The 64,699-nt window shown below is 40.0% G+C and overlaps 5 protein-coding genes across 13 annotated transcripts; 1 reads left to right on the top strand and 4 right to left on the bottom strand.

Annotated features, from left to right (window-relative positions):
• Positions 1-5,109: 5,109 nt before the first annotated feature.
• LOC102302965 (potassium voltage-gated channel subfamily A member 7) lies at positions 5,110-9,980 on the top strand. Of its 2 annotated transcripts, none has more exons than XM_014337874.2 (3): positions 5,110-5,462; positions 5,681-6,422; positions 8,384-9,980. In XM_014337874.2, exons 2-3 carry the CDS (start codon positions 5,745-5,747, stop codon positions 9,275-9,277), a joined length of 1,572 nt encoding a protein of 523 aa, XP_014193360.1. In that variant the 5' UTR covers positions 5,110-5,462; positions 5,681-5,744; the 3' UTR covers positions 9,278-9,980. The 2 variants fall into 2 exon arrangements, with proteins under 2 accessions (XP_014193360.1, XP_005935558.1); XM_005935496.3 differs by having other exon boundaries at positions 5,112-5,462; positions 5,668-6,422; positions 8,384-9,979.
• A 987-nt stretch (positions 9,981-10,967) lies between these two features.
• Positions 10,968-15,572, bottom strand: fgf21 (fibroblast growth factor 21). Its single transcript, XM_014337876.2, has 4 exons — positions 12,787-15,572; positions 12,576-12,653; positions 12,342-12,445; positions 10,968-12,257 (listed from the first exon to the last, which is right to left on the bottom strand). Exons 1-4 carry the CDS (start codon positions 12,917-12,919, stop codon positions 11,967-11,969), a joined length of 606 nt encoding a protein of 201 aa, XP_014193362.2. The 5' UTR covers positions 12,920-15,572; the 3' UTR covers positions 10,968-11,966.
• Positions 15,573-15,683: 111 nt separating this feature from the next.
• LOC102302371 (liprin-alpha-3) lies at positions 15,684-32,919 on the bottom strand. 3 transcript variants are annotated; one of them, XM_014337871.2, is made up of 31 exons: positions 32,379-32,919; positions 29,953-30,054; positions 29,361-29,525; positions 28,548-28,622; positions 28,391-28,450; positions 28,047-28,175; positions 27,199-27,291; positions 26,801-26,853; positions 26,178-26,271; positions 25,948-26,082; positions 25,746-25,829; positions 25,497-25,628; positions 25,352-25,414; positions 24,767-24,846; positions 24,242-24,425; positions 23,437-23,630; positions 23,098-23,341; positions 22,867-23,006; positions 22,632-22,780; positions 22,391-22,487; positions 22,070-22,151; positions 21,409-21,609; positions 21,264-21,326; positions 20,880-20,906; positions 19,924-20,099; positions 19,731-19,828; positions 19,457-19,632; positions 19,278-19,346; positions 18,758-18,920; positions 16,972-17,064; positions 15,684-16,855 (listed from the first exon to the last, which is right to left on the bottom strand). In XM_014337871.2, exons 1-30 carry the CDS (start codon positions 32,712-32,714, stop codon positions 17,012-17,014), a joined length of 3,717 nt encoding a protein of 1,238 aa, XP_014193357.1. In that variant the 5' UTR covers positions 32,715-32,919; the 3' UTR covers positions 15,684-16,855; positions 16,972-17,011. The 3 variants fall into 3 exon arrangements, with proteins under 3 accessions (XP_014193357.1, XP_014193358.1, XP_014193359.1); XM_014337872.2 differs by lacking the exon at positions 28,391-28,450; XM_014337873.2 differs by lacking the exons at positions 15,684-16,855; positions 16,972-17,064; positions 18,758-18,920; ... (2 more) ...; positions 19,731-19,828; positions 19,924-20,099 and having other exon boundaries at positions 20,882-21,131.
• A 7,713-nt stretch (positions 32,920-40,632) lies between these two features.
• On the bottom strand, positions 40,633-56,149 carry si:ch211-234p6.5 (pleckstrin homology domain-containing family A member 4). Of its 5 annotated transcripts, none has more exons than XM_005935497.3 (24): positions 55,648-56,149; positions 53,619-53,682; positions 53,399-53,497; positions 53,203-53,275; positions 53,009-53,109; positions 52,740-52,858; positions 52,439-52,651; positions 52,032-52,326; positions 51,704-51,760; positions 51,386-51,532; positions 50,478-50,537; positions 50,287-50,367; positions 48,389-48,541; positions 48,169-48,267; positions 47,857-47,965; positions 47,364-47,425; positions 46,950-47,051; positions 46,768-46,858; positions 46,509-46,564; positions 45,896-46,036; positions 45,406-45,813; positions 44,678-44,799; positions 44,469-44,578; positions 40,633-43,538 (listed from the first exon to the last, which is right to left on the bottom strand). In XM_005935497.3, the coding sequence occupies exons 1-24, from the start codon at positions 55,686-55,688 to the stop codon at positions 42,358-42,360; spliced, it is 3,984 nt and encodes a 1,327-aa protein (XP_005935559.1). In that variant the 5' UTR covers positions 55,689-56,149; the 3' UTR covers positions 40,633-42,357. The 5 variants fall into 5 exon arrangements, with proteins under 5 accessions (XP_005935559.1, XP_005935560.1, XP_014193373.1 ...); XM_005935498.3 differs by lacking the exon at positions 55,648-56,149 and adding an exon at positions 53,885-54,313; XM_014337888.2 differs by having other exon boundaries at positions 43,402-43,538; positions 44,469-44,573.
• Positions 56,150-59,900: 3,751 nt separating this feature from the next.
• On the bottom strand, positions 59,901-63,375 carry LOC102303784 (stonustoxin subunit beta). 2 transcript variants are annotated; one of them, XM_005935500.2, is made up of 5 exons: positions 63,249-63,375; positions 61,801-61,833; positions 61,597-61,659; positions 61,360-61,502; positions 59,901-61,105 (listed from the first exon to the last, which is right to left on the bottom strand). In XM_005935500.2, exons 1-5 carry the CDS (start codon positions 63,295-63,297, stop codon positions 60,677-60,679), a joined length of 717 nt encoding a protein of 238 aa, XP_005935562.1. In that variant the 5' UTR covers positions 63,298-63,375; the 3' UTR covers positions 59,901-60,676. The 2 variants fall into 2 exon arrangements, with proteins under 2 accessions (XP_005935562.1, XP_005935561.1); XM_005935499.2 differs by having other exon boundaries at positions 59,902-61,105; positions 61,597-61,662.
• Between the last annotated feature and the right edge of the window lie 1,324 nt (positions 63,376-64,699).

Here is a 64,699-nt window from a genome sequence, read left to right as displayed (position 1 = left end):
ATCTAGTAGCCTGTAGACAGAAAGCAGATTTAAGACACTCCTGCAGTGCCTTAATTTTTCCAACCCAGAAGCTACGTCTGTCTTATATGCTGTCTAGGTTTAGTACTCGTTTCTATCACTTTTAACTCAAAGCAGCCTCATTTTGAGTAAAATTTGTTACCGGGAGAAAGTATCTTTAGAAACCAAAGCTTGTTGAACCTCTTAAAAGAAAACTTGCGTAGTGGAACAAGATTACTGCATAACATTTGCACTACTGCTGCTTGGAAAATTAAGGCAGTGAAGCTGGTGCAGGGCCACATGCTAAGAAATAAAAATGTGGTCTAATGAATTGGCTGTTCTTTCTACTCATGGTTACCAACTGTCGGTTTCAAACTGTGTTGTGAAATTGTAGTGGTTATGTGTAGCCATCCCATGGGAGTCACAAGATTTAATGACTGTGCTGCATAGCTGCACGAACAGCAGAGTTATACGGCACTATATAGAACCAGGAGCAATCAGGTTATGATGAATATTGCAACACCAAGAATACCACAAAATGATTGATTTCCAAAATTTTAACCCAAAACAAAAAATCTAGCTGAATTCCCTCTTGCATTTTATTGATACTTTATATTCACAAAGCGTTGAAATATTTGTATCTGTATATGCCTGAGTGTATTGGTTTGTAAAACAAATGGTCATCAGGTTCTTAGTAAGCAGACTGTGATCAAATGACAGTGTATTATATCAGCCCGGATGGCAGTTTGGTTTTTTTGCCAACAGCTATTAGAAATGTCTGCAGAGGCCTTTTTCAGTTTTTCTCCTTTGTGCCTAAACATCACCTCCCTCTGGTGGTAAAACATAGTAGTAATCCACTTTGGTAGAGATAGGTTAACATCACAAGTATTGTGTGTGCAGTTAGAAATAATCTGTGGTCCTTTACAATATGTGACACATTACTGAAAACAATAACAGCTTGGTATTCTTCTTCTAGGGCACATTTATCTATTTTAATATAGTTTTATATTATCTCTTTTTTGTTTATGGGTAACAAATGACTCCTCAGAAGACAGCCCTGTCATTAAATGTAACAATGGCTTGAATCTGATTGTTTCTAGTAGATTGTTTCTAGTACAGTCATGACGGTCCAAAAAAATAAAAATCCACAAATTTAGTAATATTCTTCTCGTATTGTCCATTTGTAGCGCATACCCCTGTAAGTGTTCACAGACACTTGAATGATTTTCCACCCAACTGCATGAACTAGCAGATCCAAGGTGTAGGCGGTAGCTCTTTTTCCCCCCATGAAGCCTGTTGTGTGGCACAGCTATCGTCAGCAACAGATTGAGAGTCTGGTGGGGGCTGATCCTGATTTAGAGGTGATGGAGGCAGACAAGGGTCCAATTTCCTTTGAACTCAAAGTATCATTATCTGTGAAATGAGGGTGAATATGTGATATAGCAAAATAAAACCTACACTGGTAAATAATTTATTGTTGTGCCGCTCCACAAATAGAAAAATGTGAGCCAGTTCACCTAATAGGTTCAGTGACACAAACATTAGGTTTGTGTCACTGAAGACATTTTTGTACATAAAAATAACAAAAGCACGAGATGTATTAAATAAAATAATAATGGATGATGATTTCATTTGTGTTTGCCAACTTGTGGAATAGTTTAGTGGTGGACTTTGTGAAAATCAACCCTAATAATATTTTATTTTTATTTTTTATTTTTTATTTATTTTTTTATTTTTTGCCTGTCCCGTTTGGCTCTTTTGCCATCAGAATTGTTGTCTAAAGGCAAAGAAAGATGCCCAACGGATTTACTTTACCAAATTGACCATCCCAGCCTTGCCGTAATGGTCCATTTGATTCACCTTTTATTGTTTATTTTATTTTCACTTACTGAATACGGGACAGACTTGACTGGGGGAAAGAAGGGGAGAAAGAAAGAGGGAAAGAGAAACAGCTGAGAAGAGGGACGGGGGAGAAGGGCAAAAAACAAAAACCAACAGAACGGGCAGAGAAAAAAAAATGCATATATCAATCACCTGGATCACCTGCTGAGAAAGAAAAAAGAAAACAAGCAGAAGAGAACAAGAGTAATAGAATAAACAACATCACAATGATATATGGGAATATGACAGTAAATACTAAATATTAAACATTATTGTGCAGCACATAAGATCAACAGAACACAGTGTGCTTTGAGGTAGGAGCCAAAAAGGGTGTAGTTTGTGGGTGTGATCACCCGTGTGTACACCTGTGAGCATGGACGCGCTTGTTTTTTTTTTTTAAAAGGTTCCTTCATGTAATGATCTGCTAGAGGGTGTGGGGGGGCCACAGCCCCGTCCTCCAGGGCATGAAGCAGGTATGGAGGAGATCAAAACTCCAGACATCCAGAGGCCCCCAGAACACAAGAGACCAAGGAAGACCAACAGAGGGGCAGCCGCGCCACTGTCCCAGAAAGAGCTGAGGAGAGTCCCAGATGAGGGCTCACTCAGCAGCCGCGGAGCAGAAGCCAGGGGGTTGCACTCCAGACCGCAGTCGGACGGCCAACTCCTCCTAGCCCCCCCCGCTCCAGCAGGTCGCAGAGAATGGGGGTGAGAGAAGACTCCAAACCTCCCTCCACCCGCTCATTGTAGTGTTGATGCATGTGTGTTCTAAGGTGCATTTAAAACCCAGGAGGGCATGGAGCTACCTGCCAGAGAGCAGCAGGTAAGCGCATGTCCCTCCTGCTAGCCCTCAATGTCTACGTGTATTTAAAATTGAGAGGTGGGCAACGACGCCAGGGGTGAGGTGTACACCCTGATGGTAATTTGGATCTCCGTGTATCGTGCCCACCCCCAAGATCCTATATGTATGTGTAATGAGAGTGTGAGTAATGTGAATGTCTAAGTTGTGGGATAAAATTGAGGCAGAGGCAGCCAGAAGGGGACAGAGGGGGGGGTAGCCTCCTCTGCACCCTGGTGACATACCCCTACTCCAAGGCCCTGCATGTGTGGGTGGTTGTGGTGGAGCGGGAAGAGGGAGGCAGCTGGAGATGGGGAGGGAAGGAAGGGAGGGGCAAGTGACCCCTCCCTGGGGCCAGCTCCCCCGCTGACCCCAGTAGGCACCCCCATACTCCGCGACCCGCCAGGGAAAGGGGGCCCAGGCCCATCCAGACCGGGGCCCAGTGCAGCAGCGCCTCCCGGCCCCACAGAGCCCGGGACAGTCCACCCAACCCCACCACAGAGAAAACTGCACCCACCCCACCATCCACTCATCTTCCAGACTACATAAGACAATAAACACCCAGGCTGAGATCTTCCTCCACCTCTCCTGTATCTCCCCTCCTGCAGAGAGGAGCTCCTGAGGAGAGGAAAGCTCCTGCAAGATGTGCCAATCTCCCCCACCAGTTGAAGAGCCCCCCAGGTGGCTCGATGCACCGGCGGCACCCTGCTCCAGGGCTGGGCCCCCATGCACCCACCCGCCCACAACCCGGCAACACACCAACCAGGACCCAAGCCCCCGAGGCCCGGCCCGGGCCCCAGCCCAGAGACGGAGCGCCCCCAGAACCTCACGCCCATCCCGGACCCACCCAGGGGCAGCCAGGCTACCAGGTCAGTAACCCACGTCCGTCAGCACAGACCCTCCCCTAGCTCCCGCTGCACGCAGCCGCGAGGAAACAGTCACCTGAGAGCCACAGAGCCCCTAACCGGACATGACCGCTACCCCGGGTTGAGCCCCCCAAGGAAGATGCCTCCGGGGAACCCCCCGACGCCCTAAGCCTGTCCCTACCCCCACACCAATCACAACAGTGAAGGCGGGACCAAACTATGACCCCCCACCCCCACTAGGTGATGGAGCTGATCAAAGGAGCCCAGAGCAATTGATCTGATGTGGTGGCAGAGGCTGTATCAAGACTAATGTAATCTAATAGATAATTTCTATATTGGTTAGAATTAAGATTATTTTTATTTTTCCAGTTCATGAGGACTGTTTTCTTGGCTATGCATAGGGCAGTGAAAACCATATGGGCATATTCTTTTCTGAAGTGACATTATCTAAGCTGCCCAACAAACACACTAAGGGGGAAGTTGGAATGTTACATTTCAGACACTTTGATAAGTCTTCACATATCTCGCGCCAAAACTTCTGAACTGGTGGACAGAACCAAAGAGCGTGGATATAATTGTCCGGTGAATTGGTTTGGCAGTGTGAGCAGTTGTTGGTAGACGTAAAGCCCATCTTGAACATCCGATGACCTGTATAGTGCACTCTATGTAATATTTTGTATTGAATTAATTGAAGACTGGGATTTCTAATTAGATGAAAGGTTTTTAAGCAAATCTGAGACCAGAAGTTTTGGTCTAAGTTAACTGATAAATCCGCTTCCCATTTTGCAATAGGAAGTGATATTGATTCATCTGTTTTAGAAAGCATTCTGTATATTTTGGATAGTAATTTGGGGGTTTTAAGAGTAAGAAATTGAACCACACTTGGTGGTCTTTGTAGTTCAACTTGACCTGGTTTAAATTTCTTTTTTACTATGGATTTAACCCTAATAATATTTACATAAATGAAGATATGTCAAAAGTAAATTTTTAATATGAGCTTTGTAAGAAATTCAAGTGATTGTGCTTTTACATTTTTGTATACTACAAAATTTATTAAATTTGGTGTAAAAATAAATGACTGTGATGTAAAAAGGAAAACATATTTAGAGCAACTTAGTAACTACAACACATTTGTTGTTGATTACGGTAGTTATACTGTAAAATAACAATTTCATGCTGCCAAACAGATCCAAGTAGTTTATTGTAATTTAACATGGAATTTTGTTGCAGCATATTTCAGTTCACCCCAATCTCAGGCTGCAGCATTGGTTTGAGTGTAATTGGAGGAGCCTACTGAAGACGCTAGAAAATGGAATTAATTAGAAAGCTTTAAAAATATGTTTTCTATATGTTCGTTCTATGACGCTCAAACTCCACAGTTCTGGTTTTTAATCTACGCACATTCAAATCCAGTCATTTCGACTTAATGAAAAACAGTGAGGGTTTTCTGTCATTCACACGCCCATGCTTGTTAGAGAGGGCAATACCATGCAGAGGTGACATTTGATAGGGAGGTTGAAGGTTGACATGCCCCCTAGCTAAAATGGAGGGAAGGGACACGAAGGGGGTGGAGGGGTCCAGCACAGATCAAATTTCAACAGGACAGCATTCCCCCCAAAATTTGAAGGCAGACAACGTGAGGCAGTGAGGGACAGGGTGAGATCCTCGATGTTCCCGGAGCAAATAACTGGAAGTACAGTTTGTGTAAAGTTGATCAGAGTTAAACCTCTGTGTGATAAGTTAAATAGCCAAACAAGGGCTTTGTGCTTGTGACAGGCAGACACGATGATAGAGAGGAAGAGAGACAACCTGATGAGCCGAAGGAAACAAACAATGTGATTTTTCACCCCGTCATTAGCCTCTGCCACCAGCTGTTTTTCTTAGTGAGTAAATTATATTCATTAACTGGGTACTAACATTGTTTGTTGTCTTGCCTTCAGTTCATCTAAAAACAAAACCATGAATTAACTTTTAATGTAATGAAATCTGTCATGAAATGTCAATTTCCCCTCTTTAGTCCTTTGCTGCTAATGCTTATCAACTGAAAACCTATTTCGCTGATGTAATAATCACTCTGGTTTTAAACAGGTTTTCTTTTAAGTCCAGGTGTTCAAAATCTCAAGAGGGTGGTTTGCAGCATTCCCTCGGTTAGGATAATAACAGGGATGGAAAGCAGGGATCCACAGTCCAGTGAAGGAGAAGGCAGAGGGAAAGAGAGCGATGGGGAGAAGGACAAGCATCTCAAGGACCAGCTCGACAGTGAGGAGAAAGGAGAGAAGGAGATCAGGGGAAACGAGAAAGAGAAGAAGAAAGAAAAGCGTCGCTCAGGATCTCTATGGAGGAATGGATGGGCACTGAGTGAAAGACTGGCCATCAATGTATCAGGGATGCGTTATGAAACTCAGCTTCGCACCTTAGCCCAATTCCCTGACTCCATGCTCGGCGACCCCAGACGAAGGTCACGCTACTTTGACCCACTTCGAAATGAGCTCTTCCTGGACCGCAATCGAGCCTGCTTTGATGCCATTCTGTATTTTTACCAGTCAGGGGGTAGGCTTCGGAGGCCTGCAAACATACCCCTGGATATTTTCATGGATGAGCTGATATTCTATGAGCTCGGAGAGGACATCATGAACCGCTTCAAGGAGGACGAAGGTTTTCCAAAAGAAGAGGAGAGGCCTTTGCCATCCAACAGACTCCAGAGAAAACTGTGGATGCTGTTTGAGCACCCAGAGTCCTCATCGGGTGCACGCATCATCGCCATCATTAGTGTGATGGTAATCGTGGTGTCCATCCTCATCTTCTGCCTGGAGACACTGCCTGACCTCAGACATGACAGAGAGGTTGGAAATTTAATTCAAGTTCATGTTTGGGAAGGAAAGGTGTGAAAGATGGATGGTTTTTGCAGGGTTACCTGAAAGACAAAATGGTGGTATCAAGGCACTAAAAGAGAAACCCAAAATCTTGTTGTAAAGTCTTGAATGAAATATATGTGATTGTTTGGGTCAAAGGAAACATAATACTTTGGTAAGCTGTTGTTTAGGTAAACACACACTAGAAGAGTACTACAGTGTGCTAAGAGGAAAAATACTGACATAGGATACTATTGGCCAATATGTCTGGAAGCAGACCAGAGCAAGCGAGAGCTTATGGCGTGATTATTTTAGTCGGCTGTTAAATTTGATACGCTCGGATTCAGGAAGTGTTAAAGGGTACAGGGATTAATGGGTGGGTATTGGAATACAAATAATAGGAAGCATATTCAGACCCGAGAAGACAGTTAAGTGTGTTAATTAAAGGTCACAAGTGACCATACATATAGGCAAAGGTGAGCCAAGGCCTTCCAGGTGGCGTAGAACCAGAGACTAAAAGGTCTCACAGGATGAGCTGCATTGTTTTGGGTCATGTTAACACATTCCTCCAGGACTGCTGTGCTGTGGCAGACTTCCTTTGCACAAGGCAGCTGCCAGGAAACTACTGTAACCTCCTCCTGTTCGAGTCAGCGGTACACTCACTGAACTGCACTGGCAATGTTACACGGCCTCGGCAGCCAGGGCGATGGGAATAGCGATGAAGGTGGAGATGGATGAGGAGTGGTGCAAGTAGACACTCATGTTTCTCTTCAGAGATCTCACTGGGTTAAATATAGTCTTAGGAGAGCCCTTGGAGCGAATCAACACATAGATGTCCACCTTTAGTAATAAACACTGTCACTGACCTGCTACTGAAAGTCATAAGGAATACACTAAGTTTATGTCTACTCTGAGCTTTATATATATTCCACACAACCCATTACAGCGTACTAAACACATCTATTTTAATCCATGCAATCCGATTTCATACTGTTAACTGAATGTTTAGTATAAGATGTTTTAAATAGCCACCAGCCAATGCTTGAATATGCAGTGTTATAATAATAAGTGGCACACATGATGGAATGACAGGTGGACCAGAAGAGATAGCTGAATGGAAAAGTGCAGATGCCTAACACTTGCAATGCTGCCAAATGTGAGAACCAATAGCATGGTGGGCGACATACTGTAGTTTAATGTATCAAACACTACCTAACTCAGCAGTATTTTTTTAAAGTAAAATACTAGCACAATATACAGTAACAGCTTTGCATTTGAAAGAACATATGTTTACTTAATATGTTTTAGGAAGACTTAGATTATAAAATGCATACCACATTCATATATATATATATAAAATATAGCTATCGCAACCCACTTAGCTTAGCTTAACTAAGCTTAGCAAAATGACTGATCACACCAGGTAACCTGGTGCTATCAAAAGTAACAAATCTTGCCAGCAAACTTAAAGTTTTTTTTAAATTAATTTTAATCCATATAATATTAAAATTAGTTCACTGTTCTATGGATGGCTACCTACCAGATTTCTTGCCATGGTTTTGCATAGTAGTTTGTAGTTAGCACTGTTTCCTTAGAGCAAGACAGTTCTGGTTAGCTGGGACATCTCTGTGTAGAGTTTGAATGTATTCCCCACGCCTCCATGGGTTTTCTACACATTTTCAGCTGAGAGACATACAAATGTATTTTATTGGTAGTTAGAAAATAGATGTAGGTTTGATTTACAACAAATCCTGAGGGACTTTGTGTGTGTAACTTATGCACTTTTAGTTTGATCAAACAATCAAGACACATCCTGTTAATTTTAAGGTGCTGGCAAATGTTTTTGTTACTTAGGTGTTTTTTGATTTTTTTTAAAATTATCTTTTGTTTTTACTTCTAACTTCACAAGTATGTTTTACATTTTTCCTGTCTACCCTGTGTCATTCACGCAGGAGCATCACTCCCAAGCAAAGAACATGTCTGAGAACATGCCTGCTGCATCAAGTTTTTTCCACGATCCCTTCTTTATGGTGGAGACTGTGTGCATATGCTGGTTCTCCTTTGAGCTCATCATGCGATTCGCTTGCTCCCCCAGCAAAATGCACTTCTTCAAAGATGTCATGAACATCATTGATTTCAGTGCTATTCTGCCTTATTTTGTCACTCTGGGAACAGAACTGGTCAAAGACAATGATGCCTCTCCAGCCACGTCCTTGGCCATCATCAGGGTCATCAGGCTGGTGAGGGTCTTCAGGATCTTCAAGCTGTCTCGTCACTCTAAGGGCCTCCAGATTCTTGGTCAGACACTGCGGGCAAGCATGCGAGAGCTGGGTCTTCTTATCTTCTTCCTGTTTATTGGCGTCATCCTCTTCTCCAGTGCTGTCTACTTTGCTGAAGCAGACCACAACAAAACAGACTTTGTCAGTATACCACATGGCTTCTGGTGGGCAGTTGTCACCATGACTACAGTAGGCTATGGTGACATGTACCCTGCAACAGTCTGGGGCAAGATGGTGGGCTCTATGTGTGCCATTGCTGGTGTTCTTACCATCTCGTTGCCTGTTCCTGTCATTGTGTCCAACTTCAGCTACTTTTACCATCGAGAGACTGAATGCGAGGACCGAAGTGAGTACACTCATGTCGAAACTGGCCTATGGGAGGATGAGGAGGCCGAACGAGAGGATTTTGAGGAAGATGGCCAGGATCCAGAGGGAGATTATTATGCCAGTGAAGGTATTTGCAGCCCTCTAAATGGGACTTTGCTTGGTGGACTGTGTACAGGACAGAGTATAGAGTACAGGGGAGGAAACATGTATCTGAGGGAACCACTGGTTACTCAAGTTTAGGGAGGAAGTTTTGTATCCTTTGACAAAATCATAAAAGCAAGAAAAGTTCATGATTCACAATTAAATAAAAATGCATTTAAAGGTTCTGAAGTCCTGGCAAGACAAACTAGTGAACCAACAAATGCTAGTTTGTGTCATTTCAATTTAATGCTCATATACCTCCTGACAACCTAATATTGCCTTTGTTATTTGCTGGAACACTAACCAGTCAAATGTCACTGAAAAGCAACTTTTGCATAACACTGGTTTAAAAGACAAAAGTTTTACATTCTCAGGGTTGTGATATTAATGAAATACAAGCTTCTATTTATTAATACTGTCAGCTTGTGTTTGAGATGACTTCCTGAATGTCTTGTGTCTTGAAACTATAATGTCTTAGTACTTGTGCCTGAAAGTTTGAAATGAAAGCAGACAGATCACAGGCGATATGAATGTCACATCTTTTCAGAACTCAACCAAATACCAGCTGAGCTGTCAATGAGGACAGAATAAGATCTCTCATACAACACCTTTCACATTCTCAATATTGTTCTATAAGTATAATGTATGCATATTTGATATTTTATTTTTTTTTAGTTCTGGCTTATCTATTACCTAAAATGCCTGTGTTAAATAATTGATTTGACTGCCATGGCAAATGTTCTGTATTTATCTGCTTGATTAATGCATTCAGTGTTTTTGATAAAGATTATATTTTAATAATTTTCTTAAGTTTCCCATTTTGTTTTTTTGGGGGTTTTTTTGTGGTTTCCTTGTGTTGTTTTTTTAGTCAGTATTTAACAGTTAAGAAAAGGTCTATTACAGCAGTGTTATTTATGAAAATGAAATATAACAATCCTTGATAGCTTAGTCTACTGCGGCTCTGTTTTCACTATTGTGTGTCCATGCCTGACCTTTCCAAGAGCCACTAAGCTGTTATAAGCAATACCTTCAACAACATTGCTGTCAGATTCACAGGAACACATAAGACTTTCCAACACATCACAGTGATGATCCATGGAAGGTATGTGTGCTTATGTTACCTCACTTGTGTAAACTGCTGTAATAATGTGTTTTACTTTGTGTTATTGATGTTAGCTTAACAGTCAGTAAAGGGCAAGTACACTGTAAAAAAAAATCCTAAAAAAACCCTTCTGATTACAAGGCAAACTGCCAACTCTTGAGCCACGTTCGCCCTAAACAACGCTAATAATAATAATTATTTGATGTAAAAAAAAAGTTTATGAGAATTATTTTATATATTTTTCCATAGCATTACATTTGAATTTAACAGTTTAATCTTTCAAATAACGGATAAATATTTGTGAAATTATGATACATTTGTGAATGCATTTTAACAATGTAAATATGCAAAAACAAGAAAATTATGTTCTTTTACATTTACAGTCATTTTACGTTAATTTACATTTGAAATGTAAAATCACAGTCTATTTATGTAATAATGATATTCTAGAAAAACATTACAAAACTGTAAAATACACAGTAAAATACTTTTATATTACTTTTTTTTACAGTGTAGATTAAAATTAAACCTTTTTTCATTGTCTTTAACAATGGATCCCTGCCTGCTGGAATAGATTAGTCAGCGATGCAATGCTTGGATGACAGTAGATGTCTTTTTGAGTTTCAAACAACTCCTCAAGTAAACTCTCTGTTTACTTTATAATAATGGAAAATAGCATGAAAAACAAATCTTGTGATCACTTATTTTAATCTTTATAGGGAATGTAATCACTGTTACGGTCACCTGCAATCAGGCCTGAAGTGATGAACAAAGAAAGTGTGCATTTACAATGTCTGTTTATAGATCACAATGAAAAAAAAAAGAACTGATATAAAATGAGAACAATTAAACCTTACAAAAAAAGATCAAATAAATCAAAATATAAATTGTTAAACTCACATAAAACTTTTTTTTAGGGGGATATAAACTGAGAAAATCTGTTGGCCAAAGACGAGGCAAAATTTCATTAGGCACAAAAAAACAATAACTGTGAAAAAAAAAAAAAACAGACGATAGAGACGTTTTGGCTTTATTTTTGGGGAGCTGTCGCATCGTCCATGTTTTCTACAGTCATTGAAAAAAACATACACCCACACACTTGGTCTACCTCTCATTGGATTTTGTACCACCAGAGGGTGCTCATGCTTTCACTTCAATACGCTTGTTTTCCCACTTCTACTTTCCCGGTCTGTGTACTTGGTAAATACATGCTTGCTTTTTTAAGTACATTCTGGTTTGTTGAACCATTTAATAAGGTTGCTCAATCTTTTCATGACAAATCTGACAACAAATATTTATATCATGTTTGTTTTAATTCAGAATTTCTCCCCAATAAGATAAACACACTTGAGTTGTACAAACAGAAACCTCTTGGGCTTCCCCAGCACATCTGTGTTAGGGAACCTTCAGAAACATCACATGTCAAAATCAACAGAATGTTACAAACATGATTTCAAAGTACAGTTACAGTTTTTGAAATGTAAAAAAAAAATAAATAAATAACAATTTGAAATGCACAATACATAGTAATAAATAAATAACTTACATTAGTATTGCCTCCACAAAAACATGTTGAGAACAAATAACAGAAAGCTACTCATTTCAAAACTAAATCAAGTTTACAGGCTGAATCTAAAAACATATATAAAGGTGCCGATCTGTGAGAAGTCTGTGCAGTTCATTCTTTTATTTGTCCATAGAAAACTGAGGACTGCCCATAGAATTTAGACCCATTCCAAGAAGGTCATCAGAGTCCACGTTAAAAAGTCTCTGATTGTTTGGCATCTGCTCAGATGCGCTATCCGTTTTCAAGTTATTCCTCAGTGGTAGGAACCGTGTAAAGGGAAGTGCGTGTCGATCTGGGGAATGTCTTGATGCCAGTGACATGGGAAATCCATATTGTGAGGAAATGAAACGGGTGTATCCGTCAGCCAGCAGCATTTCTCTGAAGGTGCAGCTGGTTTCTGAATAGTGACTCTGAAAATAGTGTTAAAATATTGTTAAGATTTGATAGAAAGTGATGCAAAAAAGGAGGAATCAGTTTTCGGTGTTATAGCTTACCTGCCCTTTCAGATTGCCTTCGCTATCCATACAGAGAAAAAGAGATGATGATGGTCCTTTAATGATAACATGGCCTGGTTTAACTGATTTCAGCTGCAGCAAACCTGAAAATACAGAAATAGTGATAATAAAAATTAGATTTCTACATAGGCCTCAAATTATCCACTGTCTTTTGTGGATGGAAGTCAGTGCCAAATATGCAATCTGTTGGGAGCTTATCCTCCTAATACTCACTGTAAGGTGTCTGAGCATCACTTCCTGTGACTCTCCCATCCATGTTCATCTGCAAATACATCCCACGTCTGTGGTTATCTGCAAAAAGAAGCAATGAAGGAAAGTAATCAGAAACATTTGAGTTTTATAAGAGTGACATCGCCTCGTCTGTATTTTTGCGCATGCATTCAATTATTCTGTGAATTGCTGCAATGAAAAAATGTTTAAATACCTGTGTAAAGATGCACTTCTCTGACTTGATTATTAAAGGATAAAAGCGGGTTGGAGTCAGGGAGATAAAACGACACAGAGACAGGAAGTGGAATGATTAAGAGAAGAGAAGACAGGTGAAAAAACAAAGGCATTTGGGCAAAAAAAGATTGACGAAGCTTTAAGATAAAGAGATGAATAAATAAGAGATAAATAAAAATAAATAGATTTGCAAAGATGAAAAAAATAAATAAATATTAAATAAGAAATATACCACTGTGCACTAGTGACTCCAGGAGCAAGTTTTGGCCCTTATAAAGGAGCTTGGAGAAGGAGGTCCTACTTCATGACCGCATGAGTCAGACATTTCTACATAATTAGTGTGATTGAATGCTGAGGGGAAAACCTTTGCTCTCATACTGTGTATGGACTTCTCAGATCACTTACAGTAAGAGTTGTTGTAAAGTTGTGTTTTTTTGGACTCCCACAAGTTCAAGTGGACTAAGTATTTTCTGAGGCATCATGCACGTGTGCAACATGTATACATAATTATGTTAACCAGTGATTTCATCACTTAACTCAACTTAATCACAATATTTACCAACACTGAATTTTAGTCTTTTTTTGCACAGAACACATTTTGATATGAATTAGTATTTAAACAACTGCTTCTGTTCATATTAATTAAAGCCCTACACCTTACAGAACCTCCTTATGTGAGGAATTTTTAGTATTGCTTGGAATTTGCAATTCATGACTTCTTGATTAGATAGAGCATCACATATACTCAGTATATTTCAAAATACCTTGATTACACAACAATACATTGGAGCAATTCTTTCCTTTTCATAGTTTTCCTTGAAATATTGTAGTAAAAATTGACCGGAGCACAACACTAATTTTGCTTCGTCACATGTGGACGAGTGTGCTGTTTGCTTTTCCATTCATCCCTCCAATTATACTTTTAAAAACTGCAAGAAAATATAACAGGAAGTGTCTGCGTCATCTCCCGAATGAATAATAGCAATGAATTGGGAGTGGGAAGTGACCAAGTGTGTTTTGAGTTTTATGGTGTTTATCTTATTTTGATATGCGTGTGTTTGAGAGAGAATGGGGGGGACGAGTGGGTGAAGCAGATTTATAAGCAGCCGGAGTGTTTACAGGAATGCAGCTGTGCAGTCACAAGAGAGGCCTCACGTCAGATCGGAAACTCTCCAGTTAGGAAAAGGTGCATCACGGTGAAACATCTTCAAACTGCACCATCACTTATTTCACTGCACTGTCATACTGAATCGGTCAGTTAAGAATGCGAAGCATCTGCAAACACTACCCTTAAGGCCAAAGAAATAATTGATGATGCTTTCTTCAAAGCTCTGATTTACTACTGATCCATCTCCAACTTCTATAAAATAAGTAATAGATTTAGGTAAATAAATGTCTCTGTTTTATATGGAAAACTCTTCATGCTGTTTCCCAATCAAATGGTACAAATACACACAGAACATAGTCAGAAACACTTCAAAATATTCCTTAATGTTTATGCTGGATTTTCCTGTTTACTTTTTAAGCTTCCAGCAAATTGGGGTGTAAGTCCCATCAGTGTGTGTGCGAGAAGTACTTGTAAGAAAAACCCATCATGCTCTTAATTTAAGCACGTTTTTCCCCACCCTCACATATTAAGGATCTTTATGAATGCGTCAATATATTTACAGGTGATGAGGGTGAGTATTTCAATGAATAGAAATCAAACTAAAACTTCCCCAGTTAATTACATAAATTAAAATCATTCTTTTTTGTCTCACACTTTTTATGGTATCCTGAAATATGCAAATAGACTCATTTAGACTGCGTATGTTCGATGGTTTTTTTTCCCATAACCTAAAATAATGAAGTGAAACGATTGGAAAAATATGTTCTGCCTCTGTGTTCTCACCTTAAAAAAAACCCAATCTGTATTTGTCCAACTGTTTGCAATAAACGGCCCTGCACTATTTATAACTTCCACTATAATCCGCCATCTGTTTTGGCTCATTTCCAGTCATGTGGTGCTAAATTTACCCTGTAACATAGGCTGCAATTATAGTGTCACTACAGTAATCTCTTTGCTCTAATATAATATTAAAAACCAGGCTGTTTACATATCACCAACATGTCTTATTATAGATCACTCTGTTATGGACCAAATTGCAGGCAAGCACGACAGGAACATAAATGTTAAAAAAAAAAAAGTGCTACCATGGAACTTCCCAATTTGATTACTTACATAAAGCATCTATTTTTTTGCTTTACAAACTCAATTTTATCCATCTACAGTGCATACAGTACACTAATTTGCTTAAACAGAACAGACATTGTCATTTATTACTAAATATTATTTAATATAAAGTCAGATTCAAAATTTCTATTTCCTTTCATGTACATATTAGAAGCAAAAGTCTTTACAAAGGAAATTTTGGATGTTGTTCTGCCATATATCAGAAAATGTTATGGATAGCCGTAAAAAGTCAATTTCTCTCATTTATTTCGGTATGAAAATGTTCCTTAATGAAACAGTGAAAATGGGAAAAAATGAAACAATTTTGTGAGATGCATATTAACTTTAACATTTTTACTGGAAAACATAATTTACCATTAAAACGTTTAAGTGACTGATATCACTATGAAATCTCCCCACTGATGAACTCACATTAAGAAAGTTTTGTAACTTTTCTAGAATTTTCCAGTCATCGTTTTATCTAATTTAAAGTGCCAGAAATTGGAAAATGTGTGGTAAATATAAATGTAAATATATATATTTTAGTCTGATAAACATATTTCTTACTAAGAGCTTCATAACTATTGACTCACCCGCATGTGATCTTCTGTGGGCAGGCTGTGTGAAGGCGAAACTCTGAAATAACTCCTTCAATAACATTCATACAGGTATGTTTTTTTTTTTTTAATTACAGCTTTTACAATCATTATCATTATTGTTATCATATTATAATCAATTATCATCACTACTCTCCAATAATATGAATTGAAATCATAACACAATTTGTTGTCCAAAATGTACACATACAAGTAGCATATCTTAAATGTCCATAATTTAAAACATATTTCCTTTGTCAACCTAAAATGAAATTACAGTCAGTCTTAAAACTAAGTATGAAATGAACGTACAGTTTAATACGCACACATACATACTGTACATACATACATACATACAAACAATAGCAGTTATCATAAAAAATGATAAAAATAAAATACACACATTTTACAAAGTCCTGCTTTCACATCATTTGATGATCGATATCATGACGTTCACTCTAAAATGGTTGAATTTGGCATGCATATTAACACAAATGCTCCGTAACTCAAGTCATTTTCCCCCAGTTTAAACAGGATTTTGTCATAAAGCACTTTGCTAATTGTCTCATTGTCTGTCCTATTCACATTTGTGCATCTCACCTCCGTTATGGCTTAAGAACATACATATCGTCCTCCTTGTGTACTCCTACATTCTGGCCTTAAACCTCCCCCCTCGCCACACCATACTGTATTGTGATGTTACTTGGCGTTGTTGAGTATGTTCTATAATCAATCTAAATCGCAGTCAGACCAACTTAAAGGATGTGTGTTGGACTATTGTTCTCTTGATAGGAACAGGAATGCATTTTCCAGTTTAAAAACTATAAATTCATTGTGTCAATATTGCCGTCTTACACTCAAAAAACCAAAAAAGGAAAAACAGAAGATGAATTCACGATAGGCATTGGTCACTTTCTACAGGCCACTTTCTACAGAATCAAACAGCATCATGCCACAACTATGGATCGAAAGAGAGAGAGAGAGGGAGAGAGAGAGAGAGCGAGAGAGAGAGAGAGAGAGAGAAAGAGAGAGAGAGAGAGACTGATGGTAAAACAGACATTCACTCCATTTTTAACATCTTTAAATCATTCACTCTGTATCTTTGATTTTTCGAGACATGTGGCTCGAAGGTTGTTGGTCATCTTCTAGTGTCCTTTTTGTTTCGTTTTTTTGTTTTTTGTTCCTCAGGTTTTTTTTCCTCTAAAATGTGTTTTTCCTTGGGTTGATTTGGGGGCGGGGTTCTATGAAAATATAAGAAAAGACATTTAAAGAGTCACAATGGCACCGTACAGACGTGACTGATGTGGTATCCGCTCAAGCTATTTTTAGCTATGATCAATCAGAGTGCTTTTCTCACCTGGTGTGCTTATTTATTTCTTTATTTTTCTTTTTTTTTTTTAGCAGGAATATGTTCTCACAGACCCCGACTCTGCTCTTGGACCAGAGTTTGCTGACAGGGGAAAAAAAGGTGATTAGTCCTTGTTAAATATACAAGACAAACAGATACAAGTCAGTAAAGCAAAACATTACTGATGTTATTAAAAAAAACGGCACTGCTAAGCTTTAAATTCTGTATTCCAAATATAAACTATTTAGAAACACAGCATCCTAGGGAAACACCGATTTTGCTCTGTTAAGCTAATAAAGCTTACTGTTCCTCAGGAAAAACCAACTTCTGGCTATAGTTTCATATTTACTGTAAAGCAAATCATGTTAAACTTCTCATCTACTGCTCTGCATGAAATTAACAGAGATATCCAGTATTTCTTTAAAAAACAGTTTCTTGTTCTTTTTCTTCATAACCAATGAAACTGCTAAATTGTTATTATCACTGTAGGAAGTAGGAGCATTTGCAAGACTTTGTTTATATTTCTGCATAATGCGTTTTTAATATAAAAGTCTTGCATCACCATTCATCGCTTTATATTTTGCAAAGAAAATGGGAAACAGGTGCAGCTGCTGTTTCTCTTCCTTAAGAGCCGTGAAGAAGCCATTCTTAAGAAAGTGAAACAGGGAGTAAGGATGAGATATGTGACACTTTTGGAGTGCTGAATCCAAACTTGAAAATTTTGGTCCAAACCATATCAATGTCTACAGACATCTTCAGTTTCATTAGTTATGAAGAAAAAGAACAGGAAACCGTTTTCTAAAGAAATACTGGATATTTCTGTTAATTTCATCTAAAACATGGTGGAGGCATTTCAGCCAATGGTGTTGGAGCTCTTTTCAAAATAAGAAAAGGATCATCAGATCCACCATGCGATACCATTTGATTGGCTTTATTTTTCAGTATGACAATGACCCCGAACACACAGTCAAGTAAAAGCATATCTGGCTGGAAAAACACACAAAGGAACATATCGGGCATGGATTGGCCCAGAGACCTTGCCTTTTATGTTTTATTTCCATATATGTTTGCACATGTTTCAGTTATGTTTGGTATGTATAGACTTCATCCATTAGGTGCATCTTTTTTTATTCTTGAATGACTCATAGACCAATGTTAACTGACTTAAACAAACAAACATCACCTCTCTGAAAAGGGTCAGGTACAAGAGTTCACCTGAAAATGAGTGACAAAGCAGCCAATGTCCAAAGAAAAGCTTCAAAAGTCCATTTTAGAAAAAAAAAACCCCAAGTCTGGCTCTTTGAAATGAAATTATAAAGAAATGAGGGTTGACTCAAGGCTTTTGCACAGCACTGTATTTAAATATAAATATAATCTATCCAGATGGTACATGTGGAGCACCAAAATATCTCTTTGTATAAATCACAAAAAACCTTGTTGTTAGCAAATTTATGCAGGAACTATTTTCTTTTTACTGTCTCTATTTGCCAAACAAAGGAAGCATGCACATAGATAACATGCTCACAGCAAGGTTTGTAGAGTCAGGTTTTTTTTTGGGTTTTTTTGGTGCTTGGAGCAACCAGTTCCATCATAGTTCTGCAGTTAATATCTCCACATCCCAGCAACTCACACCCAAATACTTCAGAATGATAAATAGCAGCAAAAGCCAGAGAAATAAAAGATAGAAACTTGATTTTGGGGTGAACTGTTCCTTTGGAGGTTTTTTAAACAGGAAAAAACTGCTGTGTAATCCCTGATCCTGACAGTATTGTTGTTATCATGCTCAAGTCCTCACCTTCACTCTGGACTTTTCTCAGTGTGACAGACGGGGTCGAGATGGCAGAGGCACGGAAGTTGGCAGGTAATGTTTCTGAGGAATCGGAGGTAACGCCACGGAGGTCTTTCTCCCTAAACATCTTCCTCCATGACGGTGACCGTGTGAATGTTTTTGTGCCGTCCTGTGGAGACAAGGAAATAATGCTAGTGATTCAAAACAACAGCATTCACTGGCCCTTATTCATTATGCATTAGTGGGGTTTAACAAAACAGTATTTGACAAAGCAGTATTTGTTGTGACAATATTCCACAGTTGCACAGTTTTTAGCCCTACAAGCTGTAACTAAGCAATTAGCACCCGTGTAAACACAGCTGAACCACTGTGGCTTGCCAGCAGTTCACTAGCAGTAAAGCCTTCCTTTACAAGGAAAAGCCATGTTTTAGTCTTTCTTTTTAACCCTGAAAGAAATTTATCTTTCATAGCACATTAAACAAAGGGCAAAAAAAATATTTCCTGAAAATATTTCCTGTTGTTGTACCTCATCGGGCCTCCTCTCTGTTCCCATGGAGATGAGATTATTGTACTCTTTCTCTAGGAGCTGTCTTGCCTGAAAGAGACAGACGAAAAGATGTTTCGGGTAATTTTACACCTGTAGATTAAGATAACAGAAGAGCATCTGACATCGCCGGCTGTTGTAGAGCACGTGAGGTAGTCTACCTGTGTGTTCTGATTTGGTATCTGAAGAAGGAGGGCCAGGTCAGTGTAGTCAAAGGTGTCATCCAGTGCCAGCAGGGCCCCATGGACCCCACTTTCTAACAGGTTGTCAGCAAATTCTTTTAGACCGATAGACTGCACCCAGCACATCACTCGCTCATTGGACCACACCATCACATCTGGAGAAACACAAATTCAAAGACAAAGACAAAAACACACCAGTGTGAGTAAACTAATGCTTTGAAATCAAGTTTGGGGCATTATCCAAAGGCCTCACCTTGGTTCTGATGTTGGCTCTCATCCCTCCTCCTCTCCAGCTCCTTTCTATCATAGTTCAAGCGCTTCAAGCACATGATGCCATAGTGAAGGCTCACCCTATAAGTAGTAAGGACAGAGACCTAAGACATGCAGTGGGTGGAAATATGCAGAACATAAAATTAATCCAATAACGTGGGTGTCCTTTCTTTCACCTGTGGAAACTGTCCACCATCTTCAGCTGGCCCCTCAATTCTTTCTTGGTGAGGTGATCGAGCATGCGAGCATCAACCAGCGATTCCATGAAGTAAGAACGGTACTGGGGTAGACCCAGGCTGGGCAGCCATTCATTTCCCACCCACTCATGGTTCATGTCTCCATAGGCCAGGATCTGGAGAACAAGGTTTATAGACATGAGAGTAAACAAGATGCATAATAAAAAAAAAATCCTAAAGGTAACATTCTGAATATAAAACAAATTTGTGTGTTTCACTTGAGCTAAATAATGAAACAGGAAAAATTACAATGTGTTTGTATTAACAATATTTAGTGACTTCTTAATTCTTTGGAACAGGGCAGATAAATAAAGTGCAGAGAAAATAGTAGTAAAAGGGAAACCTGAAAGTGTAATAAAAACAAAATCCCCCGCCATGCAGGGTTTTCTCCATTTGTTTCTCCTTCCCGTGGGCTCTATATACACCACACTCGTGTATACACACTGCTGGCCACTCAGCGGTCATGCTAAACATCTCTCTGACACAAATTCTGTATTACTGGGAACAGGAAACAGTATACTTGTAGCCTAAAATGGCAAAAACAATTTGGTCTCACTTTCTAAAAATGCGCCGCTAAAGTGTAACTCATGTCTCAAATAATTAGTTATGTGTTAACTCTAGACCTATGAAAGTAAAGTATTTCTGCTGCTTTTTGTTTTCCTTCACTTTCTGATTATTTAAAGAGAGAGCTGAAAAAAAGGCAAAATAAGTGCCAGTCTACAACCTTCAAACCTGGATTTATATAAGCATGTCTTGTTAGACACACAGATGCATATTTAAAGACTTCGTTTTAGCTCTTCTTCCCTTTAAGGCTGTGTCTCCTGGTTTCCTGGTAAGCCTTTATTTAAAAATAAATTGCAAATCATGTGATGGCCTGTGGATTCTCAGCAGCTCACCTGATCCCAGCTGAACTCCTTCTGCTCCTTATGGTTCAGGCCGAGCGTACAGAGGAAAGGAGCAGATATTTGCAAAGAGAGGGAAAGGTCACCAGTGAGAGTTTGTGTTTGTAATGAATCAGTGTCGGGACAGAGGAGGAGAGGGAAGGCAAAAGGAGGAAAAGCTTTGTTAGTGAGTGAGAATTAGATGGAAAACACTACATCAAAACTGATTTTTAGGGAACAGCAAGGGAAAGGTGTAGCCAAACATGCCTAATTAAGAGACAAAAAAAAAGAAGAAACCTTATTAACGGGACAGTTTGCTCACGACACAACAAATGTGTCAAATAAATCAATGCAATATAAAAACAGCTTCTCTGTATTTCACATGAAATATAATCTTACTGGTTTGGTGGCAGCAGTGAGAGACTCCATCTCAGCGTGCGTCATCCAAATGTTACTTGTTGACTGTAACGGCAGCGCACAAATTATTAGTTTGTGTCTACCCCCCGTGCCGTGTTTTTTAACTGGGATTTGTACGCAGGCTTACAGAGCGAGTGCTTGCGGGTGCAGACGGACTGGTGAGGGAGACCATTTCCTGAATGGCTAGGCGAAGTTTGAGTCTGTGTAGAGGGTTGCTGATGCCAATCTCCCTCTGGATCTCTGTGTCTGACAGGTTTGCCATGATGGCGCCGCTCTTCACGTTGGCGCGACATGCTGCCACATACCACGCTGGCATCCCGACCCACAGCTGGGACAACAGAAAGCAGAAGCGGTGCACAACGAACAGTAACAGTAACACTCTTCAAATAAAGTATGACTTCGTGACAAAAACCTTGTGAGTGAAATACCAAAAAAAAAGACATCCTATTTCTGAAACAAGCATTTTTAGCTTCTCTCCCCAGCTACCTTCCGTTTAAGCTGGCTTCCTTCTGATTGGTTGCCCTTCACAGACAGGAGGTTTTAATAGCAGTAGAGTAGGGCTGCTTTACCAAGAGTGGAAAAAAAGACTTCTCCAAAGAGACTTCTACCTGTGCATTCACTGACCTCATTATTTAAAGCTTTGGCTTTAAATAATATTATCATCTACCATCATGTATACAATATATATTCCGGTAATGTAATATGTCGGTAATGACAACATACTAAACTTTACATAAACTGGTCCAAATCAGTCTGATGGTTTTATGTCCTGAGGCTCAGAAACGTACCTCAAGCCACGTAACAACAGTCGGGCCATCCCATGAGGCGAAAGGCAGACCCTGACGACATGCCTCCTCTAATAAGTCGTGCCTGGCAAGGAGAGTGGAAAACAGAAGATTAATTTCTTCATATCTCACCTTACCACTGTCTTCTTTTATAAATAGAAAATCAACATGAGAAGTTAAAAACTTTTCAGCCTTGCGGCACCGCATAGGCGTACATTTTTCTGTTTAAATTAATACTAAACTACGAAATGTATTGCTATATCACATTAGGATCAAAGATATCGCTACAACATGAGAAGCGTGTGGAAAGATGACTGATCTCACTTCTTTTTGCTGCGGCGATCTTTTTCCACTGTTCCAGTTCCAAGTTTAGCCAGACCTAATGGATCAGCTGAACCCAGGTCATCAGAGGGTGTGGAGGCTGTAAAGATCATAGGTTAAAAATAATAATTACTTCCTGTATTGGTTTCACTGTTGATGATTCTCTCACTGCAAACAGATAAATGTATGACTTGGACATGAGAGACGGCATTTTGAATGACTAGTGTCCAGGCTGTTCACACACCCAGTGAGGCAGATTCACGTCCAGGTGCACCAATCCGTCCCTTTTCCTTTTTGCCAAAGAGACGACCAATAGAGGATTTGATGCTTTTCTTTTTGCTGGCTTTGTGAAGGGAATCCTGGCTAGCTGTGGTGGCACCGTCAGCAGAAAGACTGGACAAACAGAGGGACGGAAAACTGAGTGCACTTCAGGGCTAAATTCAGCCAAATATACTGCATGTTAATATTATTCTGAGTACCTGCGAAATTCACGGTGATCATCAAGGCCTGCCCCTGGGTGAGTGTGTGTCATTCGGTCCAACCGTAGGGCTCGAGGAACAGGCGGAGGGGTGGAGTCAATCAGGGCGAGTGCTCTGCATTCTTCACCGTCTTTGTTGTTCTGTAAGGTGGACAAAGTTCAAAAGGTTTATATGGGGAAATTCAGTGTAACTTCACTCATTTGTTGGTATAAAACAGCAGTGAGACAGCACCTGCTTATCGCTCTCCCTGGCAGGTGAATGGGGCAGGCGGGGGGTGGAATGTCCAGAACTGGGTGGCGAGGGTGACGCCAATGTGGACGAGGTGATGGAGGGAGTCATGTAGCCCCTCCCGACACTGTCACGTCCACCCAGTGAAGAGGGTGGAAGAGTTGAGGCATCGAGGGCTACGCTGCTGACCCGACTCTCAATCTCTTCTGCCCTCAGCTCCGTGCTTTCTTTTTCTTCCTGAATCAGCCTTAAAGGAGAAGAGAGAAGAATTTTAACAGTAGGCTAAACAATCCTAGGATCTCACAACACTCTCATCTACACACTGTTGCACACAAAACCTACTTAATCTCTTTGTTAATGGCCTCCAGTTGCTCCTGTAGCATGATGGCCAAAGTCTGTACATCCGTCTGCCCACTGGGAGAGAGCAGCTCCGACCCAAACATAGTCTCCCGATCCTCTTCATCATCAGAGCAGCCTCCCTCCACGCCGCCCTCAAACCCAGGACCCAGCATAGTGCTGCTGTCCCACTCTCCATACTGGAAAATGAGAAAAACAATAGAACGGATAGAGACAATGGTGTCATTCAGAAAATAGCACCATATCACAGTATATGCAGTTGTGGTCAAATGTTTACAAAGGCTTATATATCTTGGTAATCTGGTGCTTTGAATGATTTATTTGAATTGTTCACGTTCCGGTGTGGAATGATTGTGCGGCATGCATCTTTAAAGTCTTTAAAAGCCAAGATTTGGGTGCACAACTTTGAACTGATTTAGGATTTTTTTCTACACAAAACTATACACATTCCCTACTGATATTTGCTTAAATGTCTCTTAGCAAATTGCACCTTGACCAGACACTTTTGGTTCCCATCGATAAGCTTTTGGCATATTTCTGACTGAATATGTGACTGCTCTTCTTGGCAGAGTTGGTAAAATTCATTTAAATTCCCCCTTCTTCATTATTCCATCCACTCCCAAATAAATTCAAACTTTTGCACCCAGCTCTTGTTTCTTTGTACAATCATACCACCCTGGAAAAAAGAACATTTTAAAGAAATCGTTCAGAGCACAAAGTTAAGCCTATGATGGCTGTATATAACTTTGCATATATGCACATCATCATTATCTCAGCCTGAGATCGACACCTTGTTACTATCATCTCTAGGAGTCCCCCAACGGCCACGGTGACGCCTGACCACGACCCCACTAGAGGAGCTGCCATAGCCAGCTGGGAGTGAGCCTCCACCCTGAGGGTACCGCAGCTCCGAGGCACTCCCTGGAAGAGATCTTCGAAAAAGGGTGGAGGGAAGTGAGCTCACGCTGCCCGCCCTATGATGAGATCCAGAATTCAAATGTTAAGCAGCAGCACTTGAAAACATTTCGTGGGTGAGTGTGCAAACACACAACACTGTCACACACAAAGATTCCCCCATAAATAAACAAGGAATTTAAAACTAAAAGCTATAAAATTATGAATAAAGCATTTGTTTGTGTATTTATCAGACAGCCCAACAGCCTCCAGGTACAATGTGAACAACTTTACAAAGCAGACGAGTGTAAACAAATGGTGTACTCAGCATAAGCGCTGTGTTCTTTGGGAGACTTTGAGTATTCATAAATGTAGGGCACGGTGCATAAATACTTTGCCGTGAGGGTTCATGTCAGCTAACCTGGAATAGGACGAGCCTGGCCTTCCTCTCAGCTGATCCAGCTCCAGTTGGACTCGCTCCAGCTCAGCAATCAGCTGCTCCTAAAACAAAGAGGAGAAAACACTTTTAGCATGACGCCAAAGGTTTAAACATCTGTAATAGGTGTAGGGGAAAAAACCAATACAGCATCATATCGTGAAATTTTGCGTGGGAATATTGTATCAATACACCAAATATTAATATTTTATTAAACAAGTCCGAACACTCTGGAAACAATTAAAAAGGGCTTCGATTAAATAGTCTCAAATGAAAAATCACCCAACACTTAGCTTTGATGATTTATCTGCACTATCAGTAACAGACTACATGTAATTACCAAGTTGACCTCATTCATTCTTCTATGGCAGATTTTAGTGACGGTGTTGGTGTTGGCTCACAGCCTCTTTTGGCAGCATAATAACTTAATTGAGATAAGTTATTTAACTATAAAAAAAGGTTACTCATCGAAGTATTATTTATTGCAAACTGTAAAAAAGCGCAATAATATCGTATCGTGAGTGAAGTATTGTGATAATCTGTAACTACAAAAAATACAAAAGTGAATACCTTATTAGCAAGAAGATCATCTTGGATTTTCTTCATATTGACCAGTTCCTCAGAAAGAGCATTCTAGAAGCAAAGAAAACAAAAAGTATACATATGCATTTTCATGTGGTACAGTGGTTTATACACAATACTCTTCTTTTTCTACCTTCTCTTCTAGTGCTGCCATTCTTTCTTTGAGATGCAGCTGAAGTCTCTCATTGGACTCTGACAGAAGCTTGTCCACAGTGTCTGAGAGGCGTTTGTTGTGTTCGTCATTCATCTTCTCCCTCTGCCTGGCCTGGAATGAAGACACGAAGGAGAGGAGGAATAAAAGCAGAGATAAAATTTAAACTTTATTCAGAATTGAGAATTCACATCAGACTGTGTCTCAGCAGGAAAATATGATTAATGTCACCCTCTGCAGCTCTTGGTTCTTCTCCTCAAGTTGAGCTTCCATTTGCCGTAGTCGCTCCTCAAAGTTTCCATGACGTTCTTCAGCCTTTTGTGTAAGAACAGAAAGATATTTGCAGATGCTGATTAAAATATTTGAAATGAGATTCGAATAAAAGCTGGAATATTCTATTCAAAAGAGTTAGTGGTTGATATTGATTGCCCACCTTGTTGAGAGCAGCCACTCTTTGTGCAAGCTGGGCCTCAATCTCAGGTAATGTCTCTGCCCTCTGCAGGGTCTGCTGGAGCTTCTGTTTCGCCTCATCCAGACGCTCCTGTAGCTGCCTGTTCTTTTCTTCACTCTAGACAGTCAAGAAAACATTCATCAGACACAGAAACGTTCGTGACTTTTGTTACCAACACAGCTGGATACTGGCTTGTTTGAGCCAAACTTTACCTGTCTGTGCAGGGACTCCTTGCTCGCCAGCTCATTTTCCAGCTTGTCTTTGATATCATGTAGAGAAGTCGCCTCCCTCTGGGCGCTGAGGTACCTGCAACACAAAGCCGCCATCAAAGAGGAATGCTGCAGCGGTCCTAAATCGAAATACCGTGACATATATCAATGTTTGTGACTGTTTTAAGTTTGCTGGTGCTGAAACAGCACTAATCTGAAACAGGAACTTAGATAGTTTAATGGAGTATTAATTCTAAACAAATGTTAATATAACCCGGTACATCAAATCTAGGGGGTAATACATCCAACCTAATTACTGTTTCTGTCCAAATATTCACTGAATCATTAGTGAGAATATAATGCAAATGTCATTATGTAAAACTAGCTTAGATGCTATAAAGAGGCGTCACGATGCTTTTGCAACGCATTGCCTGCCAACAGGTGAAACATATGGTCCTTCTGCTATGTGCATCATAGTTTATGCATAAAATTCTGGTCTTCTGATCTTGAGCTTCTTTCAAGCTACAAATAGATGACAAATAGACAAGATAGCTACAAATAGAAGACTAAAAAAAGAAAAGAAAAGAAAAGAAAAGAAAAGAAAAGAAAAGAAAAAAAAAGAATACCTTCGTTCTAGTGTTGTAATCCTCTCCTCCATGTCCTCTCTTTGGCAAAGGGCCTGGTAATATTTCATGAAACAAAATGATATAAATATAAAACTTGCAATATACAAAACACATGAGTGCTTATCACGTAGAAAACTACTGGCCAGGTAAGAGATTTCTACTACGCTTCTTTGAATACGTGCACAGAGCACTCTATTGTTAGACTGCAGGAGTATATTAATATTTATTATGGCATTCATTTCAGCCCAGCATTTCTTTGATATCGGTTAATTTTACTCTCATCCCCCTTTGGAATAATAAATATTAATACATATGCCCATTGCGTTGTACTCTTGGAACCCTGGGTGCTGTGAGATCTCAGGGTCTTGGCCATGAAGAGACAGACTGGCCCAACAAACCTCTTTCACTTCCCTTTGGAGCTTCTGATTGGCCTCCTCTGACTTCGTCACCTCCCTCCTGGCGGCGGCAAGCTGTTCCTCTATTTCCCCGACCTAACGTGACAACACAAAGGGACCAGAGATGACACAGATTGAACCTACGTGAGCCAGTATTAACCGCCACGGCACTAAGTGTAAACAGACAAGACAGTGACTGATTACAAATGCCAGTTGGGTCCACACGAGACTCTGGGGGTGTAACGTGGTGACGCACAGAACACGCAAACGGTTTTAAGATGTTTTGAAGGTTAGAGCAAAGCATTACTCATTTTACTCTAAACATTTCTGATCTCTTATGTAAGATTTTGTGCTACGTACAGCTATTAAAATCAAATGGCGTCATATAGCCTACTATATGGGATGAATACGGTGTCTTAAAGCAACTGCAGTAGTGTAACCGGCCACAAGAGGGAAGAGGGTGACCAGGAGAAGTACTGTGATTAGTTATCCTCCTCCTTGGGATATGCTGTGTTGCTGGAATTGCTAGTGAGGAGCTGGCACTGATTTATTACGATAGCCAGGGTGGGTTATATAATAAACCAAACTTACAAACAAAGGGGAGACAGAAATGTAGCTGGGAATTCAAACAGTTTCACCTGCTTTCCTTCAGGCCGTTTGGGATGGGTCAGGCATGTTGTGGACGTGTGGACAATAGTAAATGATTTAATCAGGACTTTGCTAGAAGCTTTTATATTTTATTTTGGATTTTGACAGAGAATTTGTGGGCGTACCGTTTAAGACATGAAACCCAATGCAAACTCTAAAAGCCATTCTCACAAAGTTCGACACAGAGGATCACAAACACCAACCTGCCGGCACATGAGGGCCAGCCTCTCCCTCAGCTGGGAGAGTTCAGCTCTCTGCCGCTCTATCTCCCCTTCTCTCTGTCTGTCAAGCTCCCCATCTTCCAGTCCAGAGGAAGGACCATTGGGCAGTCGCTGGAATGGTGAGAATAAAGCAGGAAATGAGAGTGATGAAGAAAAAAAAGAGTTAGAATGGGTTGTTATTGCAGAAAAACGTAAATGAAACTGTAGGTGAGTTAAAAATCACACTGACACACCATGTTACCCAATATCTACTTTCTACTGACTGTCTGGACGCTAACACATACACAAAAACAACTGGAACCAACATGCATAAAACCCTCCCTTACATCTTTCCCGCCGTCCACCCCTTGCTGACGTCTTTTAATTTGGTCTCTTAAAGAGATTACCTGAAAAGAGAGATAAACAGACGATCCAAATAAATGTTCCCTTCACACTGAGCCGCTCGTTAACGTCAAATCACAATCCTGGCACGTTAGACTTTACCTCTTGAGAAGACGCTGCGAGTTGATCTTCTAGCATGGACACCCTCTCAAGGGCCACACGGAGCCTTTCTCGAACCTGCGGGGTGAAACAATACGAAATGGCATGCAGTAAGTCAACTTGACACCGGGGAATTAATATCAAGATTGTGATTACATTTTTATCACTACCGAATAAGCAAATAAGAGTTCATGAGAGGTCAAAACACACGCATCAGAGATGAAGCTCACCACGGAAGCTACACTGGGAATTTCTGCACACCACACTGCATTTTAATTGAACCCAACTCAGCACTGGGTGTGAGCAATCCTCATGAGACAATCACTAAGGCTGACAGGACTTGATTTATTCACGTCTATCACACTAAATGATGCTCTAGTGCTAACTCGGGAGAAGAGCAGTTCATTATAAGTGGACCTTTATATGATCATCACAGCAAACAACGTCAAAGTAAATTTTCGTTGTCATAAAGCAATAATATTTGATTTTATACGGAAACATGTGAGCTAAACCTGCAGCCTGAATACTACTTTGAGCAGCCAAGTTGTATATATCCTGCCTCTCTGTTCTCACATTATACACCAAACACACCCTCACACTTTGGTGGTCTATTTAATCTGGAAAGTCTCCCATCTTTCCCTCTGACATCTTCGTGCTGCTAGTGGGCTGTATTGCCACCTGCCGATTCTGTCCTTTCACCTCCCTTTTTACCTCAAGCATGTTTCTAGTGACTTATGACTTTGAGTTTAATAATCTTTTGGCTCAATTTTTGGTCTGAGCGAGTGAAATCTCTTGCTCTCAGCCTTTCAAACACACCTTTTCATCCAGGGCCTTGTGGTGCTCAAACAGGGATTTCAGGGCCTTGAGGACTTCCACCTCACTGGAGACCCCTGCAGGGGACTGGGCTTGTCTCTTCACCACCGTCATCCTCAAACTGCGCTCATGGCGTGACACAAGACACTCCAGGTGTTCCAGCAACAACTGAACGATTGAGTGGGTTAATTGGGAGAAGGATGGAGAGAGAGAGAGGTAAGAAAGGCAATTTGAAGGAAAAAGCTCATACAAAATGAACAGGAATTAGAGACAGGAGCAGAGATTACAGGGTAACTGCCGGGATCATGAAAAAAGAGAGTAGGCTCAGGGGCGGCACAGAGCAGTGAGGGTTTAAAGAGTGACGAGAAACGTTCAGCACAGCAAAAAAAGACATAATGAAAGCAGATATGGACAATGAAAAGGGGCCATGAAGAGAAAAGAGAGCGTGGATTAGGAAAAAAAAGAAGATCAAGAGAAGGAAAAACAAACAGAAGCAAATGAAACAGTGTGACACCCACACAACCACAATGGGTGAGGAAGATAACACAGAGCCTGTTACAGTGCTAATAAGCAAAATGGCTGCTAAACATCTTACACGTGTGTTGTTTCTTTCTGCCTTCAGCTCAGCGATCTCCTCCTCCCTCTCTAGAAGCTGCTCCCGGCAAACGTTCAGCTCTTTAGTCAACACAGCAAACTCCTGTGGAACACACAAGCTGCGTTCAGAGGCAAGAAAACAAACTACACAAACGTATGGCTTTAATAGATTAAGTGGTCTCGGCACAGGCAGTTCAGCTGCAGTGAGTTTTGATCTAGGCGAGACACGAGCATGCACACACACAGCAAATGCACACATAGTGCTAAAAATATACAGAACCAAAGGCTTACAGTTACACACTCTGTGAAACACCTGAGACCAGCAATGTAGGAGGACAAACATGATGTAAACCTACATAATAATCATGTAAATCAATGACACACTTTCCACCACCGCTCTCATCGTGCTCATCCTCCTCTGTGAACTCGCGTTCATGCATGGATTACATCACGCTGTTACACAATGACTCGGCTCTGGAATGCACAGGAGAGACCCCCCAAAACACAGCATCGATATGTCATTTACAGCACCACTGGGAATGCGCTCGCAACTCCTTCATGGTGCTGAAAGTGAGCCCGAAAAGGAGAGGTAGTACTACACGATTTCTGCACAGTGAGAAAAACTCATAGGATCGACGGTAAAAGATTTTTTTATTTCCATAAAACGCATCTAAGGCCTTAGAAGCTGCTTTTAAGAGTGACAGTGTGCAGATGTTTAGGGTTAGGATTCAAAAACACTTAAAGGTAGGCATATGAAACTGGTTTGTGTTTACAAGGGGGGAAAGAGAAAGAGCCAAAGAGAAATCTATACAGATGGTGACACAGCGTGTTTATTGGCTCTTGGCCTTATGGGATTGTTTCTTGTTTGGATAGGGGTCAGCTTCGCAGTTGGCTCTCCTTGTCCCCTTGTCGTTTCATTTCTATTTCATCTCACTCTATCTTTACAGGCTACGGCCTCCATTTGTTTGAATAAATTTGAATTCCTGGTCTACAGTGCACGTGGCCCTATGTCGCGGAGAAATTACACATTGTCTTATAATTCATGCTGCACTCACATGAACACATGTACATTCGAATTCCATCCAACAATATGGCTCTTACATTAATACTTAACCTTGTTTCCGAGGTGTTCAAGGCCATAACTGCTTATTATTATAACCAGTAAATTAATTTATGGAAAAACTGATATGCTGAGAAAACAAAGACACACATTCCAACATCCATATAGTGGACATGCAGGAGGATGTATATGATATTAAACTAGGTTTATTATGGAAATTTAAGGGGAAAATGTGTGGTATTTTTGTTCAAAATAAGCAAACTATAATAAGCTATCAAAATAGTTGGAGAGTATATGTAGATTGTATGATGTTCTAGACGAGTGTTAGAGCCTAATACTAAGGAGAAATGTAAAACTGCCTGCTATAAATAAGTATTGTGTTAAACTGCGTGGTCAGTATATGGTGTTGTATACATACATTAATCACTTTCTTTAGTTTGGGTTGCTGCGGCACCTTTTTGTTATCCACACACACTCTTTGACTTCCTACTCACTCTGGACTACTTTTGGACACCAAACTGAACCGTGAGTAACTCAGTGGATTAACTTAACATCAGTAACCCTAAATGTTTGGAAGAAAGCCATTACAACAGTCAAGTCAGAAATGGACTTTATCAAAAAGGCATAAAAAGGAATCTGACTGAATTAAAAAAATATTATTATTATTATTATTATTTGTCCTGACACACCTTGTATATTAGTGGCTAGAGGGGTCACGTGTACATTAAATTCTACATACTATAATTACAATACATTCAGCTTTAGATGAGGAGAAAGGAGAGATTGTTTTTTTTAATAATGGTAGGATAAAACTTGTAAATTCCAGTTAATATCAATAAGCAATTTTATCAGGCAAGCTCAGAGAATTCCAATAAATTACATTTTTATTGAAGTTCAGATAAGGCCCAAGCACATATTATCTTCCATTCTCATTAATCACCCACTAACGATATGATTAACAAACATAATAAAACCTGGTTACACAACGAAGGGGAAATTTGCAGATGCAACTTGGACTTGACAGCCAGACGAGCCTCAACCTACAGCATTTACTAGAAACAGAATTAGTGAAGACTCTAAGCATGCAGTGGGGGAAGTGTCTAATGTCCTGTTCTAGCTGGAGCTGAGTGTCTCTCTCTCTCCACGAGGCATCACTGCAAAGGCTTACTGTCTCATGAGCTCGCTTCATGATGACACACTCATAAATGCAGACTCATATGTAACTCAGCTCTGATAACGCAGAGAATAAGAAAAAGTTACCTTACAGGCAGAAATGTTCCATAAAACACTTGCATCAGGAAAACACACCCAAACGTTGTAACCCACGTACACAAGCACAGTGTAAATATATACGTGTACAGATTTACCTGTGGCAGAGCAATTGATAGCTGCCTCTGAAGCGACTCCTTTTCATGGCCAAGCTCACGGAGGCGGAGCTGAGCTGTACCCAGGCTCTCCTGCGTCTCCCTCAGGTTCTCCAGCAGCCTTTCCCTTTCTGTCAGCATGTTGACCATTAGAGACTCCAAGTTCCCTGTGCTGCCTCCTTCATCTCCTCCACCTCTGGGCTCCCTGCCACTGAATCCTCCTCCACCCATTGCTCCTCCTGGGCCTCCGATTCCCGCGCTGGCGGGTGAGGTGGGGCCTCCACCGGTGCCACTTCGCCCATCTTCGGATATGGTGGGCATCACCTCGCACATCATCATGAGACCGTGTCGTGTGTGTCAAGTAATAAAAGAGAACTAAATGGGGGATTGTACGTGCAAAACGCCTGTTGTCGTGCCTTGGGTTTTGTTAAGCTTCAGCCAAAAGTTTGATGTACAAAATATAAATCTTTACATTTTTTTTTCCAAAAATATTATTCTTTTAGTTTATGTCTACTCCTACATCTTCCTGTGTTTATTGCCTTTTTTAAACTGTTTTCTCCTGCACTTACTTTTGTATGTCTTTGCTCACTAGACTTGCATCACTCAGTCCCAACCTGCATGGCAAATGATTAGAAGGCTTATGTGTTCCCCTGTTATATAAGAGGGACTGCAGGAAAGTCGTTCTGTGGGTGGCTGTAGGATTGGCTGAGGGTGAAGAAGGGAAGGGGTAATGGGAAAGGAAGGGACAAAGGAGGACCAATGCACCTAAATTGTGTCCACAAGGCAGGGCTCCTCAAAGCGTCGTTGGTAAGAGCTGAAAAATCAAAGCACACATTGTATTAGATCTCACACAATAAATTCCACTGTGAGTATAACAACTGTGAAAGTACTGTACAAGCATGAGCTGGTAGTTTGCGACAACAAGACTAATGAAAATGTGAGGAACGGTGACAATGATGCCAACTGCTGATTTGTAATTAGCATTTCTGACAAAATGACAAACAGGTTGACCTAATATGTAATAATGCAGCTCCAATGAAATGAACAGAATCTGAATACAATTCACACTGATTCATGGACCATGAGAAATGAGTGAAAATTTAAACTAATGCTGTTCAACTCAGTTATAGTCCACAAAACATAGACTCTGACTTTAAAAGGTAATTGAAACAATAATTCAATACTTTGGAAAACACCAAGAGTTCTAATTACAGCAACAGTCATCTCAAGGTGCTTTATATTGTATGGTGAAGACGTAATACAGAGCAATCAGAAGAAGCCCTATGAGGAAGTGCTTGGCGACAGTGGTAAGGAAAAACTCCCTTTGAACAGGAAGAAACCTCCATTATACAATGCGTGACAGTCATCTGTCACGACAAGTTCGGGGTTATAACGCACTATAATATGAAAAGACTGATGTCACTTTCATATCTATTTGTGAAATACAGTGTAAAGTACCAGCTAGAAATTAGCTAGCTAAGTCATGAACTAGGTTATGGTGTAAAAACAAAAACACCCAAGGAGGGTGGAAATTCAGAGAGTTGCATATGTTTTTTTCTCTGAGTTCCTTTCTGAAGACTCAAAAATATAGGGAGGGATATATTTAAATCTGATTTGCTAACATCTGCAAAACTCAGTTTACTGTTACTTGTGCTAATACTCCACCCCAACAAAAGCATCTTATTTTTTGTGCTTGACATTGAAAATTACTGACTGTGCCTGTGTTTAGAAAACGCACACCTTTTTGCACATCAACTGAAAAACTAGATACACCTATGAGCCCTATTTGGGGATTGTGCTAGCACACTGTTTTGTCCCATTTAGTAAATCTGCCCCAAAGACTGAAATAGTTGCCTCTGGCTTGATTCAACGTTTCCAAAATCTACCACAGTGAATCACGTTGAGCTGTGGATACATGGGTTTTTACCTTCAGGTGGAACAGTGTTAGCTTTTATGCTAAAATGCTGCATTAGCATTATGATGCACTAGCGTTATATTTTTACGGACAGATAAGAGAGTGGCATCAGTCTACTTTTCAAACTTTAGCTACAAAAGCAAACAAGAGTGTTTGCTTTTTGTGATATAAGCACAACTCATAACTATCTAATATTTCTTATTCTGATTTGGGCCACTTCCATTCACGTGATTTTTTTGCAGTGTGATCTCAGTCTAACCCTAACCCTCTTCTTGTTTTATGGTGAGCTTAACTTTTTAGTGAGAAATCTAAGAGTCATTTAGCTCTGCTAAGCATGCAGTTGAGCTTTGGACCAGTTTATACTGGAATCTGATCTTGGCCACAAGAAAAAGAAATGAACAAAACATTCAAATATGTTAGTGAAGTTAAAGCATTAAGGCAATCTTGAAATTTAGGAAAAATCAAAACAAGTTTTAATTTTTTTTTACATTTCAAAGCTTTTTTTGAGAACTTGAAAATAGAAAGCAGCTGAATTTCTTTTGGTTCAACTGCCTTCTTTTTTCATGACCTGGATGGACTGAGAATGTAAGGCTTTTCTAAAACAAGGCAGCTAAGTATGAAGAAGTGAGCTCACTGCACTGGTTTTCTTTTAATCAGCTGCATATCTTAAATTACCCTTTTTTTAAATTACCAAATGAGGCCTGTGTCTGATCCTGCAAACAGTGGGCCAAAATCATACAGTTCCAAGCAATCAGCATTATTATTTTGTCTCGAGTCTGCTTTCTACAAATATTTTTTACTGTCTTTTCTGGAGGGCTCGCACTTTATACTTTCGAGTGGTTTGGACTCATGTGGTGAACTACACATAATTCTTTTTTATCAGTGAGACTGAAAAAAAACAAAACAGGAAGTGCAATGAAGAATTTCAGAGTTCAGCAAAAATAATCTTTTTTGTAATTCAACCATATTTAGGCCACAGGGCTCAGCAGTGATAATAACTCAGTTAGTGGTCTCTTCGGTGATAAAGGGGACAGCATAATAAATTAAAATGGGGGATTGATAAAAATCTATCAATCTATAAAAACCTTTGGTGTTTAGCATTAAATACCCCCACTATGTATTTAGGACAGCCCTAAATTTGAATTTAAAAAATCAAAAATAAAAGGTATATAGTTGCTGGAAAAATGAATCAGCTGGTGTTCATCCACAATGTGAATCAGCTGGTGAAAAAAGACTGGTGTTAATAAAATTCAGCTCCTAAAACATTTTTAGGTTATGTAATTGTACATTTTAATAATTGTGCAATGTTACTTAAATTCGGAGTATTCAGAGGATCTCCATATAATCCTAATACCGGATAAGTACTCAAACAGCTTTAAACACTATGTGAACAAAATTACTGGTCCACTTACACCTACAGGAGCTATTTAGCCATGGAAACCAACACTGTGAAGCTCCAAGCAAGCAGCTTGTTTTTGCTGATGTTTATGGCTTTAAACTCTGCTGTTACTGATTCAGCCGCATGCTGACGACTTTTACACACTTTGCACCTCAAAACTCACCGACCCCACTCTGTAGTTTTATGTGGTCTGTCATTTTGTGGCTGACTTGTTAATTCACTGACCTCTTTAAACAACCTATTCTTGATTGACAACCCAATTTTGTAAAGGGAGATTACATGTCAAATGCTTTATTTAATTCACCTGTGGAAATGGGACTGGAAATTGCTGGAACTATTTGTATTCAAAACGTTTCAGCCTAAAGAATTTGGGTATTTATGATGTGATATCATGAAACAACAACTTAGAAACAACACTGACAACCAAAACTGATTAAAATGATATAAAACCTCACAGTAAAAGCCTTTTGGCGGTATTACAGTATGTTAAGAAGGGCGTCTTAAATATGCTCAGATGCCATATTGTGCACTTAAAGCACTTTATACACATCAATCTTAAAGGCAGTGTAAATGAGTGTATTAAGGGGCAGCACTGTATGTATTTACAGAATATTGGAGGTTGAATGAGGCGGTGGGGACTGAGGCAACATGGTCCAGATTTTCCTGTAAAATCAGTGCTTATCGTTGTTATATGGGCATCCAGGAACCACAAATGGGGTAGCTGTTGGTTGGTAATTTAAGGTCTGTTACAGCTCTGAATTAGCTTCTCATGCTGGTGAGCTGGCTAGAGCACTTGGCAATATTGCTGTGTGTCCCACTAAAAAACAGCTTACTTCCTTTCCTGCTCCGCTGGTGGATAATTAAGACGCAAGACTGACCTGGCATCGCCTGCATATCCTTAAAATACAGTTCAAAATAAAAATCTGATTCAGGAACAGCTTTGAACTTCTTTGACAGATTAATAACTGCAGTCTGATGACCACATACACAAAAACAAACCATATCAAGACCGCAGTGTGCGTTCCATATTAAGAAAGGGTGAGATTTTAGGTAAGGCCTTTCAACACAGACACAGGAAATAATAAGGTGATAATCTGCTTCATAGTGGGAGAACTTCTTTAGGTGTGTAATTCTCTGATATAAAAAATGTCACTGAATATCTAATAGCCTCTGGGGTTACAAAATGATGCTAACGCCAATCATTCGCAACCACATGTTAAAATTCAAAACTTTACAGCATAAATTAACATCCTTAAACTTTGCTGTAAAAATACATTTAATTTCCAGCTAGTTCCCCTTTTTGTGGTAACTAACGCTGCTCACTTTCACCATCACACACCATAATTTGGATCTAATCTATTTTAGCTACAAAACTTGCCATCTCTCTCTCTCTCTCTGACACATCAGTAACACTGCTGCCCTGCATGGGTGACTGCTGGTTCACCCCCTCCACCACCTCAGCATCCACCTATAGACTACAGGGAGAGAGATTTACTTATCACTCCGATTTCTATGTGCACCATATTTATGCAAAGGAATGAGTTCATAGCCAAGATGCCAAACTAGGCTCTCCTGCTTTAATAAACAAATTAGACCCTGAATTATATATTTTTAAAACTAAGACCAATATCTGATTACTTAAAAATCTAATTTGTATGGCGGTATTTTTTTTCTTTCATTTGCAAAAAGCATAAACTTAGCATTTTTATGTGTCATTATTAGTTATTTATGAGTCTGTTTTACTGCTACAACAACTCGTGGATTACTCGTTCACCCACTGCTTGATCCTGCATGGGTCAGCTGGTTTTTCTGTGGTTCCAAACATGTGTCTGAGGTGGACAAACTATGTGCCATCAACACCTATAATATGGCTGAAAAGTGTTTCTCCTCTTTACTTTTTAAATTTAGATTTATGAGTCGTTATAAAGATAAAGATACATCAGCAATAGGTTATATACTGGGAGCAGCAGAGCCGGTAAATCAGCTGGGTTCTAAAATCAGTCAGTTCAAACATGAGTTGTCTGACTGAACAGTATGAGGAGAAAGAAAATTGCATTAGGTCTTAATTATTAAGGGCTTATTTAGGGCATGACCCCTATGACTGACAGCTTATCACTGCATATTAGGATTTTACAATCCAGTGGTTGACACGACGGTGGCTGTTATTTACAGCCTATCCTTAGCACTAAGACAGCTGATGATGAGGCTCAGTATGGATCAGAGATAAAGTATGTCTGTTAATAAAGCCATTAATGTTTATACTTATTTCCTTGGATTAGGTGTTTTTAAAAAAAATCGTTGATATCATTGTTGTTGTGAAATTTAATAATGCACCATTTTGTTTGGATTAGAAAGTATTCATCTTTTTTACATTAAAAAGGACCAAATATATTTGTCAAAATGTACTATATGAACTGAAAACCCTTTGGTGATGGTGCCTCTGGCTTGGGTGTATGAATCAGGTCCATTACATAGCTTAGTGAAAATATGCTGTTCATGAAATTGCACCAAGACCCTCAAATGTTTGCTCAGACTTTTCCCCGAGTAGTTCCTTCAAACCAGCAATGTAACATAAACAACAGCTTCTGGCAGTTACTCTGTGTTCCAAACTACCCAAAACATACACTGAGGCGCACAGAAAGGCCACTGCTAAGGACTGAATTAAACTTTCATCCACGCTGGCTGGTATAACCCATCCTAACAAGCACCTTTGCATTAGTTCAGAAAGGGCTAAAGTAAATACTTCAGCCATACTAGTCAATGCATAGGTCACATTAACATTTCTCTGAATTCCTACAGTGTCATATGATGAGTCTGTTGTGGAAAAACGGCAATAAAAGCTGGAGTCCTGATTCAGTGCAGGCATAACATAACTGTGCAGCCTGCAGTTTTGACTGAAGCGTCAGCTGTGAGGTCACTGGGCTTCAGGATCTGTGTCTTTATGAGCATGTGCAGAAGAGACAAAACAAGAGAGACTGCTGTAGGATAGTTATCATGCCACAAGCTTTAGCAGCATAGTAGCATTACCTAGACCTTTTCTCTTTTCTCCTTATTGCTGTAGAAATATGAAAAGCAGATAGAAAACAATGAGCTGGTCGCAACATTTCCCTAAAATGTATCCGCTTCATTGGTGTAAAGGGTGAGCTCAGGCACAGTGTCACTACTGAAGTCTCAGCTGAAGTCTTACCACACTGAAACGAATGTACTTGCGAGGATGTGATTGCCCACACCAGCATCATCATCATCATCATCATCATCACAAGTGATAAACAGTCACACTGAATTCTGATGGGTTCCCTTCTCTGGCTTGGACAGACTGGCTTTACAGTATGTGATTACTAGATGACCAGTTAGGACAAGGCCCCTAATTAGGCGGGGTATCGTGTTACTAAATATTCCCTGTCTCCACAAAAAGAAAAAAGAAAAAATGGGCAAAGAAAAACTGTGTGCTCTGAGTGTGTGTTTGTGGGAGGGAGGGAGGAAGAGAGAGAGGGGGCGATAGAGCTGCAAAAACAGCTCTCTTCCACCAGACACTGGGGCGGGGAGAGGGGTTTGCAGGCTCCCACAGCCGCCAACAATGAGAAACTGAAGAATGAGGGGCTCTGCAGCCGGTTTTACATCCTCTTAAATGTTAAATCACATTCACGGCCAAGAATGCATGCATGCCCAGTGAATTATTTGCATTTCCATTAAAAGCAGAGCATAGCCACTAATAATGGACGCCTACCCCACTCTTCCCCTTTTAACGGTACCCCTGGGCAAGAGACGCATCACTGGAATCGATAAATGATTGTCGGCAGCTTGGGTGGAGGAATGGAAACACCGGGATCCGAACCAGCATGCTTTCATTTGCAGTGGCATTCACACTGCACACCAGGCTAAAGGGGGAAACTGACAGGTCGACCAAGCTGTAGCCAGCCTGCACCTCCATTTCTGAATGTATGCAGGAAAGACCATCTGATGATGGGCGCACGAACGCACACGCGCACATCTACATTCTTATAGTAAAAAAAAGGGCAGTTGTGTATTGCAGCTCTCAGATCTGTCACTTCGGCTGTTAAAATGGCCATCAAAGCAGATTGGGAGGAAGATAAATCCATGCCTGCTCCACAGAGATCCTGGTCGACTAAAACTGTGGACTATGTCCCCCTACCAAATAAATAAATAAATACTCAATGCACATTTTCAGACCAATTTTTTTCTCAACCATTATGGAGTTATAAAGCCATAAGGCAGTGAGAGGAGCTGGGTGGTTTGACTACAAAGCTCCCAACGGCAAAGAGCTTAGTTGCAGCCATGATTAATTACAAGCAAAACATAGCAGGCCAATATACAGTGGCATCTTATCATCTTATGAGGACCCCATCTCGCTCTCTCTCCCTCGCAAGTAGCTATCGCCTCACCTAACTGTATGCAAACGGGAGCGAGCAAGCGCGCCCTAAATAAATCTTGGCGTGTGCTGCCAACACACCTGTCAATGCCCGACAGCGACATACCGCGTTGCATAGTCTATCTAATAACTGCCCGTGCTTTTAGCAAATACAACCATGCCCCCCACCCCCAACCAGCACACACGCAAACAAACGCACACTCACACACAAACACATGTAAAGCACCCCCTTTCGATCCGTGACAACACAATGCAAGGCATCCTACTTGTTATCACACGCTTGCACGCGCTCACTGCATCCACCGATATATTAGTACATGCATGCCTTTTTCTCCCCTCTCCTCTTCTGCGTCTTTCGACGAACACTGTTATCCCTCTCAGTTGAAATTGGGTTGCGATGGGGCGGTGTGAAGTTCCATCCTTACCACAGTCATCAGGGGGGAGCCTGTAGTGTCCATGTTTGATGTTAAATATTCCTTAGATCCATCCCCCGCGGATCCCGCCTCGGCGTGCGTGCCCTCACCCAGAGCCGAAATAAAGCTTAGTGTATGTTTTATTATTATTATTATTATTTCCTTTCCCCCGTCTCTCCCTGCCCACATGTAGCTAAGCGGCGAGGAAGGGGACGCGGAGAGAGACGATACGCCACCTTACCACAGACCCCCCTTCTGTCGGATTGGAAGGTAATGGGTCTTAAAGAAACATTCTCTCAGCATTCTCCGCATCTCTCTGATTTACGCGCGCGCCGCGCACTCACGCGCACTCCCGGGCCGGCCACACACCTGATTAATTATACAGTGTGTATGTATATCAGAGAAGAGCAAATAACCAGCTGACATTTTTCTTGACACTAGCGAATTCTGCCCGTGTTTCTGGGCTGCAGTCTGCCCACAGAGTCACCAGTTAAATAGAAGGCAGTTATATATATGCATATAAATGATTCTGCAAAAGCAAGCTGTGGGATGTCCAACTTCAGCTCATTAGAAAAAGTCACGTGAATGTTTAACATATATCTCAAAACTATGTGTTGCTAACTGTTAAATATGTCTGCATATGCTGTGATTGTTACGGAAGAAGCCTCTAAAAGTCACAATTATGTCTATATTATGCACCACCTTTTTTCACTTTATGCTGCAAACACACAATAAATACTGTAGCCTATATCAGAACTTACTGGTTCCTCCTTTAAATGTATTCAGGACTGCATTTAACAGCCTGTAATGGTGTCTGGAATGCATGCCAATGATATTTAATGACTGCAGGAATATGTTTAAAGTGAATAGCCCTGTTAGAAACAAGCTATATTTACGATTACTGTTCCTAATTTACCATTTACACCAAATTAATTCACCAGCCCATACATAGTGTGTATGCTCACTGTTATTAGTATGCGTGCTGATATTGATATCACATTTGTAAACAGATCAGTGGGTCTCTCTCTCAGTGTATGTCTGCATGTGTGTGTATATGTGTGTGGCTCAGTAAACATAAGGTGGTGCTGTCTTTAAGAGAGAGAGCCTGGGAAGTGGTGATGTAATGTGTTCTCAGACAATGATGTCATCGACTGAGACATGGCAAGGATTTAAAGTGACAAAGGCTTTTTCAGCAACCCCGTGTAATTCTGCATCAGGTCTCCTCAGAGAAAAGCACCTAAACACCGCGGGGACCTTCAGTGGGTGGGAAAAAAAGGGCTGAAATGAGAGCAAAACATAAATGTGATTCTGGCACATACAAAGCTCGAGTCTGGGTCTCGACGTGGCACACAGCATTTTTATTAATCAGGATATCTGAGATACAAAAAACAACAACACATTTTGCAGCAGGAACAATAAAAGGGTTACCAATCATGAGCAGCCATTAGCTATGACTCCTGCGCTATGTTGAATGCATATTTTGAGAGGAATGATCATGTTAGCCTCAAACACAGAGCGTGTATCGACAGCGGCTATAGAGAAGGTATTTGGTTTTTTCCACTGCATGAACAATACTTTATTTCCATACAGTACATAGTTTTTGTTATGATGAAATATTAAGACTTTCCATTGCATTTGCATAAATGTTCAACAGTAGATAGTGGAAATGTTTAAACTTACCAAATATTAAAGGTGTTTCTGATACTATATGTTCCCATTATACAATTTGTAATTTAAAATTAGGTCCAGACTCCTTCAGTCAGTTGAATTCTTCTAACATTTTTCACTGCAGTCACTCTAAACTGTGTTCTTGTCCTTCTTGAGTTTGTTCACTTAAGCTCCTTAAGCCGTCTCTGTGCTTTCTTTTATAAACTTGTCCTTAATACTGTTACTCTCGCCTTTCCGAAAGAAGCACTCCGAATCACACGTCCGGCTTCATGCACAGAGCTGGATAGAGCAGCAGAGCTTTTGTTGCCTTGTTCTGGGACATTCTCATTTTTCTCGTCGCATAAACTAGCAGACTTTTTCAGTTCTTCCGATCTCACTCGCCCAAACTTCCTGTCCCCTGACTCTTTCGCTCTACTACGTTCCTCTCTTGTCTGACTTGCACTTCCATCCAGTGTCTGTTTGGGATCAGTGTCCCCAATGCAAACTCTGCCAGTAGTTTCTTTAACTTTCAGCTGGCTTTCTGACCTTGAGTTGTGCTCACATTCATCTGCAGCGCTCTTTTCAAAAACAGAAGCATCTTTTGTTGCTTTTTCCTGAAGGTCCACTGTTGAATCTCGAGGTTTGGAAGCAGCTGTCCCACTACTTTCATTACCATTTAATGACACAGGCTGAGTGACATCCTTATTCTCTTGGTCAGATGAAGGGCCAACATTACTGGCAGCATCGGCTGGCACAGACTCAGTGATCAACAGTGGGTCTTTATCTTCTGGCCCAGATGATGTTTGAGCACATGAATTCCCATCGTTCTTTGTTATGTCTGAATCTGAAATACTGATGTCACATGCAATCTTATAGAAGAGTGAATGGTTCTCTTTCATCTTCTCTAAGCTCTCGCTCACTGCTGATAACATTTCATTTGAATCAGTAATGCCATCAGATGAAGCTGCCTGGTTGTCTGCTGCCTCCTCATTACACAGTGTTTCTGTGGCAGGGATCTGTAGAGGTATGAATCCTTTCCACTGGTTTGTGGAAAGGAACCATTTGGCTCTCAGATCAGAGGCCTTAGAATCACTTTCATTATCATCACCATCAGGATTGTCTTCAACCTTTTTCTGTTCATCATCTTTGAGACCTATGAATCTCTTCCCTCCATCTTTCGGATAAACAGTCATGGATGATATATGATAGGGTGAAGCTGGACGTTTGATCTTACTTTTGGCAACCCCCGGTCTCCCGCTGTGCTGTGTTCTGTTCTCTAACTTGGCCTGATTATTAAGTTGCTGGTGTTCTTCCTCTTTATCCTCAGATATTGCACTTGAAAGCTGAAGCTCTCCAGAACTTCTTAAGTTATCCCCACAGCTTCCATGGCCATCATGGCCTGAAAACACAGATGATTTAATCTGTCAGGTGCAATAGTTAGCAGTTAGCACTTCTACTAATATAGAAACCATCATAAAAGTTTGACGTAGCCACCATGGTGCCACCCACTGGCTAGTGGACTACTGTTAAAAGCTGTAAGTTCAGCTGCTGTATCATCATTATAATGTTGGCCCAGGACCAACATTGCAACTAACCAATCACATTGTTGTAATATCATAGTTTTGGAATAAGAAAAAAATGTTTATGTAAAACAAATAGTAGACATTACAAGTGTTTCCTTAATTAATTTGTGCAATATAACAGACATAGAATCAAGTTAGGCTTGCTGTTAAGCAACTTTAGCTTACTTGTGTTGGTTTGCTAGTGATAGTTTTTAATAGCATTAGCTAACTTCTTAGCTAATGTGAACAGACTGCTTAGACAATGAGATTGTTCAGCTGCAATGTTCATCCTGGACCGACATTGTTATGATGTAGGAACAAGACCAACATGGGGATATCAGATTATCCACGGTCTTATACAATAGCAACAAGGTAGCCAAGGGCCTTACTAATGTTTTTCTTCTTTCCTCTGAATGTCACAACAATTTACAAAATTAACATCTTTTTGTTTAAAACTGCCATAAAGCTGGCAATCAAAAACATAAACTTATTAGGAAAATGCTGATTGAAGTCATAAAATGAGTGAAATTGAGTTCAATAGAATCTATTTTTGAATCCATAAGTGTTGCCCCCTGCTGGATATAAAAAATAATGCTTCCAGTCAATTTCAGACTCCTAGTCCATGTCTGTCTTTTATATACATTCAGTGATCTTTAATTGTTAATAATGCCAAGTGTCCTAAGTGACAAGTTAATTATTAACTCAACTACTATATAATGTTAGTAAATCTATATAAATCAATACTGTATTGCTAAATTAGTAAGTACCTTCTTTCAATCTTTGTTTTCTCGCTGCATCAGAGGGAACATGGTGAACTTCCTTCTCCTTTCCCATAACCGAGAGCTGACCGTGTGTAGTGGCACTCTCTCTGACTGCGCTGATAGACAGACAACAGCCAATTTGCTGAGACTTTCATCAATATAAAGAACATTTACACTGTGTAAAAAAGAAAACAGCCCCCCCCCCACACACACACCTTCTTATGACTCTCTCTCGTATTCGTTCCACTCGCCGGAGCTTGGCCTCTCGCTGTTCATGGGTCAGACAGAGGTCATAGTCCATGTTTGAGGTCAGAAGGGCAGTAGACTGCTCCACTTTCTGTTGAGATGGATTTATATTAAAATGCACATATAACAATAACTTTAACTAAAAGAATAATTGTAAGAGCGCCATTTATAATTTTCTATGCAGTATTGATAAATACTGCTGAATGACACAACTGATGCAATGATATTAACATATCTGTCACATCAGGCCTTCTATAACAACTCAAATACAGCTTTAACATTTTATTAGGCTTTGAGTCACTTATAAAAGTGATACTGAATTAACTGTAGTTCAGAATTACTGTACAGACACTGATACAAGGCCTCTTGCTTCATCTAGAATCTCCAGCTGTTTGTTTAAACAAGCTTTATATCCGCATTAAACTTTAACGCAATGTTCACATATTAAGTTCAAGAAAGTAAAATAAAAAGTAAAAAATAAAGCATATTTACAAAAAACAAAAGGAAAAATGGTTTATGTGCAATTGTCATACATCCCGACAGAGGAGATAAATCTACTGTCAACAGCACATTAGAGCTCATTCAGACTGAGTCAAATTAATCTGCAATCTGATATGAAATAAAATGTGATGGATTTATCGTATTGTATCCTTTTAGTTTATTAATCATATGAATCTTAATGTTGTCTTCTTCTTACCCTTATATTTGAGCTTGCTCTTCCATTTTCTAAACCGGCGTCATCTCGAATTTGATTGCTTGACGTCTCTAAACTCTCAGTTCTGCTCACTTCTGAACGTAACTCTTTCGTGGAGGTCCTGGATGCTCCTTGATGCTGATCTTTGTATGTCTTCTTAATGGGCTGATCCTGGTCCATCTCTGCTGAGGACCAGTTTTGATCAGGATTCTCCAACAAGGGCCTCCTGGGTGGTTTGCTTAACAGTTTTTTACCCTGTTCAGCCAGATTTAGCTGTTTCTCAGATGGGATCTGCTCAGCCAGTGGAGTATCAAGCTCAGCAGGAGGATCCTCGACAGAAACTCGCCTGGCCACAAGCGAAGACGGTAGTACAGCTGTAACCACTCGCGTCACCCTTAAGGGAAAAGGGGCCTGAGAGAATACCAAGTAAGAAAAGTAAATATATATACAACACAATATAGTCATTCATTCATTCATTCATTACTTGGCAAACCTCTGCTTTTGGCTCTGAACTTTGACCCTGAGTCTGGGCACCTGGAGCAGGAACAGGAGGTTTTTTCCTATTAGTCACCCTCTCCTGATTTCTCTTCATTCTCTCAATCTGCTCTTCTTCACTCATCTTCATCTTCAGCTTCTAGAAAAAAACATGGGCTGTTTAGAATATGAGTCATTTATGATGACTGCAGTTCAAAGATTCATAAAGCGAGAAACCCTGTCAGCCATTATAAAGATGATTAAAATAGCTTTATGTTTGAATCTGTTTGTGCAGAAGAATCTGTGTGTGTGAAATTATGATGGATATTTGCTCGCTATGCCTGTCTATATATACTGTTATATTTATATATATGCATTTGTGCAGGTGAGAAAGAGGGGGTTGGTGGCTACAGTTGAGCTGAGCTACTGCATTGAGACATGAGCTTCTACCTCCCCCTCTCGTCTAGAACAGGTACTGCAACATGCCCTAATTGCAATGAGGATGAGAGAATCAAAGAATTAGAATTTGGCTGTGATTGCAATGAGGAAATATCAGCTTTGACTGCTTCTATATTTGGAGCATTTTGGATCACACCACATGCCAACACACAGGAAATTATGAAGAATCAAACCTTGGTCGATTGGTTGGTTGTGTCTGGTGGGATCCACTTTGAACCAGACTGAGAGTCTAAAAATGAGATGAAAATAGAGGAAAGTGGAAAAAGGATGGGTATAAAGAAATGTAAGGGTAGAAAGCCACTGTGGGATAATTTAGCATTATGCATAGAACACCTACTAAAGCTATTAATAATAGATATGACAGAAAAAATTAATATACAGCACAGTGTATTAATATCAGCCTATTTCTGTAGTGAGCATATTTGTGCCAACCGGAGGGATCTCTATGTGCTTTCACATTAAGGAGGGCAGGCTGGCTGTTTCCTCTTCTGTGTACAGGATCAACAGTGTGGCTGTAGATTGCCTGAAACATAAGCATAGAAATATCAGAAACATCCATGAAAATATTACCAAACTTGAATGTCTTTTCTGGCGGATTTTAAAAAATTGCCTACCTCATATGGGGACTCTGCCCATCCATGGCTCATGTTCCTGCTCTGGCTTTCTTGTAGCTCCTGGGGTAACGGTGGGCGGACTGGCGGCTCCTCTTCCACGTCCTGCAGGGATCATAGGAATGTGATGAACACTGTGGAACTATTATGGAAAAGCCAATTTATCTCTGCCAGACATAGTCATATAAATGAATGCTGCTCTGTGCAAATCTTGCTGTTCTGTTTTTACTCTCTAACAACTAGCCTTACACGATGAATATTATCAATAACTAAAATCAAATGCTGCAAAGCCAAAAAACATCATGTAGCCAGCAAGCCAGCAAAATGACTTGAATGGACAACAATTCCCTGCTTGTTCATAAGCAGAGCGCAAATGTCAGGGGCCACTGACAAATGAACAATGGACAAGTGTCATACCACTGGAAGACACTCTGTGGGAGAGCCAGGGGATCCAGGATGCGGAGCTGTGGACTGAAACACTGAGGGAGAGACAGAAAAGGTCACAGTGTTGACTCTGCTCATTGTCAGGTTATTGTCAGGTTCCATGTGCAGTATCAAGGTTACATCAGGAAACTGCTGTATACACTGGTGGCCCCAAGTGGCAGCCAGGAGCAATTATTATTATAATTAGCTATGTGGCACTGATCTGCGCTGAATAACAACATCACGTGTCTTGCTTTAAAACATGGTATTTCAATCATTTGTATTATTGAGTACATGAGTTTAAGGGTTGTCTGTAGCTCAGACAGTGTAATGAGCTGGTGTTGTTGATAACCTTTTTTTCATTTAAATGTCACATTTAATGTGCTGTTATTGTTCAGAAATGCAAAGATTCAGTTATAAATGGCTGAAAGCAAAGTTGTGCAGTAAGAGTCTGAATATTACAGTAGGATGTCTAGCTGATGCTCACAGTGATGTCTCTGTATCCCCAGCAGGTAGCGGAAGTGACTCCGATTGGATTTTAGTCCATCGAGTATGTCCTCCATCATCCACAGCTCTCTCTGAGCCTGAGATTGCTCCTGATTGGGTAGAACATGGACATGATCCACATAGAACATCAAAATATAAGAGAGTTTCACATTTTGAGCCCCACTCCCCACATGAGGATCATCAAATTTGAGGCAAACTTTTCAATAGATGTTGTGCACACTTTAACAAAGTTTCTTTGGGAGGCCATGGGTCTTATCAGGCAAAAACTATTTGGTTTGTAGTGTAAAATTACTTGTGGCATTCCAAAGTTACAGATGTGCTGAAGTTGAGAACGGACAACAGACAGTTCACTCTCCATCCTCTCATACTGGCACCAAACCCGCTCTATTTCCTGAATATAAAGAAAATATCAGAGGATTAGTTCAATAACCCATAGTGGATGATTCAGCATCAGTGAAGAAATATTATTGTAATCTAATATGAGGGTTTTTGTTTTTTGTTTTTTTACACACCAGTGATACGTCACACATTCTGGCCCGGACTGTCACCAACTCCTCTTGTAACAAAGCCTTCTCGGTCAGCGCTTCCTCGTGGGCCTGGGGTCCATGGCTCTTCCACTCTTCTAGCTGCAGTCTGGAAACTTCCAAAGCACACTGGACATTGTCCTGAAACACACGCAGATGTGAGGAAAAGAACTTTATATGTGTGTAAAGTTCTAAATAAACATAAACAAAATCTGGCTGTACTTCTCATAGCTTAATTGCACAAATGTTTTAATTACTCAATAAGTTCAGTAACTTTTCTTACGACTATCCTATTTTTTCTGTAATAATTGTTCTTAAAAAGTCACAGGGTCCTAATAAATAAATGTACTGGGAGTGAACCTATATGTTTTTTTTTTTTAAAATTCTATTAGTTGAGTGGAACCAAAAGTAAAGAAATAGGTGTTTGGTTGATTATTAGTTGGTTGTAATAGTGCTTCTTGCCAATAAATCTTATTCCTTTGTAGAGCGTGTTTATTTCCCTTTAAATGGTGCCATATTTACAAGGAAAATCCATTTGTAGGTAGAGTAGGTGGGTTGCACCTGTGAGCGGGGACCCTGCTACAGCAGTCAGTTAGTGTCTGCTCTAAGCTAGATAGAGCCTGTGCCATAGGGCAATTTCAAGCTAGTGTTCTGCAAAACCAAGCTGCAGCATTATTTGGAGTGAATCCCAGTATCGTCTCCAAATTGAAGGCCAAGTTCCATATAACAGTGGATGCTAGAGACAGGACCAAGAAGTTCACCACAAGAAGACCATTTCCTCATGTTGTCAGCACCATAGATAGTCTTCTACAAATTTATAGTCAGGGTTTGCAGGACAGTATGCCTGACTACTCTCCGCCCAGACAATGCAGAACAGCCTACATACAACCAATCCCTGGTCTCATAGGGCTGCCAGGAGGCTTGCCAGGACTGCACTTCACTGCCAGGCCTGTTTGCGCTAAGCGATGAGTCAAGATTTTGCCTACAGCAGGTGGATTGTAAGACCAAAGTGTGGAGAAGATGTGGACAACGCTATGCTGATTGCTGCACTGATAGGGTAATGGCTTTTGGTGGAGGCAACTGAAAAAACAAGGCATGCCATCATTGGAGGCAAACTAAAGTCAGAGAAATATCAAGATGAGATTCTGCAACCACGGGCAGTCACACATCTCCACAGTCCTGGACCGAACTCTATCCTCCAAGAAGACAACGCTTCCCCCCACAGAGTGGGGTTTATCAGAGACAACCTTCAGAATTTGGGAGTGGGTAGGATGGAATGGCCTGCTTGCAGTCCTGACCTCAACCCCACTGAACACTTGTGGTATCAGCTTGAGCGTGCTATTCGTGCCAGAGTGATCAGCACAATCACGCCACACCACTGACTTGCAACAAATGCTGTTGAAGAATGGGATGCCATCCCACAGCAGTGTGTGACAAAGCTGATGAGCAGCACGAGAAGGACGCACCAGGCTGTTGTTGCTGTGTATGGTTCTTCCACATGCTACTGAGGCCCAGTATGTCTTCTGTTTTAAGGCTTCAATCATCTAATCCAATAAATGACACCAATCAAGAGTCAAAAGCAGAAACAGCTGTTTGGGATTGGCAGAGAAGATTTGGTAAGTTAATTATGGGTGCGATCCACATACTCAACTCTGCTGCTCAACCCACGAATACGTTTTCCTTCCAAATCTTACACCATTTAAAGGGAATTAAATGGTGTAAGACTTGTTGCCAAGAAGCATTTTTACAGCAAACAAATACTCGACCACACAAAAGTTTCCTTGCTGTTTGTGCTAAGTTTATATGTGTGTGTGTGTGTGTGTCTTTAGATTAAATGCTTGGGTCATGTATTGTCTATATAGAATTAAATCTTTTGAATTTCCGACCTTATCCATTTGTAGCTGGGCCAATTCTACAGACAGAGACTGCAGCAGTTTGTCACACCCACACAACCTTGTTAACACAGCCTGAGGAGACAAAATCAAACTCATGACTACAAAAAAACCTAACAAATGATTTCAGTTTGCGCTGGTCTGGTGACTGTTAAGACCCAAATGCTGAAATTATGAACACTCACGTCTGCATCACTTTCAAGAGGCCGGAGTGGTGGCATTTCCCTCGGGTCAGGTTTTGGGGCCTGAAAATCATCATAGTCACCCTTTTGTTTCACAGTACTTTTTTTTATTTAACAATGATTTAAAATATTTCTCCTTCCCCTACCCTTCAAGTATCATGTAACACACATGCACGCACCCATGCACACAACACACACACACACACTACACACACACACCACACACACACACACACACACACACGACACACACATATATATATACTATATATATATATATATATATATATATATATATATATATATATATATATAAAAAAATATTTTTCTTTAAATTTATTTTAAAAAATTTGCTAATGTTAAATCATATTAAGGGAAACATGTAGATTAATGCTTAAATGTTACTGCCTGAATGTTAAAACTCAGTTGTTTTAACACTGCAGAACACTGCACAAGCTTTAGCACACTGCAACCATCTGCTTATAGCATGAATTGCCATGAATCAGAGACAGAAATGTTGAAAATGCTTAAAACACATGTATTTTTAGATTACTGATCAAACACCAACTTCATGTAATAGTCATTATAGTACATGTAGCATAATCTTGGCAGACAAAACAGTATAAATACATAATAAAACAGAAAAACACAATTATAATAACAAACACACAGTTTGTTAGTAACAAAAAAAAACAGACTTAGTGACAATAAAAGACAGTGACAGACATATAACAAGTCAATGACATACACAGGACAACTGTATTAATACATTTAGAAAAAGTCTACAGTGTTTTCTTTCTTTTCTTTTTTAAATAAAGGGGTAGGACACGTGACACCACAGCACCACTGAGCATGTTGTACCACACAAAATGCTGTAAGAATACAGCACAGTTCAGCAGGCTGGGCTGTACCATAGCTGGCGGTAGCACACAAACAGATAAATGGCTGCGGTGATGGTGATGATGGTGGTGGTGTTGTGGGGGGTGTGGAGAATGTGAGGCTCTCGATGAGGGGGGTAAAGGGGGCAGTAAGTCTGCATGTGCCCCTGTGGAGTAACTCTGAGAAAGGAGACCGCATGTATGTGAAAAGAGAACACAATATCAAACACTGTGCTACTGTGCAGAGAGAGTAAAAACTGTTATTGGTGACTTTAATGATCTGTTTCAGAAGATTTTACTCAATTAAATTTAACATTACTAATAACAACAAAGATTTTTTTAATTGCTTACCTTCCCTAAAGGTCTTCGCCCACTGCTATGATGAACAGAACCATATACAGGGGCAGGCTAAAGACAGGGAAAGAGAAAGGGTTGACAAACATGAGCTGTTAACACAAAACTGTGCTTTAAAAGGGCCATTCCACTCAAGCTGATGCTTTTTAATACACTGTATTAGTCAAGTTAGATAAAATGCGTGATACAACTTGGATACTTTCTTTCCAATCCCCCTGTTTGGAGGCCATTTCTCTGAGATAAGATGAGTTTTGGCATTAGGTTTTATACAGATTGACTCTCATGAAACAATTAAATATCAAGATCTTTTTTTGAAAGTTCCAACCTTGCTTAGACTTTGCCACCTTTCTGAGCCTGGAGTGCTGGGATTGGATTTGAACTCCAGATTCGGTGAGGCAGGTGCATAGTAAAGAGTATGTGGCAGCATGATCGGGTCATCATGGGGTCGTATGTCAACCCTTCCCATCGGTGTGTGTGGTCTTGATCCCAGCTGACCTCTGGAGGTCAAAGAACCTGTTGCCATAACATCTGTTTGTGACGGTGCGATTTGACCCAGGAGAAAATCCTCCTCCTTGTTTGGACCACAAGCTCTTCTTCTGCTTAAATCTGGGCTCGGTGTTCTGTTTGTGAATATAGCAGAAACAGCACAAAGCAGCCTTTGCAGTTATTGTTTCAGCTTTTAAGAAAACCACTTGGATATGCCATTCACACACACACAGACGACTTGACAACCTGCTGTTTCTTTGATGAATGCTCCGCCTCTCCCTCTGCTCTGAGTGCGATCTCCCCATCCTTCCACCACTGAGCTTACTCGGTTCACTCAGAGTCCTGCTGACGTGCCTGTGTTTCTGGGATAGACCCTCATCATCAGAGGGAGATTTAGGGAGGTCCACTGATTCACTGCTGCCACCTATCTGCGTAAAGTCGTGATAACTTGAGCAGCGCCTGAAAGCATCAGAAAAATGCTTATGAGTCAAAATAGTGTAAAACGACCGAATGTAAAACCTCATGACTATTTTGAATAGAACTGAACCTGTTCATGGAGCTGTCTGGCTCCATTGCAGCAGACTGACTGAGGGCTCGAACCCAACCCAACATGTCCTCCTGAGTGTCTGCACTGAAGAAATAAGAGCGCATCCCCTGATGCACTACCTAGTTTGACACATATTATTCACAAATTGTTTTTTTCATTATTAAAAATTCACATTTCCTAATCTACATATACACTTAAATATTGCATGCACATACGCATGATTGGAGAATGCCTTACATCCTTGCAATGACTTGGTTTAACAATAATACCTTAAAGGTGAACTTTCTGTTCTTGCATTCCCTCGGCGTGCAGAACAGGATTTTGTAGCTTGGCAGTGGGATGCTCCCCAGAACAGATTCTTCTCTGCTGTCTGAGAAGAGGATGGATGAGACATGAACAAAAGAAGGGATGCATCACCACACATGATAGAATTTCTCCTCCAGACAAAGTGCCGATCTCTTACCTTTATAGTAAAACAGACAGTAGTTAGAGAGGACGAACCATCGTCTTTTCCAAAGCTTCAAACCAGAGCTATCCTGGGGGAGGAAGATCAATTAGGCTCTGCTCTTCAGTAAACTCAGTCACACACTCTTCCGCATGCAACAGTGAAGTTGTTGATCTTTTTAAGTAGATCATGAAAGCAAATGATGCAAAAGTACTTTTTTGTTGAGCCATCCTCTGATAACCACAGAGCAGTTGGGATCTCTCTTGGCAGACTGACACCTCTTCCCGAATGTCTGCACCTTCCCATCACTTTCCTGTTACCAAAACAGGGAAAAATACATTTGTGTGCACATGTGCTTATGCATTAACAGCATCACACTAGGTCACCCATGTGTACAAAGACGGGAGCCTTGTAATTTGAAAACAAAACTTTACCACGGGAAAATAAGATATTGTGGCCACGCTGGACGCTTGGCTTACTCTGTCGTGGTCATCCATTCTGTAGGGTGACAAATAAATGTGTTCAGACCACAGGAAAAAGATGGAAACAACAGTTAAAAGGAAATAGTCACACAGTAATAAAACCCCATAAAGTTCCACATAGACCCCCTGAATACCAAGATACATGGCTGTAAGATGACTCTGCCCACATATTCAAATGAGCTACTTGAAGCTGGTATGGCTAAGATGTAACCGCTTACCAGTACAATCTGAATCAGTGTCCCCCTCTGTAGAAGCAGTCAGTCACTCCACTGACCAGCAGCCCTGTAAGCTCCGACGTAACAAATGCCACATTCCTATATAGTTGAGATTTTTCCCTGCTCAACTGTTCATTCTCTCAAGGACTTGGTGTGGTTGCCCCATACTTCCAGAAAAACTCTCCCACAATTCTATTCTGAGCCATAACAGGCCGGTGCGCATCCCCACCATGCAAACTGACAGGTGACAGCTGCATCGCTGTGGTGGTAGGGAGGGGCTGGGACTGTGTGAAAACCAATCTGGCAGCAGGGACGGGGCTGGTATGAGACACTATCTGGTCCAAACTGCATAACTGCAGTGTGGATCGCTGAGAATAGAAAACCCAAATAAAGGAGCATGGTGGTGGGAAAGTAAAAGTTGTTTACTTTGTATAATAATAATAATAATAATAATAATAATAATAATGCTATAGTAGTATAAAAAATTAAATATAAAAGGGAAAATAAAATTTTTGCATGTTTATATGTGACAATATACAACAATCAGTGGATTTGGTATTTTATGTTAAACTACTTTCTTATTACTGTTTCTTTTACTATTAGTGTGCAGTATATATTTATATATTTCTTCATGTACTACAACAAAAATATTCCTTACATTTCTTTTGTGTGTGCATATTATGTAAGGCATTTGCATTCGTCCATAAATATTTGACAGCAAAATAACTCCAATGGAGAAACTGAAATTTCGAGTTACACCTGCTTAAGCTTCCTTATCAAAGATGTATTTTTACGGCCTTCTTGGCTCATTTGTGACCTTTGTGAAACACTAATACAGATGAACTTGAAGATGAAAAAATAAATCACGAGGAGCATCTCACGTTGAGCCACCACAAACACTTGCATGGATGAACCAGATGTTTGATATGATTTGGTATCCACAAGCTCTGCCGGTATCAACCACATTTCCCTACAAGCGCGGCATGGAGTAAATGAGAGAACTCAGTCACGTCTTTGTTAGAGACCAACAACCTCATAGCCACTGGGGGTTCTGTGGGTGTTGTGAAATATTTGGAAAATCTCCTTTTTAATCAGTGAGGGTCACCACCTCAGAGAGGAGAAGACTTAAAATGCTAAAGAGGGATGGTGGGGAGGACAAACGGTGGGTCTGTGCACGACACAGAGTGCGCTTTGTGATGCCCGAGGACTCTGAAGCATCATGTGAAGTTGGACACAGACCATGTTGAATACATTGCCCCAGAAAATAATCCTCTCCCTCTCTCTATCAACAAAAACATTTGCATGTCTCCCACATTCTCATACTTTTAAAAGCCAACGAAAGCTATCAAAATACGTTTGACCTTGATAAGCAAAGCAGTGACGTAGGACACTCTCACGACTCTTAACTGGGCTGTCATTTCTGAGGACACGAGATTGCTGGTTGCTGCACATTTTAAGGTGTTGAAGCCATAAAGTTGATGCTTATAAGAGTAAAACTTGCTGAGTTACTACAGAAAAGTTTAGCACAGGTTCAAAGAGGTCCCTCAGGGGGCCACTGAGTGTTTCAGCCACAGATAATAAATATCAGCCACAAAGCTGCTTCACAGTATTGTTAACCTTTAGCAACTATTGCTCACAATTTGTCACATTATTGACCAAAGATTAAATAAAGATAAATGATTAAGAAGTGTAGTGTTTAACTGTGCAACCATCTAGAACTACATGAGACATAAATGTTAATAAAGATGCCATATTGCTGTATATACCTGACTAATCGCGCCTGCCTGCTGGCTGCTTCAAGCTCCATCACTTGGCACTGTTCCTCACAGCATCTCTTCAGGCTTGGCAGCCTTCTTCTTGGCTACCACGAGCTCCTGTTGCCCAAACAGTCACAATGCTCTTCTGCTACACTCCGCTGCTCTCCGTGGACGTGTGAATCTCCCTCTCTGTTGTCGACTGTTTCACTCTGGTCTGACTTGTAGCAGCAGTCCTCGCTTGGTGCTCTACCTACGCTGGCTGTTAGCACTCAGTCTGTTTTTCTGTCCACTAACAGTGCACTCTCTGTGAGCCCCTTCTTTCTTCCTCCCCCTCTTCTTCTTCACTGTCCCTCCCTCTTGCCCTGCCCTTGACAGCCTCTCTGTCTTTTGCTGAGTGTGGGTTTCTGACTCAAGAATTCCCACACACACATTAAAAAAAACAAAAAACAGCTGTTTTCTCGTGCTTCTGTTTTTCCCCTTGCATTATTTAAATTCTCAGTGTAGCTTTACTACAATCAGAGATTTGGATGCCAGTCTTGAGTCATCACCCCCAATAAAAGCCAAAATATTCAGAGAATGAGGGGCACAATGAGACAAAGGCTTTAAGGCTCTGGCTTACTTCCAAAACCATGCCATGTGCAAGACAAAGTAAAGTTTTGAGTTAGGAAAGCAATTTGACATTTGGTTGATGGATTGTTTAGGCACTTTAAATCTATTAAAGTTTAAATTATTAAAAGAAAAAGAAGCCTTAAGAACAGATGTAAAACCTTCAGAAGCTGCATTAAAATATAAGATAACCAATTATTTTATAATTAGCCTGTCTAGAGTTGAAAGGCTCCCACAATTAGGCAAAAATAATTTTCCGAGATGGTCCCTTCTTATATATTTTTTCTGCTATGCCAAGTCAGCGTCTTGTATAGCTGATTGTAGAGAGTACAGAAGAAAACTAATGATGCTCCGTTAATACAGCTATAAAAAAAGAAGAAGAAGAAAGAAAGTACAGCGCTTTAAGGTTGACGGATTGAGAGTAATTAAAACTATGTCTGTTATATACTTATATGTACAAAAGCTTAACAGGAAGAAAGGCACTCAAAGAGAAACTGAATGCTGATAATCAGCAGTGTACACATGCCTCAGGAGAGCTGGTGTTATTGTAGCACAGGAGTGAGATATCAAAAGCATTTTAAGTGGTATGATAAGAACACGGGAGAGAAGAGAAAAGTCAAGTGTAAGCAGGAGCGCCCTGAAGCCTGGTTGGCAGTATCTTTAATCTAAGAGTATCTCCTGTGAAATGAGCTTTTCAGAATCCTGCGACCTAGACGCAAACACTCAAGCTATTTCTCAACACTCAATAATAATCGTGCTGTCTTATAATTAGCTCACGTGTCCAGGCCATTTGCTTTTATCCAGGAAGGTCTTGACCCGGGATGCTCAGGATGTCCCGTTCTCACATGGGACAAATCAGCTAGCCTACAGTAATTATTGACCACTCCCTTTTAACATAGTGAGCAGTCGCCCGCATGCAGTGACAGACAGCTGCATGACTACTAATAGTCTCCTGTTACACGCTGAACAACCTGTGGGGCCCTCTCATAGGATTATGGGAAATGCAGTTTATTTTAGTGAGGAAAAAATGGCCAAATTAGCTTGAAAGGTCAAAGGTCAAGCATAAATCACACCAACAACATTTTATTCAGCTGCATCCATCAGATGATTAAATCACAGGAAGATTTCTCTGGTCAAAGGTTTGTTATTGGTATTGTCATTTGAAAGCGACCTTGTTTGATGCCCGTTCACTGATTGAGCTTATACCGTGTTAATTATTTATTTAATTTGTTGTTAATTAATTATTTATTTAATTTTCAATTGATTAGACTTTTCCTAATAATGTAGATCTCGCATAATACACACATAGATTATCTACAATCTACAATAAGGTTTAAGGCCATTTTGAATTAGTTCCTACTAAAAACAATTTTTCTAGATAATAATTTGTTATTCGTTGTAAGTATTGTGTTGTGAACTAATAGGTAAAATAGTTAAAGTTTGTGATCTACACTATGTGACAAGTGATAACATAGAACATAATTTTCCCCATATTCCCTTAAACAACATTCATGATTAATTTTCTAGAGAAAAAAATACACACAATAGCACTTTAACATGTTTTGTGATGTTCCATATGTTCCATACAAAAACGAAAGATCCAAAAAAGAGAAATCAATTTTTGTGTGCACGTGGTTTGGTTTTCTGTTGTGGTGTACTGACAAGAACGATCCAGCAGGTGGTGCTGTTTAATAATTTCGTACATCACTGTTTCTGCTGAGGGCACTTTTCATTATGGGCATATATGATAAATAAAAATATGTTTAAAAAATACATTGATTAGCTTCATGTTAAAATACTTTATTATTGTATGTTTTAATAGTAAATAGAGAGTAGTACAGCCACAATTGGAAAAGAAAAGCCACAATTGTTACTTGCAACCAGAAAAGTATACACGTGAAACATTTGTCCAGCAGCAGAGCATGACAACAGTGTAAAGTGTTATGTATAGATAATATGGAGCGAAAGAGCAACATGAAACTGGTGACCCTATCAGTCCATGTTAGACTGCAGATAGTGTGAATGTGGGCTAGTAGATACGTGACAACAAATCTTTTGGAACCAGTATAACTTCATCACAGTAATGCTTGAGTAGCTTCTGCTGTCGATCAGGTGGAACCATGAAGGAATAATATTGTGGAAGCACACTGGAACAAACAGAACTTAGTACTGGTCAGTAACTGGTTCTATCTGCTGCACACAAAAAGCTCGGAGAGTGTTTGAAAACAGGACATTGGAGAAAATCCAACTCTCATCATATCACGCTACTACGGGAAGATTCATAAAACGTTCTAACATTCAATTCAAAAATATTTAAAGGGATATTTTAAATTTTAAATTCTGTCTGTATTGTTTGCAAAGCATGTTCACACAACAGCAGGGATTGCTGGTCATTCCTCCCACCCTCACCCTGCATCCTCCTTATGCCATGCTATATGTGTGACCATATGTGCCATTTGCTTTATAGCATATATCACTTTGCTCATTACACCAGCAGAGAGTTTCCACTCTTCCAACTCTCTCTTCCAACTCTCATACCTATCATATGATCACATATACACATCCAAAACACGCAGTGAGGTGACACCGTGGGTTTTATTACTCTTGGATCCAAGTCTCCGGTTTCATTTTCTTTGGTCAATGATGGATGTTTGTACCTGTCATATCGGTTTAACTGTACTGGCTGTAAATTCTTATATATACACATCACAAGAATCACACTGAAATAGCCTAAATAAACTAAGCTAAGCTTAATTTGGTTGGTGTTTAACTGCCTAAAGCTAGAGGTGCAGTTTTTGAGTATTACTAATTAAGAATAAGTAAATGGATAAAGTACAGAAAGCATTGATTTGACTACACGTGACTTCATTTTGACCCCCTTTGAAGAGCGAGATTTCTACTGACCTGCTTCTGGAAGGGTAATGTCCGTATGTCCTCTGCTGTCTCAACGCTGACATGACTGTCATTGTATGTACAGTATGCAGAAGCAATGACAACAGTTTAAATGTGTCAAATACCTGATTGACTTGAATGCATTGCTTACTGGGGCTTTTCTTGGCACTTGTTAAATCTATATCAATATGTCTAACATCCAACTGGGGTCTTCCAAGGGGTCAGTATCTCTGTCTAAATATTACATTACATTAAAAAATTGCAGCATATTTAGCTGATATACCACTGACGTCTGTGGGTGCCTTGTGGGCAGGATAACAGTTAAATGAGTGCCACTTTTAGTTCCTATTAAGCTGATGCTTTAGTTTTGAAAGCAGTAGGAGGTAAGGTCAGGCTGTCAAAGACAGAAACTAATGTTCGAGCTGGAGCATCTCACATGTCAAAGTGAGCCCCTTTAAACTCCAGGGAAGCAGTTTCTAGTCAGGTTTCTTTACTGAACAACACTGAAGGAGTTTTATGTTGTGCGAACTTAACACTGTGCATACGACTTTATTTTAACTACTTAAAAAGCTTCAGACATTGACCACAGACAGAAAACGTGCAATTAATTTCATTTTCAGTATAGAACCAAAAACAAATCTCAAAAAGATGAATTGTATGTAATCCTGAATTTATCCAAATTTGAATATGCTGCATGTTTAATTAATTTAAATCATACCGATTATATTAGATAATAGGAATAAAGAGAAAGTCTTTCTGCCAGGTAAGAAAATAAGCTTTAATTCAAATATTTAGATTAATCATTTTAAGTCTGTTGCAATATCCCTTTTGGATTTTATTTATTTATATTTCATTTATGCCAATTGAAATTTTATACCTACTACACAGTTAGACACCAGCCTTATGTAATTTCCATAGCAGCACTCTGGGGAATCACAATTAGATTTGGTACTTGGTCTGATTTTACAATGAGTCTAACATCCACCTTGTGAGTGTACTTCTGTACTGCTTAAATCCTGATTCTGTCCCTACTTTTTGTTTTTGTTTTTTTTGCATATTTTTGCTGTCTTCATACTATAGCAACATTCACATTAGCAAAAAAAAGAAAAAAAGTCTCCTTTTTCCATACTTTATTTTTGATTAACATTTTTTCATATTTAACATTTTACATACACTTATGTCTAACTAAATATACATTCTTAGCAAACAATAACAATAGAGAAATACAAATACACACATATATATTAGTATAAACCTTGAGTGGTCCTGTGTTTTCAGAAAAATCCAACAGTGTGGACAGCATTCAGAAGGTGACTCCTTTCTGAATATCTTCTAATTGCACTTTGCTCCCTTGATTAAAATGTTTTTTAAAAATTTTCTGTTTTCCTCAGAGATACTGTAGTGTTTTGGTAAAATATAAAACAGCTTTATTGCAGCTTTATTGCAATAGGATAACAGCTACTTCACTCCTCACCCAACAAGAGTTCAGCTCCACTCAATTTTAGATATGATTATAATCTGCCTCTATGCTTCCACTCCTTTATTCCTCCTTCTTTTTGATTACACAGTCAGAGTTTGTTCCTACCCATAAACCTGGCATCATTTTCTCCTTTAAGGAGCTCTTAAACTGCTTCAGAAGTTTAACCTCCTTTTTCCCATTGCGTTCTCCTCCCTCAATCACATCCTCCACAGCATAAAAATTAATGACACCAACAGGCTGGTCAACATATACACCTATTGTGGAGCACCTGGGAAGCTCCACAATCTGTGTAATGCGACCGTTGTGCCAGGCATGATAGCTGGAACCACTCCAGCCGAGACCCCAGGACTCCTCGTTTTCTCCCAGGCCACAGGGCCCATCCTTGTTCCTTCTTCCAGCTCCTTCGTATGCGACTCCAATCACAACCCATCCAGAATACTCCATTTCCCAGTAGCCTCGGCTTCCCAGGATTCCCTCTTTGCAAAGAACCTTATGCACAGAGGTGATAATGTCACTATAATACACACTGAGCTAATCCTATAGCGTAATGTGAGAGAATTTCAAGCAGCATTGCTTTCTCCTTTTTGGAAATACAACACCAGTAGGTTCAGGTTTGAAATAAACTTGGGGTACATACTGTTTCCAAGCACATCTAATTTTACACCATTGTAAACATTTAAAATGAGCAGAAAATACATTTGTAATATATGCCATTTCTGGCTAAATGCATCCTCATACTCTACCTGTGGAGCGTACTCATATCGCTCTGGTCTGTCCAAGACAGGACACGTGAGGTTATCAGTCATTCTGGCCACTTTGGCACCACCTTCTGTGATCCACAGCATTTTATTGGCTGTTTTGTCATCCAGAGACAAGTTAATCCAATCTGACAAAGCAAAAAATAAATAATAATAAACAACAACTTAACAAATGGTGCTTGGAAAGAATTGTAAAAAAAAAAACTGCACAAACAAACTTACATTTGATAAGATCAGCTCTACATTTGGGTTCAGGGATATTTGTCTCATACCCTGGGATCTTCTCTGCTGAGTAAAATAACAATAAATGTCAGGAGATACTAAACAAGTTAGATGAACCATAGTGGGGGCAGCCTTTAAAGAAGGCATGATTTAAAAAAGAAAATCAAAAAGATAATCCAACCTGTGGTAGGATTCAAGTTTTACCTGTGGGCGTTTTTACCACTTTGGCCTTTTTTCCTGAAACCAAAGAAACCTTTATTAACATCAATATTCTTAACTGGTATAAATATTATGCGGGGGGTAGGTGACAGGTGCATCTCAAGCGGTGATGAAGTGAACCACAGGAAAACTGGGTATACTTAGAAAAGCATCTGCCTTTGTCAGATCATCACATCAGAGATTGCATGCTTTCTAGAGTCAGTGGTGGATTCATGCCAGGCAGTTGGAATGACCAATACATCTCAGATGCTGTTGGGGTTGGCTTCAGTCACACTAGACTGCAGCGTGAAGCTCAAAGCAGATTATGAGATGAGAAGAGTGACATGATCTGTCTGTGCAAATCAGATAAGTTAGGGATCTAGATCCTAAGCTAGTTTATTGCCACAAGATCATAGGAAAGTCATCCAAGTGTCAAGTCACACCTAGCTGAATTAAAGTCAGAGTTAATGTGAAGATAATGGATTGCAACACATGCAACATGGGCATCCCTAAAATTAATAATGCAGAAGGCTGATCTTAGCAAAATCACTTCCCACTTAATTTCTAACTGATTAATTGTTGCATAACAGGCACTTAAGCCAGATATGAAAGTGATATTTTGCTGTCACGCATAGGGATGCAGTCTCAGTGTTTTGGTAAGGACACTTAATCTTCACTGCATTAAGATATGAACCTTCAAAAACACAAGTAATGGGATGTATTTATACCAACACGCATCATCTCAGAATATTAATCTACAAACATGTAGCTGCTCATATCTAAACGGTTTAAAATATCTGCTGCAATATATCTGAAAATTGTGGTGACAGAAAACAGACTAGACAAAAAACAGTAGATGATACCTGGAATTGTAATACATGTATTCTTTTTGGCTTTTTCTAAATTATAGTACTGATTCATTTACTGTGTTTCTGTCGACCCTTTGACTTTTGTTTTGCATTAGTTAAGATGAGTACAGACAAGTTATAAGCTATGATAAGATCTGCAAAGACACTATTTGTAAAGACAGTATCTGTTCAGTGGAGGCTGAAAACATGTGACCATTTTCGAAGCTGTTCTTGTAACTTACAGTATAATACATAAATGCATTCCCATGGGTTACATCTGGTTCAGGCAGATGATGCTTTTTGTTTTTAAACCATTGCTCCCAGGGAATAATACCATTATAAACCCATCAACAACAAGCAAAGAAATGTGAAAGTATTGTAAATAAATATAGGTTTTTTTTAAAGACATTTTTATACAGACAAACTCTGGTCAACCGTTCTCTCAGGATCTGCCTGTGAGGATGAAGAACACTTCACTGCTGAAAATGCAGTTTGATTCACCTCAGTGAGTACATTTAAAGCATATCACTGTAGTATGTACATGCTGGAAAAAGGAAAGGAAAAAAAAGTTATATATCTTTAGATAAAATATATTTAAAAAATCACCTTTTTCTGCCTTCCTCGTCTCCAAAATGATTCTGTTGGTGTTAGGCATCTTGATACCAGCTTGCTATTTGAGTAGCTTGAGTCTATCTCGACCTGATGTGGTTGGTCTCACTGAGGATGAAGAGTATTCGTTGACTGGACTATGTGACAACTTAATGCAGTGCTTATATACCTTTGGTGCAGGACAGAGATGAAGGAATCATCATTGGTGGTGACATAAGAGATAAAAGTTACCAATAGAAAAGAAGGGGAGGCAGGAGGTTTGTAATGAGAGCTGTGTATGTATGTTTTCCTTTTAAAGTATAGAAGGATTCTTCGGCGTCTCTAGGACGCCCCTTTTACCAAGTAAACCCCACCCTATTCTCTCTACATCACCTCCAGTGATCTCTGTACATTGCCCACTGACAGTGCTGATGTACTTATGGTGGATGTATGTGGAGCAAAGCTATGCAAACGCACACACATACAAATTCTAAGTACCAATCTAAAAAAAACAACTTTAGCTTTTAGATATGATACTTTATGTCCTTACAGCAATACAAATAATAATAAAAAACCAATAAATTCAGTTACAAGTAGCTTTAGATATGAATTTAACTGTTTTAAATTATTATCATTACCAAGGTTGTTACTATGGTAAAATGTTCTTAAAATTCTGTTACTTAAAATACTAATGCAACCTGAAAAGAGGATAGATTCTTTTTGTTTTCACTTTTTAAAATACATTTACAATTGCTATGCAACATCCATATCACTGTACATATCAGCACACATGCAAAACTAGTTCAAGTTCAAGTTTTAATCCTGAAAACCGGATTTAATGTGACTAAGTGTGACCCAAATACTGCGACAGGGAGTTGCCTGAGTGGAGGTTCCTTGGTTCATCGTACCAGGCTCAGCTGTGCTCATGCCCCACATCACTTCCTCATAAACCGTTCGCCATTACAGATGCCTCAATGTGAACAGGTCGGGTTAAAAGAAAAAAGCATGTCGCTGATTGTAAACCCGTTCTTGTGATCATCTCTCTGCTCTCCACGGCAGACTGAGGTGTTTACTGTTTCCGGCAACCTGCCAAACCTCATGTCAAGGCTGCCTCATGATTCTTGTGTTCCTGCATGTGCAAGCAGATGACTCACTGAAGCGCTGATTGCAGTGCTGACATTAAATAGTACATGCCGTGCATGCCATGCACTGTGGTGTCAGAAGTGTCCCAGAGTGCCCAAGTGTTTACATCTGTGTCTGAAATACTTTGTTTCTTCTCTCACATGATGATAATAAACCAAATGCATTGATCATTTGAAACTTTTAAATAAATAAATATAAGTATGTTTTATTAATGTGGCTTAGTGGGAAAAGACCAAAAATCTACCAAAAACAGTATATAAAATGGGAACACAAGTTCTATATAAAAGTAGTAATAAAGGAATAAAGAAAAATGTGTTTTTCTTTAA

This window comes from Haplochromis burtoni, unplaced genomic scaffold (assembly GCF_018398535.1).
Source record: "Haplochromis burtoni strain Fernald_Lab_line unplaced genomic scaffold, NCSU_Asbu1 Contig_192, whole genome shotgun sequence".
Lineage (NCBI taxonomy): Eukaryota > Metazoa > Chordata > Actinopteri > Cichliformes > Cichlidae > Haplochromis > Haplochromis burtoni.
The sequence above is the reverse complement of the archived record's forward strand: the minus strand, read 5'-3'. Positions and strand labels throughout refer to the sequence as shown.

Coding starts and splice junctions, on each gene's coding strand:
- fgf21 (XM_014337876.2), bottom strand. CDS start 12,919: ATGCCTTTGTTTTTTCACCTGTCTTCTCTTCTCTTAATCATTCCACTT. Junction 12,654..12,786: donor AGAAGTGCATCTTTACACAG/GTATTTAAACAT, acceptor TTCTTTTTGCAG/ATAACCACAGACGTGGGATG. Junction 12,446..12,575: donor TGATGCTCAGACACCTTACA/GTGAGTATTAGG, acceptor CTGTATTTTCAG/GTTTGCTGCAGCTGAAATCA.
- LOC102302965 (XM_014337874.2), top strand. CDS start 5,745: ATGGAAAGCAGGGATCCACAGTCCAGTGAAGGAGAAGGCAGAGGGAAA. Junction 6,423..8,383: donor ACCTCAGACATGACAGAGAG/GTTGGAAATTTA, acceptor TCATTCACGCAG/GAGCATCACTCCCAAGCAAA.
- LOC102303784 (XM_005935499.2), bottom strand. CDS start 63,297: ATGCCTAACACCAACAGAATCATTTTGGAGACGAGGAAGGCAGAAAAA. Junction 61,663..61,800: donor AGTGGTAAAAACGCCCACAG/GTAAAACTTGAA, acceptor TATTTTACTCAG/CAGAGAAGATCCCAGGGTAT. Junction 61,106..61,359: donor GATATGAGTACGCTCCACAG/GTAGAGTATGAG, acceptor TCTGTGCATAAG/GTTCTTTGCAAAGAGGGAAT.
- si:ch211-234p6.5 (XM_005935497.3), bottom strand. CDS start 55,688: ATGGAGCTTGAAGCAGCCAGCAGGCAGGCGCGATTAGTCAG. Junction 44,800..45,405: donor GAGCAAGCTCAAATATAAGG/GTAAGAAGAAGA, acceptor CCATCTCAACAG/AAAGTGGAGCAGTCTACTGC. Junction 43,539..44,468: donor AAAACAAAGATTGAAAGAAG/GTACTTACTAAT, acceptor CTGTGTTTTCAG/GCCATGATGGCCATGGAAGC.
- LOC102302371 (XM_014337871.2), bottom strand. CDS start 32,714: ATGATGATGTGCGAGGTGATGCCCACCATATCCGAAGATGGGCGAAGT. Junction 28,451..28,547: donor TCGCAGCGTCTTCTCAAGAG/GTAAAGTCTAAC, acceptor CTCTCTTTTCAG/GTAATCTCTTTAAGAGACCA. Junction 23,631..24,241: donor CTAGAGATGATAGTAACAAG/GTGTCGATCTCA, acceptor CTCATTTTCCAG/TATGGAGAGTGGGACAGCAG.